Raw genomic sequence first — 72,089 nt, forward strand, 5'->3', positions numbered from 1 at the left:
GTAACCTGTAAATGTGTACAAATATTATGTATCTATGAAAAATCAAAAAAGTAAATACCAAACCTAACTAAACAAAAAAGAATTTAATTATATTAAGTATTTTAAATTTTATTTAATTATTTGACAACTAAAGTATTGATTAAATTAGCATTTAAACATTAATGTCAATTTAATTAAATAACAGGATAATTTAATAACTTAATCCACTCAAGGTAAAAACATTATAGCAATAGAATGGCATGCATAGGGGGATTATAGCTCTTAGGGAATAAAACTACTTATAGGAAAAAAAAAATTAGAAATATCAAAGAATGGAAAGTCAATTAACCAACTTAGAAAAATGGCTGGATGTAAACACTGCAATTGCAGATTGAAAGACAGAATTTAAAGAGACACTAAAGCTAAGTAATAAAACAGGAAGAATACAGATTATCCAACATGGATATTTTTGGTAGCACTGAATAGAAAACACAAATGCTACAGAAGAGACATATTAAAATATGACATAAGAAAGTTGCACAGGAAGGAAGAAAAGAGGAGGGAGAGAGGAGGATAAGAAAAGGAGTAGGAGGATAAGAGGAAAGAGACAAAAATAAATTATGCAGAACTAACTCTCTCAGCCTTTGTTCTAGGTACCTGAAATATGCTCAGTATGGAACACATACTTTTATTATCCTCATGTTCAGATGCTGAAACTGAGGCAGAGAGGGATAATTAACTTGCCCCAGGTCATAAAGCAAGTGGCAGGGCCAGAATTTAAACTTAGGTAGTCTAACTTTAGAGAGCAACAGAACAAAAATTCTAGGAAGTTTGAAAACATTGACTCATTAGTTTAATACTTGAGCCAAAAAAAAAAAAAAAAAATTTCAATTACGATTGTCATTTAAATTATACTAGTGATAAAGCTCCATTGTCTGGAGAAACTCCCAGGGTCCTTGGTCTTGCGTCGAGAAAATAAGCAACATGGACATACATGGAGTGGTTTAAGGAACGGAAAGTTTGTATTAAACTTTCAAGAAAGAAGGAAACAGCTCCGTTGTACAGAGGGAGGAGGGCTCTGAATGGAAAACCCCACATGTGGCAGAAAGCAATGGCTTCTATTGGGAGGCTGGAGGAGGCAGTGTCTCCTTGGGCCCAGGGGATTGGTTTGCTTGGGCAGGGGATTGATTTGCTTGGGCCCAGGGGATTGGTTTGACCCGGTTTGTCATTCATGTAGCCTGTGGGGGATGGCGGGGGTGGGATGGACTGTCCCTTCCACCCTAGCCTTTTAATATGCAAATGTGGCTACCTGGCTGGTCACCATGATTTCCTGCACACGTGGCAACAAAGAAATGTGGCAGAAATGGCCATATTGGGTGGACCTGGCTTCTAACCACCAGTATTTGCATATCAGTGCTTGCAGGTCTGGTTTTTCGGGCCACTTTCCGTTAGAAAAGAAATCTTTGTAGGGGGAGCTGCTTTTTTATTAAAAGAAAAAGCCTTACTGAGGACTTTTTTAACCTCTCTAGGTGACTAAAATAATTTCTTAATGACTCCTGTAATATTTCCCCCACTCAGGAGATGTCACCCTAACTGCTGTTGGGGGTTTTGGACAGTGACTGTTTCTGGCTACTTCCTGATGAAAAGGGAAAGTGGGGAACAGCAGCTAGGGTTTCTCCTGGGGTCAATCTAAGGATCCTCAGAAGAATGGCGTGCCCATGAGTGGTTCTGTTTGTAGCACCATTTGGAGTTTGATTGCTTCTAGGTGAGAGGAAACAATTCGGGTTATAGTATTGAGTATACAAGTCCAAATATTAATACAAGACATATAGGCAAGAGGGGGCTTAATAAAGGAGCTAACCAATTTCGTAAAGAAGACTAGAATTCATTAAGGAGCGATTTTTGCCACTCAGAGCTGAAGCCTGCATTTTCTCTTAGACCGCCAACAACTTTGATTTCATCTTTAAGTGCCTGCAGATTTTCCTCTACTTGATTATAGGTGTTAATCCAGAAGGAACATGTTTCATTTAAAAGTGCACAGGTACCTCCTGCTTCAGCCGTAAGGACATCTAAGGCCCATCTATTTTGTGCCACTACTGAGGCTAAAGAGTCTATAGAGTGCTGTTGTGCCTCTATGGCCCCTACAGTTGCCTTCCATCTTCATTGCATTATAATAGGAATATTAAGTACCGATCTTTCAAGGAGAGGGATGCCAGCAAACCAGAATAGATCTCTGGTTATAGAATTTCCCATCCATGGTTTTTCCAAGCTGGGATTGTCACGTGCATGCCCTTCCCCGTCTCCCCTTTCAATTAAATCTCCATATGAGGGCATAGAAATGATAGATCTCTTTGTCCAGTGTATTTGAGACAGTGTAGTTTCTAGAAAAGAGCCTAAGTTAGGGATGTCTTCAGATGATGCTGCCATCTCAGTACAATTTAAAAATAATAAGTCAGGAACTTACACTCTACTACAGTACAGGTCCCCTTCCAATGTCTTGGAAAGATTAAGTGTAGCCAGGAGTCACAAAGAAAATATAGCTCTATTCCTTGAAGAGATGGTTCTAAATTGTGGCTTATGAGAGACACCAGCAGATTTTTCTCATGTCTTAGAAGTTTCCCCTCTTTACATATAACAGGGGCATCCTTGGGATAAGGATATCCATATTCAGGATAGTCATTTATGATGCCATTTGGAATTTGACATGCCAATTGAGAAAGGTCCACTTGAAAAATGGAGTTTTGAAAAATTAGAGACATAATATTTCCTGGCCAGTATCTCAGAGGATCCCTGTGGCAAGGGCTACTAGTCCAGATGTCTCCAGTTCGCTCACAGATTTGTAGGCTGGTACTATTAGCAAACATCATACAACGGTCTGGAATTCCACAAGGGGGCATGTTTGGAAAGCCCCGTGTGTTATTCCTTACATTATAGTCAATGTGGTTACTTAGAGAATGCCATTCCCATCGAGACTTCCAACCAGAAGGAGAGGCTGGACTCCAAAAGCCCACCACTTCCCCCCATTAAGCCTTCTGATCCTTTAGATCCTTATGGCACTTTCCTCCCCACATCTTTGAACTATCAGCAATTACAAGTGTGATGTTACAATGTTTAAGACGGCCCACGTATGGTCCTTCCCTGCTGCTTTTAAAGCTGCGAGAGGCAGCTTTTCCCAGCCTGTGTGAAGCTTATCTGTGGGGACAGTGTTCTTCCGAGTGTTTTCCTAAGAAGAGTTAGTTACCCAGGTGAAATTCCTCCCATACCATGTCCCATTTGTGCCTGATAAGTCTTTAAGGATTAAAGGTAAAAGTAACAAAGGGAATCCTAAGAAGGTAAGTTATGGGTCATTAAGAGGTTTCTTAGTGTTACTGAACTGAGCAAATGGCTTAGGACAGACCCAACAATTAGTCTTGTCATAGGAATGGGCCATGGCTGATACTGTAGGAGCTAATGGATGTGATGTGTTACTAAGTTTGATAAAAAGTTCTAGCAGACATAGCAATGGTAAAACATTCAGGTTTACTTTCTGTCAGTAACTGTTATTCCTGTTATGAGTATGGTAATTAGGTAAGATGCTACAGGAATTGAGATTCTCTGTCTGATATTTCACCCAGAGGGTGCTACAGTATATAGACCTACTGCAAATAGTAGAGTGAGTATAACAGTTCCTGCAAGGGTGGCATAGTAAGTAATTTCCATCTAAAATTGTTATTTGCCATGATACACAATTTCTCTTTGGAGCTCTATGAAGTTATAATGTAATTCTATAGATAATTAAAAATTCCCTTGCAAATACGCATCAAAAAGAAGGTCTAATATTTGGTGACGATCTCAAAAGGAGAGGTAGAAACAAAAAGTATTTGGTGAGGTAGGGGTGGGATTAAGATAAGAAGTTCTCACTAAGTTCCTTATGTTTTATGATTTTCAGCTTAAGATCTCTTATTTTTTCACATTGATATTCAGGGCTTTCCTCTGGGCTATCAGGGGTTGCTCCCTCAGTTTTCCAGGCTTCAGTTTGAATGTGATGTATCCAGGAGACGATTCCTGTAACTTTTATTGCCAAGGGAGTTGAGAGGAAGAATAGTATAAGGCCCTTCCCAGCATGGGCCTAGAGAAGGAGACAGAGAGGAGAGAGCCTTTACCAGTACCAAATCCCCTTGGTTAAACAGAGGTGGTCCTGTTTTCTGGGGTTGGGCTTTTGCTAATTGTGCTAATTCCTGTTGGAAGTGAGCCCGAGAGGTTCCATGTTTAACTAACTCAGAGGCTTCCCGACCTAATGGAAAATCACTGGTAAGGAAAGGTCATCCACACAGCATCTCAAAAGGGCTAAGACCTAATTTTGAAGAGGTATTTCTTATTCACAGTAAGACCATGGGAAGAAAAGTGACCCAAGGAAGGTCAGTTTCTTGGGACAATTTTTTGGGTTGTCTCTTGATAATATCATTAGTTTTCTCTACCTTTCCTGAGGACTGGGGTCTCCAAGCACAATGGAGATGATATTCTATGCCTAGTGTTTTTGAGACCCCTTGTGTGGCACTGCCTTAAATGAGGGGCCATTGTCACTTTGAAAGTACTTAGGTAGACCAAAGCAGGGAGCTATTTCATTAACTAACCCTTTTTATTACCAGAGGCTTTTTCTGTGTGGCATAGAAATGCTTCTGCCCAGCTAGTGAGGGTATCTACTCATACCAGGAGGCATTGAATGCCCTTTATCATTGGCATGTGGGTGAAGTCGGTCTGCCGGTCCTCCCCTGGATAACTTCCTATTCTTTGGGTTTGAGGAGGAAGGAGTCACCTGTTCAGGGGAATATTTTTTTTAAGACAGACTTCAGCATTAAACACTTGCTTGACTGTTTTTAGTAAGTTATCTCCTGAAAACTATCTCTGAGCATATTGGTAAGTTTTATCCTTTCCCAGGTGAAAAGCTTGGTGAGGGATTTTAAGAACTTTCCATTGGCTGAGACTGGCAAGTGGAGTTTGCCATCCTCTGACTGTAGCCATCCTGTGGGCTGAAAAGTATAACCTCGACAAGTGGCCCGTTCTGTTTCTGTAGGGGAGTACTGAGTTTTAATTTCTTTTATGGAGGCTTCCCAGATTAGAGGGTTTTGAAGTGTGTTGATGTCTTGAGGCTTCCTTGCTGCTGACTTAGCTGCCTGATCAGCTAGTCTATTTCCTTAGGCTACCTCATCTCTTCCATTTTGATGTCCCCTACAATGCATAACTTCTATTTCTCATGGAAAAAAACTGGAGATAATAACCTGTTAATTTCCTGGTGATATTTTACAGGAGATCCATTAGAGGTAAGAAAATGTCTTCCCTTCATGAGCATGAGCATGAGCATGGAAAACCAGGAAAGCATACTTGGAGTCAATGTAAATGTTAGCTACCTTTCCAGTGTTTAATTTAAGTGCTCTTGTAAGAGCTATTAGCTCAGCTAATTGAGTGCTTGTGCTTGGAGGGAGAGATGTACTTTCAATGACATCATTTAGAGTGACTGCTGCATATCCTGCCTTATAGATTCCTTGTTCTACAAAAGAGCTCCCATCTGTGAAGAGGGTCCAGTCTGGGTTCTCTAGGGGAGTTTCCCTAAGATCTTCCCTGGCTGCATAGGTCTTTGTTACGACTTGTTCACAATCGTATTCAGGTTCTCCAGTTTTCTTGCAGAGGAAAGTGGCTGGATTTAGGCAAGAACAAGTTTTTCATCTGATGTTGGAACCCTCTAATAGCAGGGCCTGCTATTTGAGGAGTCGGCTGTCTGTTAGCCAAAGGCTCCCCCTGAAATACAGTAGTCCTGCCATGTTATGTGGGGTATAAACAGTTAAATCATTTCTCAGGGTTAATTTGGAGGCTTCTGGGACCAGTAGGGCCACTGAGGCGATGGCTCAGAGACATACTGGCCATCTTTTAGCCACCAAATCAAGTTCCTTATTTAGGTAACCCACTAGCTGTTGAGCTGGTCCTTGGGTTTGTGTTGAAACTCCCAGGGCCATTCCCTTCCTTTCTGATACATACAGATTGAAGGCCTTCCCTACAGGAAGGCTGAGAGCTGGTACCTTAAGCAAGGCTTGCTTTAGCTGGTCAAAGGTCTTTTGAGCTTCAGGTTCCCAGGTTAAAAGATGAGCTTTAGTTCCCTTAGTTAGTTTTATGAGATTATATAGTAAACAGGCTATTTCATCATACCCAGGTATCCATAGTCCACAAAATCCTGTAATGGTCAAAAATCCTCTTAGTTGCTTGAGGGTTTAGGGGAGGGGGAAGGAGGAAATAGGCTTAATCCTTTCTTCCCCTAATGTTCCAGTCCCCTCAGACAGCACTAAACCTAGGTGCTTCACTGAGGCTTGACAAAGCTGGGCCCTGGGTTTTGAAACCTTATATCCTCTATCACTAAGAAGTTAAGGAGAGCTTTGGTGCCTTCCTGAGAAGCTTCCTTAGTTGGGGCACAGAGCAGAGTAACAACAACATCCTGCAAGACCCTAACTTGGGGATGAGAAAACTCAGAGAGGTCTTTTGACAGTGCATGTTCAAACAGATCCCCAAGGAAGCACCATCCATGTTAATTGGGCAGTTTGACCAGAGGAATCTTCAAAGGCAAAGAGGTATTGAGAGTCAGGATATAATGGTATGCAGAAAAAGGCACCCTTTAAATCTAGGGCTGTAAACCATTTATTTCCCTCTGATATGTGAGTTAATGGGGTATAGGGATTAAATACCACTGGGTGGATTGGAACTACAGCTTCTTTAATGAGGCAGAGGTCCTGAACTAGTCTCCATTCCCCATTGGGTTTCTGCACTCCTAATATTGGGGTGTTGCAGGGGCTACTATAGGGTTTGAGGAGGCCCTGCATCTTTAGGTTATTAATAATGACTTCTAGCCCTTTCCTAGCCTCTGGCCTTAGGGGATAGTATCTCTGGTTAGAAAAAAAAGTAGGATTCTTAAGATGGATCTGGACTGGCCTAGCAGTTATAGCTTGACCTATATTCTTCCTTGAGTTGCCCATATTTCTGGATTAATATTAGCTTCCATCAGCAGGGAACAAAAAGTTTGTCCTGGGGCTATAAGGATGCTTGCCCCCGTGCAAACAAGAATATCTCTACCCAATGAAAGAGTGAGACTTTCAGGCATGATTAAAGATGCATTTGTAAATAATGGATCCCCTCATCTTCAGCTAAGGGATTCAGAAAAACGGCAGGTTAGACTTTTTCCTGAGACATCCCTTACAGCCTTGCTATGGGAAGAGGGGAAGCCTGGATTACAGAGGAGAAGAGAGAGGCTGATTCCAGTATCCCTAAGGAGACCTACCTTCCTTCCTTCAATTTCCAGAATCAGCTAGGGCTGCTGTGCTGTAATGGCAGTCTGAGCCCCAGCTGAAGCTGGGGGATTGAGCCCCAGGACCCGTCAGTCCTGCTGTACCATCTGTGAGACAGGTCCTGAACCCAGTGAGCTCCATTTCCAGGGGCAGTTTGATCTCCAGTGGTCTCTGCCATGGGCTGGATAGGGTTAAGGTGGTTTATTCTTTGTGCCTGGGCATTACTTCTTAAAATGTCGTGACTTTCCACATTGATAACCCCTAGTAACTTTGCACCTTGGAGATTCTAGACTTTGCAAGCTTGCAAGGCTGCTAATAGAGTCTCTGTCCTTCTCTTTTGTTTTCTCTCCTTTTCTTGGGCCTCCTCCTGATCCCTATTGTAAAAGGCTGAAGTAGCTATTCTCAGGAGGTTCCCTAGGGTGCTCTCTGGTCCTATAGCTTGCTTCTGTAGTTTCCTTCTAATGTGGGGAGCTGCGTGTGTAATAAACTTGTCCTTCAGGATGCGCTGTCCCTTCACTGAATCAGAGGATAAAGATGCATGTTTTATTAGTGCCTCTCTCCATCTTTCCATAAAGGATGTGGGCTTCTCATGTTTTTTGGTCTATCATGGACAGTTTAGAGTAATTAAGAGGTTCAGCCCTCATTTATCGTAGGTCATCTACTACGCACATTTAAAAGTGCTTTCTTTTCTATTCATCTGCTGAGTTATTGGTGTTCTAATCAGGGTTGTCTACTGGAACTGCTTCTCTTTCTAGTGGTAATAGAGTTTCCATTACTTCTTCACCTTCCCTGTCTCCTTTTTTTCTCTTTGGTCTGCTATAGGAGACATGTTGTTCATCTTCATATTTTTCTGCTGCCTACAGAGCTGACTGCTTTTCAGCTTCAGTGAAGCCTGACCTAGGAGCAACATAACATCCCTCCATGTATGGTCAAACACCTGAGTTAAATTTTTAAAAGTTTCTATACATTTATTGGGGTCATCAGAAAATCTGCTTAAGTCTCCCTTCAATTGCTTAAGGTCCTGTAATGAGAAGGGAACGTGAATCCTCATGGCACCATTTTCATCAGGCATTTCTGTAGAGATAAGACTGAAGTGGGGAAAGTGGGTAATACTGGAGATGGTGGAGCTGGAGGACCTGATGGTATGATTGGAGGGGGTTCTGAATGAGGGGAATTGGTAGAGTTGAGACATTCAATAGCTGTCTCAGATTGCTCCTCTGGAATCTGCTTTAGCTCTGGGGAACTATTCCCTGTGGGCTTGCCTATCATGCTTCTAAAAGAACTGAGTCAATTGTACAAAGCTTGTAAAGGTCTGGGTTGTCTTGCAGGGCAAAGAAACTCTGTACATTGGGTACCTCAGACCATTTGTCCTTCCATCTACAGAAAAGATCTAACTGTTTGATAATATCAAAATCAAGGTTCCCCCCCAGCAGGCCAGGTTTGTCTGTCTCAAAGATGGTAAGAAGGTTATGCTCTTATGCCATAGAATATGAGGTGTTTTTCTTCAAAGTCTCAGGGTTGAAGGAGTTCCAGTGCTTTAGAATGTACTCCAGGGGAGTACATGCTGAACGTGATCTGTTATGCACCTAGAAAGAGAAGTGAGAAAAAGGTGTCCCTTTCGTTTCCTTCCTCTCTGTGTGTGACCCAGGGTGGAGAAGAACACAGTGGGAGTGTCCCCCCAACTGTTTTCCCTCCTTGGTTCCTAGGTCCTGGCACACTGTTCAATGTGCTGCCCATGGTTGTAGGTGTGACCCTCTAAGCCATGGCACCAGAGAAATGAAATGATTGGGGCTAGTCATGCTCATTCAAGTAGCTCTAGTCCTCTGCCCTGTAATTTCCTTTTGACTTCCTAGACGTGTGTGACCTGTGTGCCTCCCTTTAAAAAAATTGATCTTGGGAAAGATTATATAAAAGGCAAATCTACTTTAATGGAGGGAACGTGCTAGACTGCCTGCTATTATGGCCTGTGTTAAGGCCTTAACCCTAGAAAAATGGTTCTGGTTAACTTTCAGACTTAAAATCCCCTTACTAATTAAGTGCTGTCTTTTTGTAGACAGAGCAGTTTCCTTAAAGGAACATGGGGACCTAATCATGATTTTCCTGTTGATGGGACAGTATCAGGACTCAAATTTGGCTGCAGAGGATATTTTACTCCTAATTGTTGAAGGCAGAATTTTTCTGTTCACAGAAGCAGCATAAAGCCTGGTTTCCAGTAGAAAGGGGCAAAAAGGAAAAATTAGGAAGCTGCACTGGACTGCAGAGGACAAGAAATGTCTTATGAAGAGGACGTCTATTTCCACTAGGTGGCGCTGTTGACTTAGAAATACCATGTGCCACCAGCGGCAGAGTAGGGAGTCATCTCACAGTGGGGGAAAGGGGAGACCTCTGTTCCTAGAAGATTGCGATAGCATTTTCCTGAGCTATAGCCGTGGTTATTAGAGCATTTCCTGATCTTGCGTAACAAGATTACTTCCCTAGGCTATAAAAATTCCCGCACATTTGACACACAGAGAATAAGAGACATGGCGACCCCGGATAGAAACAGAAGAAAAGTTTTGCGACAGGATAGCTGGGGATCTTTTACCAATACCTGGGCAGACTGTTGGAGACTGAGTCCAGTCCAGAAGCTTTTGAATAACACCAGGGAATGCCCTGGCCAGAAATTCTCAGTTGCTTCAGAACTTTTCCCTGCCTTATGCAATGGCTAGATTTCTCCATGAATAGAAGCTGGTTTGAAGCACGGCCAACATTCCCAATGACCCAGAGTATTGGATGGAGGGGGCTCTTCATGTTCTCCCCAGCAAGGCTGACATGCGAGTCTTTAAGAATGGCAGCCACACTAAGCATATCTAGATGGCTGACAGATGCCGTTATTGATTTGATTTGATTTTAAAATGGAGGCCAAGAGCCTTGGAATGAAAGAACAGATTTGAGTTTGCTCTTCTACTCACCTCCCAGATGGATGTTGTACCTTGGTTTCCCAGCCGATGCACCAAAAATGATATGGCTCTGTTGTCTGGAGAAACACTTAAGGTCCTCGGTCTTGCACGGAGAAAATTAGCGACATGGATACACATGGAATGGTTTAAGGAGTGGAATGTTTAATAGGCAAGAAAGAAGAAAACAGCTCCCTCATACAGAGGGAGGAGGGCTCCAAATGGAAAACCCCACATGTGGCAGAAAGCAGTCGGTTCTATTGGGAGGCTGGAGAAGGTGGTGTCTGGTTTGCATAGGACCCAGAGGATTGGTTGACCAGATGTGTCATTCACATAGCCTGCAAAAAAGCCAGCTCTCCCACCCTAGCCTTTTAATATGAAAATGTGGCTAGCTGGCTGGTCACCATCATGTCCTGCACATGTGGCAACAAAGAAAAAGTCACAGGAACCACCATATTGTTTGGACCTGGCTTCTAGTCACCAACATTTGGATATCAATGCTTGCAGGTCTGGTTTTTCAGGCCGCTTTCTGTTAGAAAAGAAATGTTTTGGGGCCTGCTTTTTTATTAAAAGAAAAAGACTTACCAAGGACTCTTTTACCCTCTCTAGCTGCCTAAAATAATTTCTTAATAACTCCTGTAATACTAGTGATTCTTCAATTAGGAATACAACTTTTCTATAATTTGTGATTTAAAACATGTCAAGATGGCAGTGACATCACTTTTTCCCATGTGCTTCCTGCTTCTTCACTTAGAAAATCAGTGGAAGATTTCTCAAAGTAAAGAAGACATATTATTTTAATGTTGCCCATTATTTTATAAATTATTCCCTGACCTATGCCCAAACAGTGACTAGAGTTGAAACATCACCCTGCAATGAAGCTCAAAGTCTACCAGTCTTACCTATGTGTTCAGAGTTTCAAACAGTTTTTAAATCTCCATCTTTAAGAGTGAGCAGATAAGCAAGAATTAACAGTTGAAGAAAGCTGCTTTTGTGAAAGAAAAATACTGGGAAAAACAAAAAAAACAAAAAAAATGAAGGAGAGAGATAACATAAAAAAGAAAATGTTTAAAGCTTATCATTAATGTCTTGAGAAATTTCATTAATTAAACAAAAAGAGCTCTCTGATTTTAAAATAACTGTGAGCCAGGCGTAGTAGCTCACACCTGTAATCCCAGCAATTTGGGAGGCCAAGGCAGATGAATTACTTGAGCTCAGGAGTTCAAGACCAACCTGGGCAATATGACAAAACCCCATCTCTACAAAAAAAAAAAAAAAAATTAGTCAAGTATGTTGGCACATGTCTGTGGTCTCAGCCACTCAGGAGATTGAGGTGGGAGGATGGCTCGAGCCTGGGAGACAGAGGTTGTAGTGAGCCTAGGTCATGTCACTGCACTCCAGCCCAGGGACAGAGCCAGACCCTGTCTCAATAAACAAACAAACAAATAAAATTACTATGGAGCTACAGAAATCAACATAGTGTGGTACTAACATAAAGATAGACCTATAAATAAGGTAATGGAACTCAGAGTCCAGAAGTAAAACCTTCTAACTGTGGTCAACTTTTTCTTCAAAAAATTTGCCAGGCCAATTCAATGAGAAAGGACACTCTTTTCCACAACTAATTTTAGGACTATTGAATATCCAACATGCAGAAAGGATAAATGTAGGCATTTATCTCAAACTATGCACACAAATTGACTCACTATGGATCAAAGACCTAAGTATAAGAGCTAAAACTGTAAAACTTTTAGAAGAAAATGCAAGAGAAAATCTTTTTGGCCTTGGCTAGTCAATAATTTCTTAAATATAACATTGAGACCACAATCCATTAAAATAAATAAACTATAGTCAAATTGGTCATCAAAATTAGAATCTTGGATACTTCTGAAGAAATAGCTGACAGAATGAAAAGAAAATACACAGACTGGGAGAAAATATTTGCAATATGTTTCTGATAAGGCACTTACATCCAGAATATATAAATAACTAAATAGAAGACAACAAACTCAATAAAAACTTAGACAAAAAAATTAAATGGACAATTTACAAAAAAGTATAAAAAGGCTCATCAGCACATGTAAAGACATTCAACATCATTAATTATTGGGTAAGCACACATTGAAACTATAGTAAGATACCAGTTCATTTGCATTTAAATAGCTATAAACATAAACAGAAGACAGACAAAAATAACAAAAGTTGGTAAGGAAATGGAGAAACTTCCTATATTGCTGATGGAAATGTAAAATGGTACAGGCTCTTAGAAAATAGTTTGGCAGCTTTTTTAAAACTTAAACATGAACTTACTGTGTGACCTAATAGTTTCTCTCCTAAATACCTACTCAAGAGAAGTGAAAGATATTTCCACAGAAAGACTTGCATCTGAAAGTTCACAGAAGCATTCATAGGAGCCTAAATATAGAAACCATTCAAATGTTCATTAATTTATAAACAAATAAACAAAAATTGGTATACCCATTAAGTGAAATATTAGTCAACAATAAAAAAACTACGAACATATGTCATGACATAGACAAAATTATAAAAGCATTATACTGAGCAAAAGAAGCCAGATCAAAACATCAAATATTATTAGATCCCATTTATATGAAATTTTCGGAAAAGAAAAATCTGTAGAGACAGAAAATAGGTTTGTGATTAACTAGCTCTTGGGTTGGGAATGGAGAATCATCAAAAGTAGTTGCTTCTAGTGATGAGAATGATAGAGCTTAACCACTGAATGTTTTCTAAAGCTTTGAAATTCTATTTCTTTCAAATTGATATGCATGAATTATTTTGACAAAAAGTATGTAAACATAGATGTCTGTTTCAAAAACTAGAGTATGGAAATTGAAGGAATAACTTCACAGTGGAGAACTGTGGCAAACACAAACTTGGTTTGATGATGAAGGCTAACATCAATGGTCAGTCATGTTGATAGCTTGCACCTTGATCTACTGTGTTGATAACAACACTTTGCTCATGTATTCTTCCTCTGTAAAACCCCTTACCTTAGTCTACCCTGGAGGAAAATGTTGGCCAATCCCAAATGAAGAACAGTCTATAAAATACTTGATCAGGAATCCCCCAAAACTGTTAATTTCTTTAAAAAAATTAGGAGAGTCTGAGAAATTGTCACAGACCAGAGTAGGCTAAGGATTCATGATGACTAAATGCAATATGGTATCCAACATGGGATTTTGGAAACTTAGAGGAAAATAGTGATAATTTGAATAAGTTGTTCAGTGTTGTTACTAGTAACATGTCAATGTCGGTTTCTTAATTTTGATAAATGTACCATGACAATCTAAGATATTAACATTGAGGAGACTGGACGAGGGGTATAAAGGAATTCTCAGTGTTATTTTTGTAATTTTTCTGCATATTTAATACTATTATAAAATTAAAAAGCTTATAGAAAAGAAAATGTATGTCTACAATGATGCTCTCCTAATGTTGAAGATAGTTGTTTCTTGGGGAGTAGGAAATTGGCATCTTATGCTTGTTTTTCTTTTTAAAATTCTCCTTATTACATACATTCTCTATAATAATAATGTGTTTTCTAAAATCATAGCATGATTTTTCTTATAAACAAAACTCAACAGCTATGATGCCCGGGTTTCTGGCTTGGAATACTAAATGGGTGGTGATTATATTAGCTAGTTATTACTGCCCTGACACTACATAACAAACCACTCAAAACTCAATGGCTTACATTGAATATTAGTTTTTCTGTAGTTTAATGAGTTGGCTCTGATTGGGTAGGCTGAGCTCCAGGCAGTGGGTTAGTTTCAAGTAAATACGCATTTACCTTAGACCAGTATCTACCTACTAGTTTTTCTCCTAGCAATTGGTAAGACCACAGACGATGAGAAGAAACACATGATACCACTCAACCTGGCCCCTAATAGGCCACTTTTCACTTTATCAACATTCCAGTGGCTGCAGCAAATCACATGGTCAAGCTCAACATTTAGCAGGTGGGAAAATATATTCTACTTTCTTCAGTGGGTAGCACTGCAAAGTTGCATATCAAAAGCCATGGATGCATAATTATAATACAAAAAGTCCACTGATGATTAGATGCAATGATTTAATCTACCTTAGCAGTATAATCGACTGAGAGGAGAGCGACATTTCCTATCTACATTTTCATACAAAATAGGGAAAGCAATCAATTCTGCTCCTCATGGGATGAAGGGTAGGAACCTGAGTTTTCAGCACTCCTGAAAGCATTAGCCCACTTCCAGAGCAGCTTCACCCCATCCTTTCCTTTGGGCATGTTGAGGAGCATTCAGAATCTCCCACTCCTCCGCTTATAACACAGCCTAATGAACAGCAGACACAATATTGACACTGCTCCACCATGAATCTTCCCATTAAACAGTATCTTTGATTTTTAAATAACTGTAGCTCTCTCTCCAAAGGTCCTGATAATTTCTTTCCCTTCTTTTTCCAAACATAACTTTCTTTTTTCACTTTTCCAAAAGTGTTTTACTAGGATTTTCATCTCATGATAATAATTAAAATCTCTGATTATAAAATAATAAAAATCCACCTCACTTACTTCTGAACCATTCCATTGTGAGAAATCTAGTGAACATCTCTAAGTCTTTATTTCCTGTTCCATAAAATGGAACAATTAACACGTGTCTTCCTTCCTCAGATGATTATTTTGAGAATGGATCAGTTAATTCACCTGCAAACACTTTAAAATCTCTAAATTGTTCTACAGTAGAACATGTTAATATTTAATTAAAAATTATGCCAATCTATATATTCTGAGACTATTTACAAAAATTTGATGACTTGACCCCAATATTACAGGGAGGTAGTTTTCTTTTTTTTCTCTTGTCAAACATATTGAACTCCAGAATTCTGTCTCCTCAATCTTGCCTATTTCTGACAGCCAGTGCCATTGGAAGACATCCTATAAGAACAAATTTTTAGGTTTTCCCAAAGAAAGTAGGTGATATCATTCCTAAGCTAAATTATTCAGCTTCTGGTTAGTTGCTGTAGAAATTAATATATAACAGTATATTGCTAATAATTTAATGTGTTATTGCTTCACACCTAATTTTATGTTTTTATTTATTAATAGGATTTTCTCATTTTAAATAAATGTCTTTCACATCCATTATTAATTATTCATTAACTGCTAGTTAAAGCAAAGGTTAGATGTGATAGGAATGAAATTTTCTAAATAATAATAGTGTCAGGGAAATATTCCGTTCATATCAGTGCATTAAACCTTCTAGAAACTCCACAATTTGGATGTTTGTTACAATCTAGATATGTGGATTATGGATTGTTTTTACATACAAAATTATAGCTTTAATTAAATGAAAGAAGTTGCTATTCATGCTGTGTTTATGGATTTTTCAGACCAGAATAAAACAAAAATAAGTTTCAGTACTAATAAAATATATTTTTAAAATACATTTCTTTCATCCATGAGAGTGAAGGCCCTTGGACTTGTAAAGGCTCACTGAAAAATCACTGACACAAAGCAGATTGATTAATAGGAGAAGAGGCTACAAATTTATTTAACCTGTATGCACGGCAGCCTTCAGAATAAAGACTCAACTTCCCAATGAGATGCGGAAGCTTAGATACCATGTTGAGTTAGGAAAGAATGGGGGCTCAGATCCTGGCAAACAGGTTATGGGAATGGGAGAAGATGAATTATATTGAGGGGCAGTAAATGATTACTAGGGAGAAAATTTGCATCAGGGAACGGAAACTAACTTGTAAATAGTTATTTGTAGTATTTAAACGATCCTTGGAAACAGTAATTTTCTTGAAGAAGAGTCTGTACAGGTGTGGTTATACCCTGGGGCCTCTTTTCCGCAATAGATAATGAGATAGCAGGGAGGGGAATAAGACAAGCTGTTCTTGGTGAGTCAGTCCTATCTTTATGTAGATAGGGGGAAAGTCTCTTAAAACACTTGTTGATCTCTAATAATTTTTAATTTAAAATATTCATTATACCAGGGAGCTATAATTTGGTATGAAATATTTTTATTTCCTTCACATAATTTACATATTGGTAACCATAATAAGAAGGTGTTAGTATTTTTCAAGGCCCAGGTTATGATGAATCCTCCTTGAGTTTTTAAAAACACTCTAAAACAAAACAGTGAAAAAAATATTAATGGCAAATAGAACATGAAATAATGTACATCGTACTAAATAGAACATGTGCCATTCACAAGAACAGTGCAGATGAAGGGTAAGAATTATTTGATACTTTCACGCAAAAAAAAAAAAAAAAAAAAAAAAAATTCTTAAAGAGTATGAATTTTCAGTTATTGAAGTCTTAAAAATAGCAACCTCCATTAACCAAAGCACAGCAATTGAAGAGATTATCAGAGAGATAAACCAAGGCAGAACAAAAGGCCTGAAAGGAGGAGACAAAGCCCAATGAGCCGGTAGAGACCTCAAATGAAGACAGGCTTTTCACAACTCTTGCCTGTATTACAATAGGCTGCTGACATTATACCTCAAAATATTACCACTAAGCGATTACTGGAATCTATCTACATATTTCCATTTCTCTTCCAATTGCTCACTTCACAAAAATGTGTCTAAGAGGAGATTTAACTGCAATACGGGGTAGAGGGGTTGAGGCCTAAGGCTTGAGAGTCAGGCTTCCTGCATAAATTCTATTACAGGGCTGCCAGTTTTGTATATCTGCTGCATATTCACTGACAGTGGGGATGCAGCAGACAAAGACTTTAATAATTGCAAGGTGCCAAACAAGGAAATGGGAAGAATTCTCTCAAGTGCTCAAATCCATTTCATCGAGGGGTCCTGAGCAAAGGTTTTTAAAGGGATTTGTGGAGGGTGAGAGGCTGGAAAATTTGGGGTCATCAATTCGTCAGGGTAAGGGGGATGAAACTATCAGGATATGGTAACTGCTTTCCTCCATGAGTCAGCTTCTTACTAGGCCTTCCAGACCAGCTGGCATCTGTTGGTATGCAGAACCTAAAGAAGAAGCTCAAACAGAATGACTGTCATTTCACTATGTCTTAGATTTTATGTCTAGAACTGAAAAAGAACAAAGAGTCTTGTGACAAGGGATACGTTTTCCTGGGCTAGCTAGTAAGTAGCAACCAGCTACAAGGAAGTGAGCTAAAGGGCAAGCTGGCTTAGCAATTGCTGCTATAAGTCTAATAGGATGCTATTTTATATTTTTCCTTAAATGATTTTATAAAATTTTTTGGGGATGATTTCAATGCTTGCTCTTCCAACCTAGCTCTGCGACCTTGTACCAGTTATGGGACAGCTCTGTGCTTCACTCTCTACAAGTAAATAGCAGTACTTAGTGGGTGATTGCAAGGACTAAAAGATAGCATATATTACAGCAATTACTAAAGGACCAAAATACAATACTAAATATTTTAGTTTGAATATTTGACTTATTTGAGCATCATTATCTTCAAATAATTCAAATTCCAGTGTCTTATAGGCACACTGGTTATATGTATGTTTCAACAATGTCTGTCTGTTTTGGATTAACATAGGCAGGATTTTATAAGTACAGATTTTCACTTTTATATATGAGTGACTTGGTTTCTAAATTGCTTGCATTCAATGATTAATTGCCAAATCTTTTATTTTTGTTTTAGTCAGCATAATCTCTTTAACATAACAATTTATTCTCCAATTTGGCTTTTTACAACATGGTCTGTTCTCCATGGGAGGCATAAATAATACACCAAAACACAAAATCTTGCACATATGAAAAAACCCCTGTTTTGGTCAAAATTATTAACATTATGTAATTCATCTATGAAGGCATTTAATTGAAAGGCATATTTGAAATGTGGGAATTAATATTGGCTAACAAGAACAGATAGTGCTGTTCTTTTGGGTTTACATGAGTCAAAAGATCTGTCAATTCCTAGTTTGGCAGGTAGAGCTGGGATCATTAAATCCTGAAGTATCTTTGAATATTCATATGTTATATATTGATCTATCTCTATGGGCTATCCCTCAGAAGTAATTGGGATTACTGTCTAGATTTCAAAATTGCAGCCTGATTTGATTTATGCTATACAATTCATTTAATCTCCACTTGTATGTGTGCACTGTAATTTCCACCTGGGTATAATCAATCTGCCAACCTGGAGTTTGTAGCAGACAAATAATTCATTTAACAGCTGTTAAATAGAGGAATCCACAGGTAGCTTTTATTCAAATGTTAATTACTCTCAGTGCCTTGCTCATAAACCCATACCAAGTCAGGTACTTTAAGTTCCATTGCAGAGAGATGCAAAGTAAGATAGGTTACAGGCATCCTAGTGAAAAGAATCCTGGTCCAAGAACTGAATGTACCTAGGACCAAAAACCAATACCAGCATGGGTATGAAATAGTGATGGATATCTGTAGGACAGTTGTTGTTTCCCAGATGGTAAGAGTTTGCAAAAGGCCTAATGGTGAGAAAGTCATTGCAAATTCAGACTGTGAAAAGAGGCTGGAAGGAGTCAACTGTAAAATTTCCAAACTATGAAACAGTGCTGAGCCAGGACAGAGGTAGTCTGTTGTCAGTTGTTTGAAATACACTAAGTAAAGGAAGAGTGCATTTGGAACCAAGCAGATGATTTTACTGAAGCCAGACAATTTGAATGTTGTGTAGATGATCATTTTGTGCATGGTGATTCAGCAGTGTGTTTGGGAGGTGTCAAAAGATAGAATCACAGCAAATTTAGCATAAAGATCTTCTTACTTGGCTTTTATTTGCAATTCTGGAATCAGGCAACATCTCATTCTATAAAGTAGAATGAGTGTTCCAGGTTGGTTTTGTAGACAGAAAAAGGCTGAGGAAGGCAGAAACAGAACAAAAAGCAGATTGGTAATTTCAAACTTACTTTCCTTGCAAAGGTTTCAGCAGAGGGGACTTCTTTATCATGTCAGCTAAAACGTGTCTGCGGGGATGTGGCTATTCTCTCTCCTGACTTCTTGGGAAGTCTGATAACAACTCAGTTTTGGCATGCTGGTATGGAACTTCAGCATGAGTGACTCCATTTTGGTTGGATTTGTTGGGCCTAGGGCAGGAGCTCCATCCAGACCAAGGGCTTCCTATAAGTCGTATTTGACAAGGGGTTACTGGATTATCTTTTACCAGCAACTGTTCAGAAAAGACAAGTAACCTAAGGGGGAAAAAAATCAATAGTATGATTTAGGATGAGTCTGTCTGCTACTCTGGACCTTAGTTTCTTTCTCTGTAAAATGAGGTGATTAAACTAAATAGGTCTTTGAGGTCCCATCCTGGTGTCTGGTATTTGACTATCTCTGGGATTGCTAAAAAGGCATGAACAATCTGCTCTTATTTAGATATACCAAAAATGTCAAGTTCTAACTGAATGCTCATCTGCAAGGATGCCACAAATCTTAGTAAACAAATGTAAAATTAGGGTCAAACCAGACGATCCAGGAGTAGGAAGTGAGGACTTTCTGAGGCTGACCTGCTTAGCTTCAGAACTCTTAATCCCTCTGCCCACTCAGCTCAACTATTCAAATTTATGTTTTTCTCATTTAATTACGTTAAGTATTGTTGAATATTTACTATGCACCAAATACTCCATAGATGCAAAGGTATACATGGACCAATGATTGGTAATTACAGATTTAATTCCATTTTTTTCATGTAAATATGTAAGATTTCACTTACATTTCTACCTTAGTGTTAGGTTGTAGGTACTTGTAGAAGACAAACAGTGCATATAAACAATTATTTTTATTGTCACTTGATGAATATCCTTTGTTGTTGGTGGAGGTGATAAAGAAGAATTTAATTCTAAGAAAGTTTTTGTCTTGTAGGCACTGGAATATGCATTCTGTTTGGTGACAACTAAAGATTTGTCTTTCGAGTAAAATTCAGTTAATCTTTTGGTAGCTATCTTGAACCTGGAGACAGAAAATATGTTTGCAAATTTCAAATGATAATTTTCCAGTAATGAATTGATTTTGATGTATTATGTGGGTTTATAAAAATCTTACCATTCGTCAATTATTGATTATCAAGAAACCTTCAGGCTCTGTTATTTTTTAATGATTACATGCATATGAAAATAGCAAACATATATACACACAGAAAATGTGGGCTTGCCTCCTTCAAAAAATACATAGACTTTACAAGATCTATATATACGATATCCATCTCCTTGTTTTCTAAATCTTTTAATATTTTTCTCAACTTGATTCCCCTCTATTGATTTGATCTATTAGCTACTTTTACGGCATCTCTTTTCATCCAGACTTGCCATCCTCACCCTTTTATAAGGAATACCCTCCATTTTTGCAACTACATCCCCTGGGCATCTCTTCATGTTATAAGGCCATAATAAGATGAGATGCCCAAATTTGGAGAAGAGGTCAGTCTTAGAAGCTCTGTCATCTATTTTCAAGAAGTTGCAATACTGACACACAGCCTACTGATTCTTGCTTGTATCACCTCAGATGTAACTTTAAATCACTAAAATTGTTTCTTAAATACATTAGAGTGTTCCCAGGAGATATTTCATGATCACAAACCAGTTCAAACTCATTTGACATCTCTGCTGCTGTACTGTATACCACAGTTCTCACTATGAATGGCCATGCTCCTTCCACTAACATAAATGCCCTGAGTAGTACATCTACTAGTACTCTTATCTTCTGCTACCATAAGGAATGCTCTGGAACCCAGGAGATGTCAAAGCACCATGGTTCTCTATTACAGTGTTTCTCAAAATAGCCAGTGCAGCAGCTCTTGGTTAAGAAGAGTAAAGAGACTCTTCCAGAATGTAAATGAACACTCTTCCTCCTTCATGAAGCATATCTTGTCAGTATTAAAAGAAAAATATTAGCTGAACTAAACAATGTCCTCATTGACATGGTCAACTTATGTTCTAATTCAAATTCCTTATCTCATCGTGGACCAACTCATATAGATGGGCACTGATCTATGGTCCACATTGTGTAGTTCTGTTCTATTGTGTGGTAAGGAAGAACAACAGCTCTCCCTTCTCTGATCCTCAACACTTTAAAAAGTATCTGAGCAGTAATGCAAATGCCTCAGTGATTGAAGAGTTTTCAGAGAAAGAACCCGTTTATGTTTATTCAAGGGAGAAGACTCACACTTGAGTCCACTGAGAAGTGGGGCTTGGACAATGTCTAAGCCCATGCTTTCTTCACAATTAGCCCACTCCACCAACCACTAAGGCCTCTTTCTTGGATCAAGTTCATGATGCCAGATACTTTTCTCTTTTGTGATAAGGTCTCTTTTCCTCATTCCTTATGTAAATGGGCCTTTGGCAAGTCTGTCCCTTCAGATCACCAGATATGTCTCAATCCTACTTAGACTCAAGTTCCTATTTAAACTGGGACTCAAGTCAGATGCATTTTCAATGCCCTTATTCATTAGTTCACCATTTATTGAGCAGTATGTGCTAGGAAGCACGTGAAGTACAGAGGTGGATAGGGCATAGCATTTACCATAAGGAACCTGGAGAATAGTTAGGGATAAGAATGTATAAAAATGCATATAATACTATGTTAACTGTAAATGTAATGAGACAAGTATAAAAGATTGCTGGAGGCAGATGTGATATATGATTAAAATAATAGAAAAATATTTTATTAAGAAGCTATACTTGAACAAAGCTTTGCAGAATGTTTATGATTTATAATCGGGCAGAAAGGTTAAAGCAGAAACAGCATTAAGAGGACTGATAAACTATTGGATGTTTTCATTTGTGTTATCATTTTATTTGTACCCACTCTGTGCCATGTGGAACTTGACCTCATTGTTGATAATTTTTCATGCTCTGGTCCTCACTGACTACATAAAATAAAAACAGCCAGTGGATCAAGGACAATGCTGTATGCACTACTGTTTTTCAGTCATAATCTTAGCTTACAGCATATAAACATCAAAGAAACACATGATTTATTTCTGGTGTTTTGTCAGACTAGTGCTTTGAAGATGTGAGTAAAAGGACAATGATAGATCTAAATGGTTTGAAAGTTAATTTTATAGCAGTTATATTTGTGTAAGATGGTAATTATTATCTTGAAAGGCCTTACTATTATTTAAAAGCATTTCTCTTTAAGTCAGAGAAAACTTTTACACTATTGGTAATTTTCCTGCATTCTCTCCATACTAAACTTAATTGCTTCCTGTACTCCCTGTTAGATTGATTTGGATCTCATTAATGCACGGTCTAAAAGCTTTAGTTTATAAAAATGAGTAATTTGATGAAGAATTACAATTAGGACTTGTTTCTTTAATAGCAATTTTAGTCAATTTAATGCAAATCAATATGGCATATTTGATTCCATTTTGGGACTACTGCTTCCTATTATATTTCATTTCAGCTAAATTTCTTGTTGATCCTTAAGAAATAAACATTAGTAATAGCTCACAAAGAAACTACCTCCCATTCCTTGTAGTGCTGTAACATCTCAAAATGTTTACGTGAATAGACAGAGGAAAAGCAACTCTTCTCATAATAAAAAGATAAGGGCTTCCTAGCGGGTGGCTGAGAGATTCCATGTCTTGAATACCAGGGAATATTTTGGGGAATATTTTGTTCTAGGCTTGTCTCTTAAAATAATTCTATTCTCCTTAATGAAAGTAAACAAATAAATATCCTTCATGGTCAGCACAAGGAAGAAAAATTAGTGTAGGAAGCACCTGGACTGCATGACTCTGCTCTGTCCCCAAGATTCCCTTTTCCCTTGGGATCTCATTAATTGCCACTACAGTCATGCTCAGGGAGGAGGATATTTCCCTTTAACAGTACCCCACACATCCTGCTCTGCCTGCCCTGCTGAGGCTGTCTGGAATACTTAAATAAGAATTATTAAGGGTTAGAGAGTAACAAAAGGAAAAACAATGTAGGAAAAACAAAAGGAAAAACTATATGTAATATGACTTGTAAGGCATCACTTACTATCTCTGTTCACAGGTCACACGTGTGCTTGTGTGACCTCAATAAAAAGTGGAGGGTCTTATCTAAATTCCTGTCTTCCTAGAAGAATGATATATTAGGCCATTTTTGCATCACTATAAAGAAAAGAGCTTTAATTGGCTTATGGTTCAGCAGGCTGTATAGGAAGCATGGCAGCAGCATCTGTTCTGCTTCTGGTGAGGGTCTCGAGGAGCTTTTTTCAACTCATGGTAGAAAGTGAAGCAGGAGCAGGCACTTCATGGTAAGAGAGGGAGCAAGAGGGAAAAAGGGAGGTGCCATGCACTTTTAAGCAAACAGATCTTGTGTGAGCTGAGTGAGAACTAACTTATCACTAAAGGGGGCAGTGCTAAACCATTGATAAGGGATCTGCTCTCATGATCAAATCACCTCTCACCAGGCCCCGCCTCCAACACTGGAAATCACATTTCAACCTGAGACTTGGAGGTGAAAAACACTCAAACCATATAAAATGGTGAAAATATAAAAAGATGCTATCTTTCACCAATCATCAGATGCCTTATGGTCTAAGCTGAGAGAGTGAGTTTAGCCCCCTTTTCCCACCAACCAGCACAATAGTCCTTAAACTTTAGTGCCCACAAGAATCACTGTGGGATTAGTAAAAATGATAATCTGCAGAGCCTACTTCCAGAAAGTTTGACTCAGTAGGACTCAGGTATGCTATAATTTTCCAGATATTTCTGATTATTGTCTCTGAGAATGACCTTTAAGCAGAGTCAAACTTCATCCACAGTCTCAGCATAACCTTGCAGTTTTCATAGCTTGATCCAAGCATAAGGATCCTTTCAGAATATAGGCATATCTCAGAGATACCATGGATTCCGTGCTAGACCACCACAATAAAATGAATATGGCAATAAAGTGTGTCACAAAAATATTTTTGGTTTCTCAGTGCATATAAAATTTATGTTTATACAATGCTATAGTCTATTAGGTGTGCAACCGCATTATGTCTTTTAAAAACAATATACATACCTTAATTTATAGACACTTCATTGCTAAGAAATGCTAAGGACCAGCAAGTGGAGCAAGATAGCAAAATAGAAAATTCCCTCACTTATCCCCCAACCCCTGTGCAAGGAGAACAAGTTAACAACTATCTCTACAGAAAAAAAAAACCCACCTTCATAAGAACTAAAAATCAGGTGAGCACTCATAATACTTGGCTTTAACTTAACATTGCTGAAAGAGGCACTGAAGAGATAGATAAAACGGTCTTGAATCACCAACGCCACCACTCCCCCTCGGCCCCCCCCACTGCACCACCTCCCACCAACCTCCGGCAGCAGTGTGGTGCAGAGAGCATCTCTGGGCACTGGAGGAGAAAGAACAGAGCAATTGTGAGACATCAAACTCTGTGCTCTTCTGTTCTGTTAGAGCGGAAAGGAAACCTGAAGCAAACTCAGCTAATGCCACCCACAGACGGAGTATTTAAAACCAGCCCTAGCTAGAGTGGCATCAATGATCCCCGTGGCCTGAACTTGAGTGCCCACAAACCTTTCCACTGAGGGCCAAAATGCTCTTAGTCTCTAAGTAAACTTAAAAGGCAATCTAGGCCATAAAGACAGCAAGTCCTAGGGCTGAACTAGGCCCAGAGACAGTGGAGGAGGGCAGAGGCGGGGACACTACATACTGAGACACTACTTGGGACAGCCAAGAGAATGCTGGCATCTTCTTTTCCCTAAGCTACACAGCTCACAGTTCCAAAAGAGACTCCTTCCCTTCTCTTGAAGAGAGTAAAAGCAAGAGTGGAGAGGACTTTGCCTTGCATCCTGGATACCAGCCCAGCTACAGCAGGATAGGGCATCAGTCAGAGTCAAGAGGCCCGCATTCCTGGCTCTAGCTCCCAGACAACATTTCTAGACATACTCTGGGCCAATAACCAGGGAGTGGTTATAGCAGGTTTTGGTCAAAACCCAGTGCTGTGCTGGTTTCAGGTCTGACCCAACACAGATACTGTGGTGGTGGCTACGGGGGTGCTTATGTCACTCCACCCACAGTTTTAGGTGGCTCAGAACAGAGGTAGAGACTATGTTTGGGAAAAAGTAAGGGAAGAGAAGAAGAGTCTCTCCCTGATAATACAGAGAATTCTTCCATATCTTATCCAAGATCATCTTATCCAAGGTAGTACCTCTATGGGTCTGCAAGCATTACTGAACTTGGGATTCCCCCTAAAGCAGAAACAGCTCAGATCACAACATCAAAGTCATTTCAAATATCTGGAAAGCTTTCCCAAGAAGAACAGCTTCAAATAAGCCAAGACAGTGAAGACTACAATAAGTGTCTAACTCTTCAATGCCCAGACTCTGAAGAATGCCTACTAACATCAACACCATCCAGGAAAGCATGACCTCACCAAATGAACTAAGTACAATACCAGGGACCAATGCTGGAGAAACACAGATATGTAAACTTTCAGACAGAAAATTCAAAATAGCTGAGTTGAGGAAACTCAAAGAAATTCAAGATAGTACAGAAAAATATTCAGAATTCTATCAGATAAACTTAACTAACATATTAAAATTAAAGAAATAATCAGAAATTCTGGAGCTGAAAAATGCAGTTGGCACACTAAAGAATGCAGTAGAGTCCTTTAATAGCAGAATGGATCAAGCTGAAGAAAAAATTTAGTGAACTTGAAGACAGGCTATTTGAAAATACACAGAGGAGACAAAAGAAAAAAGAATAAAAAACTGTAAGCACACCTACGGGTTCTAGAAAACAGCCTCGAATGGACATATAAGAGTTATTGGCCTTAAACAGAAGGTAGAAAAAGAAATAGGGCTGGAAAATTTATTCAAAGTGATAACAGAGAACTTTCTAAACCTAGAGAAAGATATCAATATCTAAGCACAAGATGGTTCTAGAATACCAAGCATATTTAATCCAAAGACTACCTCAAGATATTTAACAATCAAACTCCCAGAAGTCAAGGATAAAGATAGGATTCTAAAAGCACAAGAGATAAGAAACAAACAACATAAAATGGAGCTCCAATACATCTGGCAGCAGATCCTTCAGTGGAAACCTTTCAGGCCAAGAGGGAGTGGTATGACATATTTAAAGTGCTGAAGGAAAAAAAACAAAACAAAACACTTTTATTCTAGAATAGTATATCCAGTGAAAATAACCTTCAAACATGAAGAAGAAATAAAGACTTTCCCAGAAAAACAAAAGCTGAGGGATTTCAGCAATACCAGACCCATTCTACAAGAAATGCTAGAGAGTACTTTAATCAGAAAGAAAAAAAACCATTAATGAGCAATAAATAATTACCTGAAGTTACACAACTTACTAGTAATAGTAAATACACAGAAAACTCAGAATATTATAACATCGTAACTGTGGCATGCAAACTACTCTTATGCTAAGTAAAAAGACTAAACAATAAACCAATAAAAAATAATAACTACAACAATTTTTCAAGACCTAGTGAGTGCAATAAGATATAAAAAGAAACAACAAAAAGTTAAAAAGTGGGGGGGGGGGTTAAGGTCAGTTTTTATTAGTTTTATTTTTGCTTGTTTGTCTGTTTCATTATGCAAATATTGTTAAGTTGTTATCAGGTTAAAATAATGGATTATAAGATAATATTTGCAAACCTTATTGTAACCTCAAACCAAAAAACATACAACAGATACACAAAAAAATAAAAGCAAGAAACTAAATCTTATTACCAGAGAAAATCCTCTTCACTAGAGGAAGACATGAAGGAAAGAAGGGAGGAAGAAAAGCCCACAAAACAATAAGAAAACAAATAACAAAATGATAGGAATAAGTCCTTACATATAAAAAATAACATTAAATGTAATGGACTAAACTCTCCCATCAAAAGACATAGGCTGAATGGGTGAAGAAACAGGGCTCATTGATTTGTTGCCTACAGACAACACATTTCACCTGAAAAGACACACATAAATCAAAAATAAAGGGGTGAAAAAAAAATCCATGCCAGTGGAAACCAAGAAAGAGCAAGAGTTGCTATACTCATATCAGACAAAATAGATTTCAAGACAAAAACTATAAGGAGAGACAAAAAAGTCACAGTATAATGATAAAGCGGTCAATTCAGCAAATGGATATAACAATCTTGAATATATATGCACCCAACAAGGGAGCACACAGATATATAAAAGCAGTATTATTATAACTAAGAGAGAGATAGTCCCCAATATAATAATAGCTGGAAGCCGGGCATGGTGGCTCATGCCTATAATCTTGCATTTTGGGAAGCCAAGGAGGGCAGATCACCTGAGGTCAGAAGTTCTAGGGCAGCCTGGCCAATATGGCAAAACTCTGTCTATACTATACATGGTGGCACATGCTTGTAGTCCCAGCTACTCAGGAGGCTGAGGCACCAACACAACTTGAACCCAGGAGGCAGAGGTTGCAGTGAGCCTCCCAAAAATCACACCATGGCACTCTGGCCTGAGTGGCAGAGTAAGACCCTATCTCAAAATAATTAATAATAATAATAAGAGCTGGAGACTTTACCCCACTTTCAGCATTGGACAGATGTTCCAGAATGAAAATCAACAGAGAAACATCAGACTCAACCTGCACTATAGACCAATGAATCTAATAGATATTTAACAGACCATTTCATCCTAGAACTGCAGAATACACATTCTTTTCCTCAGCATATAAATCATTCTCAAGGATAGACCACATGTTAGGTCACAGAGCAATTCTTAAAACATTCAAATAAATTGAAATAATATCACACAACTTTTCTGACCGAAATTGAATAAAACTAAAAATTAATAACAAAAGGAATTTTTGAAACTATACAAACACATAGAAATTAAACAGTATGTTCCTGAATGTCACGTGGGTCAATGAAGAAATTAAGAAGGAAATTGAAAAATTTATTGAAACAAATGATAATGGAAATATAACATATAAAAACCTATGAGATACAGGAAAAACAATACTCAGAAGAAAGTTTATAGCTGTAAGTGCCTACAACACTTGAATTAAACAATCTAATGGTGCATCTAAAGAACTAGAAAGCAAGAGCAAACAAAACCCAAAATTAGTAGAGAAAAGAAACAATAAAGAACAGAGCAGAAATAAATAAAATTGAAATAAAACATAAAATATGAAAGATTAATGAAACAAAAAGACTTTTTTTTGAAAAATTAAACAAAATTTACAAAGCTTTATCCACACTGAGTAATAAAGGATTTAAACAAATGAAATTAAAAAAAAAAAGATATTACAACTGATACTGCAGAAATTCAAAGGATCATTAGAGACTACTATGAGCAACTATATGCCAGTAACTTGGAAAATCTAGAAGAAATGGATAAATTCCTGGATACATACAACCTACCAAGATTGAACCAAGAAGAAATCCAAAACCAGAACAGACCAATAACAAGTAACAACATTGAAGTGGTAGTCAAAAGTCTTCCCGTAAAGAAAAGCCCGGGACCTGATGGCTTCCCTGCTGAATCCTACCACATATTTAAATAACTAATACCAATCCTACTCAAACAATTCTGAAAAATACAGAAGGAGGAAATACTTCAAAAAACCACTCTATGAGGCCAGTATTATCCTGATACCAAAACCAGACAAAGACACATAAAAAAAATACATTAAAAAAAGAAACCTACAAGCCAGTATTTCTGATGAATATTGACATAAAAATCCTCAACAAAATACCAGCAACCAACTTCAACAATACATTAGAGAGGTCATCCATCACGACCAGGTGGGATTTATCCCTGGCATGCAAAGATAGGGAAATATACACAAATCATTCAACATGACACATCATATCCACAGAATGAAGGATAAAAATCATATGATAATTTCAACTAATGCTGCAATAGCACTTGATAAAATTCAATATCACTTCCTGATTTAAAAAAAAAAAAAAAGCCCTCAAAAAACTGGGTATAGCAGGAACATACTTCAACATAATAAAAACCATGTATCATAGACACACAGCTAGTATGACACACGTCATACTGAATAGGGAAAGCTGAAAGCTTTTCCTCTAAAGTCTGGAACATACAAGGATGCACTCTGTCTCCATTGTTATTCAACATAGTACTGGAAGTCCTCACTAGAACTGTCAGACAAGAGAACGATATAAAAGGCATCCAAATTAGAAAGGCCACATAAATGTAAATAAATGTCTTTTCTCTTAGTTTAGTTAGGATCATTTAACAAATTGTCATGTGCTCTTTTCTTTACTAGCTTTTGTCCTTCCTGTGCTTTCAATATGATAAATATTATTTAGTAATTAGGAAATCTTAACAGAGATTCCTAACATACCTACTTATCTCATTATCACTGAATGTCTTGCCTGCTGAAAGAATTCAGCTCAATGCTTCTCTACACACAGATACAGGTCTCTTGAATTTTACTCCCACTAAGCTGAACAGGTCTATTTATCTAACTGCAATTCATTGAACACCAACAATTAAAGGTGCAATGAAAGACAAAAAGCATTCAGTCTCAAGCCCTACCTGGAAGATCTTAAAATCTAATGAGAGAGAAAAAGGTGATACATAACTAACAAACAAACAAACTGTTAATAAAAGCTATGGAAAAAATGTAGGTAAAATGTTAGGAGAAGAAATTAAATCTGCCATAATTTTCCTTACATAGGCTAAAGACTCAAAGAAATGCCTGGAAAAAAAGGCAATTTCAATAGTTGTATTTCATCTGTTCTTTGTGAGTAAAAAATCCTCTTAACATTAGTGTTAGTTGATTCACATTTTATTAATAAATCTTTACTATTTAATTATGATACATAAATATGTAATTAAATGTTCATGCCCAAATCTGAGAATCCAAACAAGTTTCTGTTTTCGAAATTGTAAGACCTTAATTTTATACTCACCTATCCACCTACCAAAATTCCTAATATAAGAATTTGGATTTAAGCAAAACTTGCATTCAAGTGTTAGATATGATCTTGATAATTCCAGTACAGCACTCAGTACTCTTTTGTAGTATATGCATGGAACCCATATTGTTCCTATTATTTGTTATCTGATCCCTTAATATTAGATGATGCCATCTGAAAACCTTTTATTTCTAAATTTGCAACAGAGTTCGCAGCATTTAGAGGCAAATAATTTCCTTGTGTAGCTTTGCTTTTCCATCACAATTTTAAGGTTTCAATCTTCATGGTATGTTTGGAGGATAAATTGTACAAAGCAAATTATTTTGCTAAGTATCTAGAGTTACTTTGTGCATTTTGTAGAGTTAAACAGATTTTTAAGGGATGGAATTATTTGAGGGATAAGTATGACATAAAACCCATGAAAATACACCTTTTACCCCTCAAATTGAGAATAAAGGATTTAAATAAATGTGGAGAGGTAAGAATAACATCACCAGGTAGCACCAATGCCAACTGGATATAAAAATGATTTTAAGCAATTGTCAATCAAGCAACCATCAAGCCTAATTGATATTAGAACTGACATTTTTTTCCAGTTTAATAACACAGAGTCCAGTTATATTACCTGCTACATACAATCAAGGAGAAACCACAGAATATTTAATATTTACTGGAAAAGATTGTGAAATATTTATTTATTGGCCTGACTTTGCCAAATCGCTAAGATAGTATCAAACTATGTAATAATTACCTGAATTTAAACAGTATATTTACAGTAACCAGACATGAACCCAAGTTTTGGGGTTCCAAAGTTTCTATAATTTGAGGGATCCCTTTAGAGTAAATAACACAAAATTACTAACACAAAATTGTGCAGAGTCTTGAAATATTTCAAAACGAGTGAGAGGACTTGAAGCATAAGCATCTTCAGCTTCATTGCAATACCCTGTGACCAAGATATACAAAGTTTACTGCAATATGTTTGGTTTTAGATCATACAGAGGTTGGCTAAGTCTTCCTAGACAACTTAACCTTTGAAGATTACAAGATACTCTGTCTATTGGTTGGATAGGCTAGGCTAGTTCAATTTGGGATATACAGCTGTCTTCAATCTTCTTTCAAGCAATAATAGCTTAAAGTTCTGTCTCTGCAGTCAAATTTCTGGGATTTGAATCCTTACTCTACCCTTCTTGTGCAACCATGAGCAAATTACCTCACTACAGCTCAGGCTGCTTCCTCATCCGTAAAATAACAACAACAAGAATGCCAATTTCGTAGGATTGCTTTAGAATTAAACCATGATGTGCAAAATGGTGGATAGGAGGCAGGACCAAATTGCAGCTCCCACTTGGACAGAACCGTGTGTGGAGACTCGCATTGTGAAATTTTGCTCCAGAACTACTGCAGGAATACACCAGGAAAGCCAAGAGAATCCACAGACCCTCTGAAGGAAGTGGATTGCTCCTGTAGGACCCAGAAGAGAGCCCAAATAGTATGAGTGCCCAAACTTTGAAAGTGGGAAAGGGGGAACATCTGCCCCCAAACACACACCCTCACTGGGGAACCTGAAAGTCTAGATCACAGGAGGGTTTGACCTTTCCTGGAGCTGAGTCATATTAGACAGCCGAGTGAAATACAGGAGTAGAGGAAGCGGTGGGAAAAACCATGTGGGCTCTCTAGGTCCCCAGGAAAGCCATTTCTGACTGGTCTTACAGGGGTGTTTGGGGTAGACTGCCAGAGGTACTGGGAAAAGACCACAGAAAAAAGGAAACCTCCAGCTGAACTTTGTAACAATTCCAACCGAATGTGAAGTCTCCTGGCCAGAACCCAGTGGATGACATGAATCTAGTGTGCAGACTCAACAGGCAGGGAGGCGTGAAAGCCTTGCTTGCTTTGTCAGCTGAGAGGCAGGTAACCTTGGGCAAGTTGACAGCCGTGTTCATCCACTGCCTGGAAACAAACTCAGTGCTGTTGGTGGGGACATGGTGAGAATGAGACCAGCCTTTTGGGTTGCATGGGAGCTGGGTGAGGCCTTTAACTGCCAACTTTCCCCAACTTCCCTGAGAACCTGCATAACACAGCAGAGGCAGCCATAATCCTCCTGGGAATATAATTCCATTGACCTAGGAACCACATCCCAAGCCCAGACTAAGGACAGTCTGAGCTCAGAGACCCCTAACCCTCCCCCTACCTGATGGTCCTTCCGTACCCACCCCGGTAGCTGAAGACAAAGGGCATATTCTCTTGGGAGTTTTAGGGCTCCACTCATGGCCTGATCCTCTCTTGGAAGCACCACCTCCTGGCAGGAGGCCAGCCAGCACAAAACTAGTGCATTAAACAGCTACAACTAAGGACCCTCACAGAGTCCATTTCACTTCCCTGCCACCTCCATCGGAGTACAGTGCTGGTATCCATGGCTGAGAGGCCTGAGGGTGGTTCACATCACAGGACTCTGTACAGACAACCTCCAGTACCAGCCTGGAGTCTGACAGCCCTGCTGGTTGGCTAGATTTAGAAAAGAAATAACAGTCACCTCAGTTCTGCTCTCAGGAAGCCACATCCCTAAAAAGTGGGGGATAGTACTACATCAAGGGAACACCCTGTGGGACAAAAGAATCTGAATAGCAGCCTTGAGCCCCAGATCTTCCCTCTGACATAGCCTACCCAAAAGAGAGGGGGAAAAAAAAAAACAGAAAAAAATTCTGGTAATATTACAAAAAAGGTTCTTTAACACCCCCAAAAAATCACACTAGCTCACCAGCAAAGGATCCATACCAAGAGGAAATCCCTGACTTACCTGAAAAAGAATTCAGAAGGTCAATTATTAAGCTAATCAAGGAGGCACCAGAGAAAGGTAAAGTCCAATTTAAGGAAATTAAAAAAAAAAAAAAAAAGATACAAGGTATGAGGGGAGAAATCTTCAACAAAATAGACAGCATGAATAAAAAATAATCACAACTTCAGGAAATAAAGGACACAGTCAGAGAAATGAAAATGTACTGGAAAGTCTCAGCAATAGAATCAAACAAGCAGAAGAAAGAACTTCAGAGCTCAAATACAAGGTTTTCGAATTAACCCAATCCAACAAAGACAAAGAAAAGAGAATTTTAAAAAATGAACAAAGCCCCCAAGAAATTTGGAAGTATGTTAAATGACCTAACCTAAGAATAATTGGCATTCCTGAGGAAAAAGAGAAATCTAAAAATTTGAGAAACATATTTGGGGAAGTCATTGAGGAATACTTCCCAGGTCTTGCTAGACATCTAGACATCCAAATACAAGAAGCTCAAAAATCACCTGGGAAATTCATCACAAAAAGATCTTCACCTAGGCACATTGTCATCAGGATATCTAGAGTCAAGATGAAGGAAAGAATCTTAAGAACTTTGAGGCAAAAGCACCAGGTAACCTAAAAAGGAAAAACTATCAGATTAACAGCAGATTTCTTAGCAGAAATCCTACAAACTAGAAGGGATTGGGGTCCTATCTTTAGCCTTCTTAAATAAAACAATTATCAGCCAAGAATTTTCTGTCCTAAGCTCCATAAATGAAGGAAAGATACAGTATTTTTCAGAAAAACAAATGCTGAGAGAATTTGCTACTACCATGCTGGAACTATAAGAACTGCTACAAGTAGTTCTAAATCTTGAAACAAATTCTGGAAACACATCAAAACAGAACCTCTTTAAAGCATAAATCTCACAGGACCTTAAAACAAAAATACCACCAAAAAAATAGGTCTACAGTTAACAGCATGATGAAAGTACCTCACATCTCAATACTAACATTGAATGTAAATGGCCTAAATGTTCCACTTAAAAGATATAGAATTGCAGAATGGATAAGAATTCACCAACCAACTATCTGCTGCCTTCAAGAGACTCACCTAACACAAAAGGACTCACATAAACTTAAGTTAAAGGGGTGGAAAAAGACATTCCATACAAATGGCCACCAAAAGCAAGCAGGAGTAGCTATTCATATATCAGAAAAAACAAACTTTAAAGTAACAATACTTAAAAAAGACAAAAAGAGATATTATATAATGACGAAATATCACAATCCTAAATATACATACACCTAACACTGAAGCTTCCAAATTTATACAACAATTACTACTAGACCTAAGAAATGAGATATACAGGAACACAAAAATAGTGGGGGACTTCAACACTCCACTGACAGAACCAGACAGGTCATTAAGACAGAAAGTTAACAAAGAAATAATGGATTTAAACTATACCCTACAACAAATGAACTTAACAGATATTTATAAAACATTCTACTCAACAACTGCAGAATATACATTCTATTCATCAGCACATGGAACTTTCTCCAGGATAGACCATATAATAGGCCACAAAACAGTCTCAATAAATTTAAGAAAATTGACATTATATCCAGTACTCTTTCAGATGACAATCAAGATGGAAATTTAAACATTCTTTGAACTAAACAATAATAGTGGCACAAACTATCAAAACCTCTGGGACACAGCCAAGACAGTGCTAAGAGGAAAGTTCATAGCCTTAAATGTCTACATCCAAAAGTCTGAAAGAGCACAAATAGACAATCTAATGTCACACCACAAGGAACTAGAGAAACAAGAACAACCCAAACCCAAACCCAGCAGAAGAAAGGAAATAACCAAGATCAGAGCAGAACTAAATGAAATTGAAACAAACAAAAAACATACAAAAGATAAATGAAACAAAAATCTGGTTATTTGAAAAGATAAATAAAATTGACAGACCATTAGCAAGATTTACCAAGAAAAGGAGAGGATCCAAATAAGCTCAACTAGAAACAAAATGGGAGATACTACAATGGACACTACAGAAATACAAAAGATCATTCAAAGCTAGTATGAACACCTTTACATACATAAACTAGAAAACCTAGAGGAGATGAAAGCATTCCTGGAAAGATATAACCCTCCCAACTTAAATCAGGAAGAATCAAAAACTTGAAGCAACCAATAACAAGCACAGAGATTGAAATGGTAATAAAACGATTACCAACAAAATAACAGTCCAGGACCAGAGAGATTCACAGCTGAATTCTATCAAACATTCAAAGAAGAATTGCTACCAATTCTATTGACACTATTTCACAAGATAGAGAAAGAGGGAATCCTCCTTAAATCATTCTATGAAGCCCATATCACCCTAATACCAAAATCAGGAAAAAACATAACAACTAAAGAAAACTACAGACCAATGTCCCTGATGAACATGTATGCAAAAATCCTTAACAAAATACTAGCTAACTTAATCCAGTGGCATATCAAAAAATAATTCAACATGATCAAGTGGGTTTTAGACCAGAGATGCAGTGATGGTTTAACATACACAAGTCAATAAATGTGATATACCACATAAACAGAATTAAAAACAAAAATTACATGATTACCTCAATAGATGCAGAAAAAGCATTTGACAAAATCCAGCATACCTTTATGATTAAAGCCCTCAGCAAAATTGGCATAGAAGGGACATACCTTAAGTTGATAGAAACCATCTATGGTAAACCCACAGCCCACATGATACTGAATGGGGAAAAGTTGAAAGCATTCACTCTGGGAACTGCAGCAAGACAAGGATGCCCACTCTTACCACTTCTATTCAACATAATACTGGAAGCCTTAGCCACAGCAACCAGACAAGAGAAAGAAATAGAGCCCATCTAAATTGATAAAGAGGAAGTCAAACTGTCACTGTTTACTGATGATATTATTTTATACCTAGAACCCCAAAAGATTCCTCCAAAAACTCCTGGAATTGATAAATGAATTCAGCAAAGTTACAGGATACAAAATTAATGCACACAAATTAGTAGCTCTGCTATACACCAACAGTGACCAAGTAGAGAATCAAATCAAGAACTCAACCCCTTTCACAATAGCTGCAAAAAACAAACAAAAAAAACAAACAAAACTTAGGAATATACTTAACCAAGGAGTGAAAGACCTCTACAAGTAAAACTACAAAACACTGCTGAAAGAAATCATAGATGACACCAACAAATGGAAACACATTCCATGTTCATGGGTGAGTAGGCTCAATATTGTGAAAATGACATTACTCCCAAATGCAATCTACAAACTCAGTGTAATTCCCATCAAAATACCATGAGCATTCTTCACAGAACTAGAAAAAACAATTCTAAAATTCATATGGAACCAAAAAAGAGCCTGCATACCTAAAGCGAAAGTGAGTAAAAAGAGTAAATCTGGAGGCATTACGTGATTGCAAACTATATTATAAGGACATAGTTTCTAAAACAGTATGGTACTGGTATAAAAATAAGGACATAGACCAATGGAACAGAATAGAGAACCCAGAAATAAACCCAAATACTTACAATCAACTGATCTTCGATAAAGCAAACAAAAACATAAAGTTGGAATGACACCCTCTTCAACAAATGGTGCTGGGATAATTGACAAGCCACATGTAGGAGAATAAAATTGGATCCTCCTCTCTCATCTTTTACAAAAATCAACTGAAGATGGATGAAAGTCTTAAATCTAAGACCTGAAACTATAAAAATTCTAGACGATAGCATCAAAAAAACCTTTCTAGAAATTGGCTTAGGCAAAGATTTCATGACCAATAACCCAAAAGCAAATGCAATAAAAGACAAATAGATGGGACTTAATTAAGAGCTTTTGCATGACCAAAAGAACAGTTAGCAGAGTAAGCAACCTACAGAGTGAGAGAAAATCTTCGCATTCTATACATCTAACAAAGGACTAATATCCAGAATCTACGAGGAACTCAAATTAGTGAGAAATAAACAATTCTATCAAAAAGTACGCTAAAGACATGAATAGACAATTCTCAAAAGAAAGCATGCAAATGGTCAACAAACATGAAAAAAATGCTCAACATCACTAATGATCAGGGAAATGCAAATTAAAACCACTATGTCCTTACTCCCGCAAGAATGGCCATAATCAAAAAATAAAAAAAAAAAAAAGAAATAGATGTTGGAGTGGATGCTGTGAAAAGGGAACACTTCTACACTGCTGGTGGGAATGTAAACTAGTACAACCACTATTGAAAATGGTGTGGAGATCCCTCAAAGAAGTAAAAGTAGAACTACCATTTGATCCAGTAATCCCACTACTGAGTATCTACCCAGAGAAAAAGAAGTCATTATACAAAAAAGATACTTGCACACGCATGTTTACAGCAGCACAATTCAAAATTGCAAAAGTGTGGAATCAACCCAAATGCCCATCAATCAACGAGTGGATAAAGAAACTGTGATATATATACATGTGTGATGGAATACTACTCAGCCATAAAAAGGAATGAATTAATGGCATTCACAGCAATGTGGATGGAATTGGAGGCTAGTGTTCTAAGTGAAGGAACTCAAGAATGCAAAACCAAACATCATATGTTGTCATTCATAAGTGGGAGCAGAGCTAGGATAATGTGAAGGCATAATAATGACACAATGGACTTTGGGGACTCAGGTGGAAAGGGTGGGAAGAGGTTGAGTCATTAAAAGATTATGTGTATTTCTCAGGTGATGGGTGCACCAACATCTCACAAATCACCACTTAATAACTTACTTATGTAACCAAATACCACCTGTTCCCCCGAAATACTTTTTTTTTTTTTTTTTTAAAAAGCATGATGTAAAGCATGTGAAACATTCAACACAGTGACTTAGCACTTACCAAATAGGCATTAATAGTCACTAAAAAATAAAAGCATTTGTGGACTTCAAGTACGTGATTATTCCTGTTTATTATTCATGGTAATTTCTACAGAGGCTTCCCTTCCAGATGATGCTGGTAGTATAATATCATTGATATTCTATGCAGAATTTGTTCTATTGGCAGATACCAAGTTTAAGCTTCAGAATAAGAGAAGCATCAAAGTATGAAATTAGTTTATCATTTCATTCCATCTGAAAACAATTTTATAAAATTGGGCTATATATGTCACAGAAACCTGAGATTTTTATTGTTCTTGAAATTAATTTAATAAATATCAAATTTGATTTTTTGATCTCTAGATACTTTGATTTGTGAGAGTAAACCAAAAAATTATATCCTTGCATTTTAATCTAGCTGACCTAAGTGGCCTTAATTTTAATCTAGCTGACTTAAGTATTCAAAACACTTGATATATATATAATTTCCCAAGTGGATTTGATTTCTTCAAGGCAATTAAAGCAGTATAGAATAGAAGAAAGTTATTGAATGAATTGCTTTGGCTTCTTGATCAAAGATAGATAACTGTTTTTTTACAGTTTGGGTTCTAGAGAATAAGGAAGAAAGTCTTGCAATAAAAAAGGCTTTCTTGACTTTTCATATTGGAAAAGAAATAATTGATTCTATTCTCACCTTTAATGTTTCCTTCTAAGGATTTTCTTCAGATGCCATTGGATTTTGGTGGGCTTTGTTTTCACTTGATTAGGACAACTAAGTTTCAAGCCCTTTTGCCTGCACAAATTCAAATATATTAGTTCACATTTCACTTAATTTGAGTCCATTTGTCTCTGAGAAACTGATGAAGAGGAAGCATGTGCAGAAAGTCTCAATGTGTGTGTATATATGAGGGGCCATGGGATACTATTGGCTACAAACAAAAATGAATCATATTTTTTTTCTTACATGAGAAAGAGTTTGGATATGGCGGGTCACTGGTGTTGATTTAACCGATTAAGAATGTCATAAAAGATTCAGGTTCTGTTCTGCTGCCCTTCATACACTGGATTGTAGTCCTATGTGCTGGCTACATTTGGCCTTTTCATCAGAAAAAGCAAAAGCCCTTCCAGAATCTTCTCTAGCAAATGCTTGCTTAAGCACATTGGCTAGAAATGTTTCTTTTTCTTCCATAGCTGGGAGGCAGAGGAACTGAGAACCTGTCCTAAAACTCCTAATGGAAGCAAACGGAGAGGAAGGGAGTACAAACATATATTATATTTGCTACCAAAACAAACATAAAGAATACTTTGCAATCATTATGCAAAATTTATGTTCCAAAGCATTTTCACATATACCATATTAATTAATAGAAATATACATTTCCTTACTGAACGATAATTGAGGTTCTTCTATATTTCAGGCTAATTATTTTAAAAACGTAATTGTTCATTCATTCTTTAAACATGTTTGAATGACAGCTGGTGGCCAGACACCATAGACACTATACTACTAAACACTACGGATAAATAAACTGTTCATAGATTTCTTTCTCAGGAATGAGAAAAACCATAAAACAAAATTAGTTTCAGCATGTGGTAGGTAGAAAAATGCTCCTACTCAAAAATGTTCACGTCTTAATCTTGTGAATATGGTATGTTTCACAGCCAAAGAGAATCAAGGCTGCAGATGGAATTATGCTCACTAATCAGCTAGCTTGGAGATATGGAGATGGTTATGGATTATTCAGGTGGGTCCAATCTAATAACATGAATCCTTAAATACAGAGGAAGAGACAGAGGGGATGTCAGAGAGCCAAGACATGAGAAGGACTTGACTTCTATTGCTGTCTGCAACAATGGAGGAAAGGGGCCAAGAACCAAAGATGTGGCAGTCTCTAGATGAGAACATCCCTCAGCTTACAGCCAGCAAGAAGACAGGAAACTTAGTCCTACAACCGCAAGGTTCTGAATTCTTCCAGCAATCTGAATGAGTTTGGAAGAGGATTCTTCCCCAGAGCTTCTAGAAAGGGATGGAGCCAGTCAGCACCTTAATTTTAGCCCAGTGAGACTTGTTATCTATGTAACTGTAAGATAAAAAGGTTATGCCGTTTTAAACCACTATGTTTGCACAAATTTGTTAAGGCAGCAATAGAAGACTAATATAGAGTTATATGTTAATGGCTGCATTAAACAAAAGCTATATCATAACAAAGGCTTAGGAAACATCTTGAATATTTGGATGTCTTGGATGTTAAGGATCTTGGGTAATAAAAAACCATCAAGAACTTTCAGCTGGGGATTTACACTAGAAAAATGAAAATTTACTTTCCAAAAATAACAGGGTCAATTTTCATAGCTCTATTTATAAGCACAAGAAATTGGAAACAAGCCAAATGTCTTTCAGTTGATGAATGGACAAACCAATTGTGGCATATCCATACAATGGAGTACAATGCAGCATCAAAAAGAAACACACTGTAGACACCTGCAACAACATGGATTAATCTCAGAGGGATTATGGTGAGTGACAGGAGCTAGTATATTGCCATTTATGTGGCATTCTCAAAAAGACAAAACCACAGGATGAAGAACAGGAAGAACAGACCAGTGGTTGCCAGGGGTTAGAGAGATAGGGGTAGGGACACATGTCACCTTAAAGCAAAAGCATGGGGGAACTACTCTGTATCCTGATGTAGTGATGTATGGGAGTCAAATGTGAAAATTCATGCAATTGTGCATCGAAAATTAAGTTCAATTTTGCTAATGATAATATATAGGGAAACCAGTAAATCTCTAGAAACTCAAATCTACTGGAGAAAGAGAGACCACATAGAACTATAACTGTTGCAGTGGAATGGAAAAACCTGTTCAGAAGGTTTTCTCCAAGGGCAATACCAGAAGGATTTTAGTATGAAAGAGGAAAGAGTAAAAGAAAATGTCTTTAAAACATGGATGAAGGCTGGGCGTGATGGCTCACACCTATAATCCCAGCACTTTGGGAGGCCGAGTCAGGAAGATTGCTTGAACCCAGGAGTCCAAGACCAGCCTGGGAAACACAGTGAGGCCCTGTCTCTACAAAAAAATCAAAAAATTAGCTGGGTTTGGTGGCACATACCTGTAGTCCCAGCTACCTGGGAGGTTGAGGCAAGAGGATTGCTTGAGCTCAAGAAGTCAAAGCTTCAGTGAGTCATGATTACACCACTGCACTACAGCCAGGGTGACAGAGTGAGACCCTGTCTCAAAAAAAAAAAAAAAAAAAAAAAGTGGATAAAGGTGAACAATTATGTTAATATATATAGGGAACACAGGAAAATGAACATATGTTTTATTATTATTATACTTTAAGTTCTGGGTTACATGTGCAGATCATGCAATTTCATTACATAGGTATACATGTGCCCTGGCGGTTTGCTGCACCCATCAACCTGTCACCTACATTAGGTATTTCTCCTAATGTATCCCCTCCCTATCCCCCAAACCCCCAACAGGCCCTGGTGTGTAATATTCCCCTCCCTGTGTCCACGTGTTCTCATTGTTCAACTCCCACTTATGAGTGAGAACATGCGGTGTTTGGTTTTCTGATCTTGTGATAGTTTGCTGATAATGACGATTTCCAGCTTCATCTATGTCCGTTCAAGTGAAATTATTTTGATTAAATTCAGAATTGAACATGTTGAGTTTAGGGCACTGGCAGCATATTCAATCAACTTCCAAAAACACTGCTCTGGAACTTAGGAGAGACTCAGATCTATGCTAGTGCTTTGGGCAGCAAGGGGATCTAGGTGGTAGTTGAAGCTACAGGAGAGAAAGTAGGTAGAACTTTTTCTATATAACCCTTTCCCAAATAACAATTTCCCAAGTCCTGCAATTTCTGGAACAAAATGAGGAACCTGTGGTTTACACTGTTAACTTATTAAGGAGAGTGCTATTTAGTCAATCTCTTTACTAGTAAACATATAGTATGGGGCATCTTCAGGAAAATGGACAAATTATTTTTGTGAATTAGTGTTCAGGATTTGTAGTGTGATAATCCATGCTCCCATTTTTAAAAAGCCATGTAATCACTGAATTAAATGCAAAAGATTTTCTTGCTATTTGAGTTTTCTGGTTAAAATAAAGCAGTGCACATAGTAACTTGTTTTTGTGTTTTAGCTACTGTGAAAATCTTTGTTTTCCTATCTCAGGCATGCCTCAGGAACTAGTCCTTATTAAAGCTTATAGACCAATGCAAGTTTGTAATTTTAAAGGGGGCCTCTTTATGATGACTTAAATAGAAAGAATGTATTCTTTAACCAGTGAGTAGACACACTCTCCCTGCTAGGCAACACTGAAGACATAAAGCGAAAAGTCTTCTAATTGAGACAAAGCAAAGCAAAAGGCATGTATTAGTCCATTTTTATGCTGCTGATAAAGACATACCTGAGACTGGGAAGAAAAAGAGGTTTAATTGAACTTGCAGTTCCGTATGTCTGGGGAGGCCTCTGAATCATGGTAGGAGGTGAAAGGCACTTCTTACATGGCGATGGCAAGAGGAAAAAGAAGAAGAATCAAAAGCAGAAACCCCTGATAAACCCATCAGATCTTGTGAGACTTATTTGCTATCAGGAGAATAGCATGGAAAAAACCAGCCTCCGTAATTAAATTACCTTCCCCTGGGTCCCTCCCAGGGACCCATTAGAATTCTGGGAGATACAATTCAAATTGAGATTTGGAGGGAGACACAGCCAAACCAAATCATTCTGCCCCTCCCAAATTTCATTTCCTCACATTTCAAAATCAATCATGCCTTCCCAACACTCCCCAAAGTCTTAACTCATTTCAGCATTAACCCAAAAGTCCATAGTCCAAAGCCTCATCTGAGACAAAGCAAGTCCCTTCCACATATGAGCCTGAAAAATCAAAAGCAAGCTAGTTATTTCTTAGATACAACGGGGGTACAGGTATTGGGTAAATACAGTCATTCCAAATGGGAGAAATTTGCAAAAACAAGGGGTTAGGAGGGCAATCAAATTTTAAAGCTTCAAAATGATCTCCTTTGACTTCAGGTCTTGCATCCAGGTCACACTGATGCAAGAGATGGGTTTCTATCAGCTTGGGCAGCTCTGCTTCTGTGGCTTTGCAGGGTACAGCCTCCCTCCTGGCTGCTTCCATTGGCCATCATTGAGTGTCTGCGGCTTATCCAGGTGCATGGTGCAAGCTGTCAGTGGATTTACCATTCTGGGGTCTGGAGGATGGTGACCTTCTTTTCACAGCTTCATTAGGCAGTGCCCCAGTAGGGACTCTGTGTGGAGGCTCCAGCTCCACATTTTCCTTCCCCATTGCCCTTGCAAAGGTTCTCCATGACGGCCCTGCCCCTGTAGCAAACTTTTGCCTGGGTGTCCAGGTGTTTCCATACATCTTCTGAAATCTAGGCGGAGGCTCCCAAACCTCAATTCTTAACTTCTGTTCACCTGCAGACTCAACATCACATGGAAGCTGCCAAGGCTTGAGGCTTGCACCCTCTAAAGCCATAGCCCGAGCTCTATGTTGGCCCCTTTCAGCCATGGTTGAAGCAGCTGGGACACAGGGCACCAAGTCCCTAGGCCACATACAGCACAAGAACCCTGGGCCCGAACTATGAAACCACTTTTTCCTCCTGGGCCTCTGGACCTTTGATGGGAGGGGCTGCCGTGACGGTCACTGACATGGCCTGGAGACATTTTCCCCATGATCTTGAGGATTAACATTAGTCTCCTTGCTACTTATGTACATTTCTGTAGCCGGCTTGAATTTCTCCTAAAAAAAAAATGGGTTTTTCTTTTCTACTGCGTCATTGGGCTGCAAATTTTCTGAACTTTTATGCTCTGTTTCTCTTTTAAAACAGAATGCTTTTAACAGCACCCAAGACACCTTTGGAATGCTTTGCTGCTTAGAAATTTCTTCCACCAGATACCCTAAATCATCTCTCTCAAGTTCAAAGTTCACAAATATCTAGGGCAGGGGCAAAATGCTACCAGTCTATTTGCTAAACACAACAAGAGTCACGTTTGCTCCAGTTCCCAATAAGTCCCTCATCTCCATCTGAGACCACCTCAGCCTGGACCTTATTGTTTGTATCACTAACAGCATTTTTGTCAAAGCCATTCAACAAGTCTCTAGGAAGTTCCAAACTTTCCCACATTTTCCTATCTTCTTGTGACCCCTCCAAACTGTTCCAACATCTGCCTGTTACCCAGTTCCAAAGTTGCTTCCAGATTTTTGGGTACCTTTTTAGCAATGTCCCACTCCCAGTACCAATTTACTGTATTAGTCCATTTTCATGCCACTGATAAAGACATACCTGAGACTGGGAAGAAAAAGAGGTTTAATTGGACTTACAGTTCCATATAGCTGCGGAGGCCTCAGAATCATGGCAGGAAGCAAAAGGCACTTCTTACATGGTGGCGGCAAGAGAAAAATTAGGAGGAAGCTAAAAGCAGAACCCCCTGATAAACCCTTCAGATCTTGTGAGACTTATTCACTATCATAGAATAGCATGGGAAAGACTGTCCCCCATGATTCAATTATCTCTCCCTGGGTCCCTCTCACAACACATGGGAATTCTGGGAGATACAATTCAAGTTGAGATTTGGGAGGGGACACAGCCAAACCATATCAAGGCAACCTAAGATAAATTTATATCAGCCCAATAATTTAAGTTTTTATGATAGCAGTATCAGTGTCATCAGAACAAATTTGAAAAATGTTTGCTACATCCTTCAGAGTGATTTTCAAATGTTACATGTTTACTTTTTATGAAGACAGTAGGAAATAGAATTTATTACCAAGTCTCTATGACATGGCCACATTCACTGGCTAAGAGGATTTGCGATTTTCTGTTGTCTTAGTAATTGGCTGAGAGGCAAACAATCAGACTGACAGTGTGGTAAGCCAATTTGTTCATCAAGGAGATATAAAATCCTGATTCAACTGTGCCTCAGTACACTTTCTGCAGTTGCCTGGCTATTAGGAATTCATGTCCAGTTTGTGACTAGCGGGAAGGATTTGGGTTTTACATTGCAATTACTATCCTGCATCAGGATGCTTCCATTGTTTACAGCAAGACAGATCAGAAGCTGGCAACAGACCCAACCAATAAAGAAGGACAAATATTTGGGAGATGACAACGCCAGAGGCTTGCAACAAAAGTTCAGTGTGTGAAATAATAATTTTTAAAGACACAGCAGGCATCAATTAAAATTGAGGCAAAATATTTTACATTTAAAATATTTAATTCTATGTTAACAGCCTTCCAACCGGCCCAGTTGAGTCCACTCTGACCCCCTCCAGTTTATTCTCACCAGCACTGCCTCAGAAATTGGCTCCGAGGTGGAAATCTCAACAATGGGCTGCTGCCCCCTTGCTTCAGCCTAAAATCTTTCAATGGCTCCCTTTCTCCTTGGGATAAACACAATACTCGGCAGGCCTATGAAGCTCCGCAATGCCCTGCCTTCACTCGTCTGTTCAGCACCATCATACACCACCCTTCCTTGCTCCCTGCTCCCAGTCACACTGTTCTTTGTGTCCCTTGTTCTGGCTGTACTGTCCCTGCCATTGGTCTTTAAACACACTGTTTTCTCTGAATGGAGGACTGTTCCCTCCCCTATTGCCTCATTAACTCCTACTCATCCTTCAGGTCTCAGCTCCAGGATCATTTCCTCAGTGAAGCTTCTTGTGACCTCCCTAAGTGCAGCCCTCCCAAAGTAAAGTTCGTACCCTATGCACCAGCTTGGATTACTTATTATTGTTGCAAACAGACTCCTTCATGTGATTATTTGATATTGTTTATCTCTGCTGCTAACAGTAAGTGCCATGGCTGTGTGTTCTTGCTCACTATTGCCTCCCCAGAACCGAGAAAAGTACCAGAAGACATAGACACTTGAAATGTACAGTATTTGCTAAATATATAAACAGGTGAGGTAAGAACATTTTCAGGGATTCTTGATCATATAACTTCTATACAGTATTTATGGCACTAGCCTCCATTAAGAAAAGAAACTACTCTATCATGTAGCATAATACTTTCAACAACAAGTGCTTAATGTAAGTTTAAGAAATACGATTAAAGTCATATAGGCAGAATTATATTGATATATAGCTCAGATGAATACTGACAATGGTTAGTTTTGATCAGTGTTAATAGGTTAAGAGCAGAGACAAAAAATACCAGTTCTCCCACCTAGAGTAGGTGGCTCTAGGGAACACAACATGTAATGTCTTTACAAAGTTTCTGAAAGGTAGTCAAAACTCCTGGGTTTAACTGACTTAAAATCAGCTACTACTAAGAAGTTAACTTAGTCCTAGAGCAGAGATTATAACTCAATAGACAAATTAGGGAATCCATGAATCCAAGAGCTAACTCATAGAGTACCTCATAGACTTAAAACTTCATTCTCCTCATTTTGTAGAAAAAAATTAAGCACAACACACTTAAAAATATATGTCTGTGGTCACATCCCTGGTGTGGGTCAATATCAGAATTAGAAATCAGATGGCAAAGTTAGAGATGCCTAAATGGTTTCTATATGTGTAATACTATAGTGACTCTGTAGAAAAATGAATTTAAAAGATGAACTCATCCCTGTGTGACTGTGGAAAACAATACTAATAGATATTTGGCAGATCTCTCAAAGTATTTTAAAAATGAAAATAGGTGTTATGAATTCTAAAAAGATAATAGCCAAGGCAATTGGTATCTCTAAAACTAAATATTCTTTAAAGAATCAGACTAGAAAGAAAATATAATCATGGAACTTAAGTTAGCTGAATGGTAAATAATAATTATATGGTTATAATAATGTAAGTAATGATTATTAATTTAACAAAAAATGATATTACTGTAATCATTGGGATGATTGGATAAATATAAAAATGGATAATGTCTAAAGTTGATAAATCAAGAAATAGTAGTATAAGTATCTTATGTAGAAATGTGGAGATAAGTACATAAATGTTTTAAAGTATTATCTCTGGGGAGTAAGGATGAGTGGTAAAAGTCAGCACTTGTTATAGTCAAGGTCCAATTAGCAGAAAGAAAATACACAGAGTTGAGCAGGGAAATTTCAATATAAAAAAATGTGTAATAGGGAATTAGCTACTAAAGTGTGAAAAAGACACTCAAGCAGCCATTACCCCTAAGGCTGAGGTAGAGAACCCAAGGTAGGAAGAAACCTGGAAGATGCCTCCACCTCAGGGCTGAACCCCAGGCCTTCTGTCAGAAGGTACAGCTGTGGCCTACGGTGTGGCATAAAAGTTTGCATCAGTGAGACTCACTCGGAAGACCCCCTCTGGGAAGGCATCTTCAGGGTGATGCCACAAAAGTGGCACTCATCAGGAACTGCTCTCTGGGTTTCCAGAAGTTGTAGTCATGAGAAGTTACCTCAGAAATTACTTGGAAGGAGTGGTACTGGGAAAAGCCATTCACAGGGAGAGGTGCCATGCTTCATGACTCACTGTGAAGCCACATGAGGGCTACCAGGGAAGCCATCTGTGGGGAGATACTGCCCCTTGGAATTCACTATCGAGTTGCCCAAGGGGTGCCACAGGGAGAAGCCACACTAATGGGACTTTCTTGGAAACTGCTCTCTGAAATGTTATGAGAAGCTGCCTATAGAAAGCAACATGACATGCTCTGCAGGAGCCTACTGAGAGGAGTAGGGAAGAACCAGGAAGAGAAACCTCTGCCTTCTCCAGTGACGCTCCAGAGCACTCTCCAAAAAACATTTAACATTTACCACCATACTTGCTGGCAAAGGAGAAGTGTTTACACAGCCCATTTCTCATTTTGCATTGCAGACAATGAAGGGTGAATATGGAGCTGAGAGACAACAAATTGGTAACTGGAACAGTATTTTTTAAATTTGTTAAATAATGTACATTGATATAAGTCAAAATTAATATTTTAAAAGCAGTTGCTAAAAAATGCTATTTGAAGATATGTTTCTTCCTATTTTTAAAGGTTTATTCCTCTTTGATGGTGGATTAGTTTTCACACTGCTATAAAGATACTACCTGAGACTGGGTAATTTATAAACAAAAAAGGCTTAGTTGATTCTCAGTTCCACATGGCTGGAAAGGCCTCAGGAAACTTACAGTCATGGCAGAAGGCAAAGGGGAAGAAATATCTTCACAAGGCAGCAAGAGAGAGAGAGAAAACACACGGAAAACTGCCACTTTTAAACCATCAGACCTTGTAAGAATTCTCTCCCTAACATAAGAACAGCATGGGGAAACCATCGTCATAATCCAATCACCTCCCACCAGGTCCTTCCCTCTACATGTGGGGATTGCAATTTGAGATGTGATTTGGGTGGGGACACAGAGTCAAAATATATCAGATGGTAAAAAATCATGATACTTCCCTTGCTCCCTTTCAATTTAGCATTTATAACAAATGATATTATCATCTTGAAGCGTGCTTGTTTTTTTTGTTTTTTTGTTTTTTTTAACCACTCACCCCAATTTATATTTTTCCTGCTCTTGATTCTTTGTTCCTAAATATATTTTATCATTATTTTATGACATGCATTTTTAAAGGTAGTCTCTCTAGGTTCTAATAAGACATAGTCCCAGCTTTCCAGATGTTTATTGTCTGGCCGAAGTCATAAAACAAGTTCAATTAAAACTAATTAGGTAAAAACAAAATTCAGAACCTTATTAAGTAATCACTTTTGCAGGATGAAGATTTATGCTCTAGGAGTTCTTTGAAAAAATAATATCCAAATCATAACAGTGAGAGCATCCTGAAAACTAAAACTGACCTTTAAAACAAGAAAGTCATTTGTATCAGCTGAGGGAAATAGAGGGGAGGCAGAGAGAAGACATTACTTTGACCCTCAGGGACCTCCAAGGCATAGTGAAGCTTAGAGTTTTATAAACTGCCATCTATGAGTCACCATAGTCTGACCCTACTGTCTCTCTAAATCATCTTTGACCCTGTTTGACATCAATCTCTATTTCCTTCACTTTGGCTTATGTATTGCCCTGAACACATCTTGTTCGTATTTCTATTAGACATTCTTCTTGAATCTTCTTTTTGGAATACACCCTTCTCCCTCCTCTTCATCTGTCTTTGAGTCTTGCACTTCACCCAAGACCAAGTGTCTTGACCTGCAAGAATTTCTCCCTATTCTGAATTTCCATAGCACTTAATTCCATCCACTCCTTGAAAGCCATTGTGTGATGAGGTAGGAAAAATGGGAAGGGCATAGACCTATAATCAAAAGTCTTAAGTTCAAGTCAACATCCTTGCTGTATTCCCTAACTTCTCTCAGTCTCAGTTTTTTTTTTCACTATAAAAGGGTTGATGATATCTGCTTCATAGGGCTGTTGTGAGGATTGAATGGTATTATATATTTATGTGTGGCCTGAAATTTTTGAAAATTTTTCTGAGTAAATCACATATAAGCTATGGCTGTGTGTGTGTATGTGTGTGTATTTTCACACCATCTAGGATATAAATGTATAGATGGAATGATGTCTAATAACTGTTTATATTCCCCTTAGCACCTAGCACAGTGCTTAGCAAATAGGAAACACTGAATAAACACTAACTAGATGACTAGAACCAAGCCAGTTTCTGTAAAAATATAAAATGATCCATCTTCACTGCATTTACTTCATCCATCCTTATATGTACCTATTAGATGCCTCTGAGTTACAATATGAGTCACTGCAGAAATTACTGGTGAGGAAAAATTTAAACTGGTAACACTCATCTTTGCTATATCAAGCCACGGGTTTATAAAAGCAGTTTAGAACTTATGAGCTGTCATAGCAGTGACACTCACTTAATACCTTTTGCAGATAGCAATTGCTGATAAGTGTTCTTTCAATGAAGTACTCAAATAACTGGTATGACTAGGGATGTCAGTCACAGATCAGTCAAGTAGGAAATTTTAGGAAATCAATTTTGCCAGCAGCTGTGGAATTCCTGAATTTTTATCTTTTAATATATAAGTCACGTTTAGGAAATTCCTAACAAACCGTTTTTGACAGATCACTTATGGGGGCAGAGTGGGAAGGGGCAGAGCTAAAATGTAGAGGTGATGTTCTTTCTGTGTAAACAGACTTTCAAGCAAGTCACACTAGGGGAAAACAGTAACTCTATCATTTACCAGCGTCTTGGCAACAAGCCTTCTTTAAGTCTCAATGTTCTTCCGTGTAAGACGGCAATAATGCAGTTGTGAGAATTAAAAGTGTCTAAAGCATCTACTACAGGGCCCTTTGTGGAACTCGGGTGATGAACAGTATGCGTGGTAGCTCGAAATGATATTTGAAAAAGTGCCTTCAGGCCTATTCTGTGAAGTTTCCAACATCCAGGTTCAGAATGTAAGCCATCTGTATCACAGCCTCAAACACTCGTAACCACACAGCTCATTAAATGTCTTGCCCAGGGTCACAGACTCAGTTAACAATTCCCTTGAGCACAGGTCTGCTTTCATTCAAGGTAATTTCTAAAGCAAATATATTTAACAATATATACTACTCCTCCATCCCCCACCCCTTCCTCATGAACAACTCATAAATATCACTTGGCACTCACAGAATAAGTAGCACTGTATTTGACACTATCCCTGATGGATTCAGTTATGATTACTCTCAGGGTTCCTGCTTTAAGGGAAATTATGATCCCTTTATCATTTTTGCTAAGATACTAAGGTAAAAACTGTAACTGAATTTGATGAGATCTGACATTGTATCTCCTGAAGAACTTAACCTCTATAAGATTCTTGGAAGACAGTTGTGAAGGTTAAATGAAATTAGATCTGTAAAGCACTTAGCACAGTGTCAAGCCCATAATGATTAACAACAACAACAATGGTAGGATAACAAGTAGTTCCTGTAAGGACAGCTCAAACAATCTCCAGAAATATCAATCCTAGAAGCTGCTATAAAGGATTATGGTTTCTTTCAAACTAGATAGCTTTTCAAATGTTAAAATGATAGAAGGGAAAAATAGAAAACAGTTGCTATAAGGTAATTCTGTGACCTTTTATTGTCAGTGGCTGATGGGGAATGCTGGGTTCTACCACCAGCAATGCTGCTGCTTTGTGGGGAGAATGTGGACAAATTAATTAATGTCACTGAGAGTCCGTTTCCTTTTGTAAAATGAGGCTGTTAGAATAGAAATGTTCAGATTGCTTTCGGCTCTGCTGTCCTATGAACCTTGAACATGGAATCTATTCTAGCAGTGGTAGAAGGGAGATCTGTGGTAAGAAAGAACAGGAGCAGAAACAGGGATAGAAAATCTTGGAGTTGAGATAAAAAGTGAAAATACTTTAGGGGAGTACCCAAGCAATGTATTTGCTTACAGGCATGGCTTTTTAAACGTCTGCCACTGGTGGCATGACATATTTGCTTGAACAGAGTTCCTATAGCAGGTTGACAATAATTTGATTTTCTCTGTTGCCTGACACTCTAAATTCTTATTTCCTAGGTTACCATAGTGCTCTCTCCAGCCACTGTCACTCAGTGGGTTTTTACTGTGCAGGCTTAATATGATGCCAGTTTTGTGCAATGCTGTTTACTCTCTATCCCTTCAAATTAGATGCTCTTCTATTTCTGAAAATAAAATATCAACAATGCCACTAGACAAGTCTTCAACTTAGTAAACTCTCAAAAATTCAGCCCTTTTATTTCTGTCTGCTGAGGACATGAGGATTCTTTCTGATTATGGAACAATGCGTGCAAGGGTGGGCCGGGCAGAGAACGTGCTGGATGTAATGGCCTAGAATCTCAAGTTAGAGTGGAGACAGGTTTCCTCAAGGGAGCCTCTAAAAGGAGAGAAATACAGTGAAAAAAACAGCAGAATCTTTCACCTCAGAGCAGGTAAAATAAGCCAGATACTGAAGTTCATATCTGAGAACAAGGACACAGAAAGGTTTCCTTCACCAAAAACTTACCCTTCAAATTCTACTCAAGATGGTCATTTCCATTGCAAGTCACCAAGACGTTATTAGATGAATGCAATCATTAGAGGGGAAATGTTGATTCCCCACTCCTATGGTTTGCATAAGGGGGGATTTTCCCTCCAAACTTCCTTGCCTCTTGCCCTATTCTTACTAATCTCCAAAGAGAAGGAGTAACTTACCTATTTAGTGAAGTGACCTGCATAGCTCAGCTTCTCCCACCTCCTGTCCCCTTGGGGACATTCCTTCAGAGATAGAACATCTACTTCTGTTGAAAGAATCCTGCCTGAGAGGAGCCTGTCCAGTCCTGTGCTTCAGGATTAGGAAGCCTGCTTGTGGGTGCACAGACACCACAATCCCCATGGTTAGATGTGCAATTAATACAAGTACTACTTGATCTCCCATCATCACTACTCTTTCGCCTTATGTCACATTTTGTCAGAACACAGGTAAGCATGGTGAAGATATTGTTGCTTCTCTCCAGTTACACATAATACTAGTATTAATGTGTATTCTAAGGAGAAATCTGTGACAGCTTCCTCAGGGATTTCATAGTGTGAGAGTTAATTTACTTCTGTTGATTCCTTCTCTTTTCATTGCCTCTCATTCCACAAAAGTCCATGCCAACCCATGGAATTCATCACCAAGTAAAGCCATCTGTATAGCCCAGTGATGAATAAAACGGAAGAGTGTAAACTAAAAAAGGGTTAGCTCCATCTTATGTATTTCACCTATCAGTTTAACTAGAATCATAACTGTTTCGAATTGAAAACTGCTATAGTGGAAATATAGGCTGAAGATAATCCTGCATCCGTCTAAACTTGCTGAATTTAACTAGAAGGAAACTTACATATAGTCTGAGTCTACTCTTTCTTTTGCATCTGAAGTACAATGATAGGCATAGAACAGGGAAAAAAGTAGTCTGATTTCTCACCCCGGCTTTGTCACTGATCTGCCATCTATCACCAGTCTGTGTTAACCTTTCTGAAACTTGAAATTTTTTTCTAGAAAATGGCAACAAAAACTGCTTACAAAACACTAGAAAGATTAAATTAGACAATACTGGGAACAAGGCTTAAATTCCATAAAATTTATATACAAGTGTAAATTGCAAATATAGATGAAAAAACTGAAAAGGGACAGAACATGACATAGCATGTTCTGTCTATAGGTCACATAGCAATTTAGTTCTTTATTAAGACAAGACCCCATTTTCCTGTCTTTAAGATTATTCCAGAGTTTCTCAAAACAAGGTCCAGGGATTATTTCTACTGTATTTATTTATTTAATTTTTAAAAAATTTTTCTTACTAGAGCAAGTTCTTGCTATGTTGCCCAGGCTGGTCTTGAACACCTGGGCCCCAGTAATCCTCTCGCCTCTGCCTCCCGAAGTGCTGGGATTACCGATGTGAGCACTGCCCAGCTGAGGTCCAGGGAATACTTTTAAATAAACACATCATTGAGCCCCACTCCAACTCTAAATCAGAATTTCTAAGGCACGACCTTGAATCTTTATTTTAACAATGAACGTTACAGTTGGGAAATACTGTATGTGCTTCAAAAGTTTTTTAATACTTACACAATGCTGCATTCTCATCAATTATAAATGTTACTTCTCCCCTTTATGTGAAAACATCTTCAAAGAATTGGTTCAAAGTATCTCTCTCTATTTTAAGCTACTTGGGTCACTGTAAGTTAAAAGTACATCTTCTCACAATTTAAAAAACTTTAAAATTCCTACAGAGAAACATGTCCATCTTGAACTTTCCACTCTCAAAATGGTATTTTTAATATTTTATTTCATCTAGTTAAAAAGTCAGTTTGGAACTCTTAACCCCAAGGTAGCAATAGGTGCAGGTAAAATAAAAAATCATTAAACTACAGCACAAAGTATAATAACAGATAAAATTCAGTTATGACAAATTCCATGAAACTACCATATGGCTATATCCTGATAGACTTGGGTTATGCTGAACATAATGCCAGAAATTAGGTCCAGGTTTGTAAAACTTGGAAAGCAAAATGGTTGATTTCCAGCCTCTTTGAAGTGAATTATCCAGTGAAACAAAGTGCTTTTATATCATATAGATGCAAAGTCTGTATTATGTAAGCGAGCTTCTGTGGAGCTGCTTGGTCTTACTGTGGGGCACTGTTTCTGCAGGTGCTGGCCATGCAGGGACTTGGACTCAGAGTGAGATGAGGAGTCATTAGCCTATGAGCAGAGGAGCAGCATAACCGGACTTCCGTTTTCAAGACACCTCTTTGGCTGTAATGTTAGGAATGAGGTAGAAACAGGGAGACCAGTTAGAAGGTTATCACCATAATCAAGGTACCAGCAGGGGAGGGATGAAAAGCAATCAGCCTCCAGATATACTTTAAAGGTAAACTTGACAGGATTTGATCCTCAAATTCAATTTAACTGAGCATGCTCCGTCCATGCAGAAATGACTGCTCTACAGACATTTTTTAATAATCCGTTTTAACAGTTTTTTATTTTCATGGAAAAATCTTAAAACTAATGGATAGAATAATGTAATATACTATGTATTATATAATATAAAATACAGTATAATTATATATTAAAAAATCTATTCACATATGCAACAAAATATATAATCTACACATATTCTTAGTGCAAGCACATTATGACTAGGTGTGTCCAGTCTCAAGTTTATTTAACTAAATAACGTTTTGTTTTGTTTTATTCTAAGCCATGATATTCTGCAAATGCTGTGTATTCTGTTAATATAGCTGTGAACAAATAGCTATACAGGTATTGTACTCCCATGATCCTCCTCTTTGGTTTATGACTTTAAAATACTATATATCCAGTTTGAACTTTTCTTCTTTAAGCCAGCTCTGCTCAGAATGCAGCAGTCTCCTCTCTATTTTTCTTCTGTAGGCTTAGCTTATTATCTTGACCTTCCATTGTCCTCCAAATTCTTAGTCTTTAAACTGATCTTGTACTCATGCACATTTCCCTTGGAAAACTTTTGTTACACCTTACACATTGCTGACAAATTTTCTTCATCTTCCCTCCTTCGTTTCCTTGAGTTAGTCTCCTGTTGGTGGACCAATCAGAGTAGGCTGTTTCCCTTCCCCCAGGAGGTTGATAGAACCATCTTTGCAAACTAACTAGAGATTCTGTGATTAGTGCCAAGATATCAAATGATACTGTGATTAGTGCCAGATATCACGAGATATCTTGGCACTGTGATTAGTGCCAAGATAAATAAAAAGGAGCAGTCTAGGCTGAAGTAGTCTTTTTTTCTTGAAGTTATTCAGCACAACGCCATCATTTCATCTCTTCCACACATCTTATTATTACATTGCATTTTAATATTCAGTATGACACCCCAAATGAAATGCTGAAACCCCCTGTGGACACTTTATTGTGTATTCCATTTCTTTTCTGCATGGAATCTGAATATGATTTTATAAAATGTTTCTCTTAGATGAAATTAGAGAGAAAACCAGTGTTATTTAGGAATTCACAATTGCATATCGACCCTCTATTGTGGTAAGATTAAGTGAGATTTCAAACAATAGAAGGCAATCCCAGGAAGAAATCATAAAGATGGGTATGTTGATTATGATGTCACAGTTTGGCTGTGGGTTAACATACCTCAGCAAAGATCTGACAACGGCTTTATCAGAGTCATCGTTACACTTAGATGATCCACTTTGGCTACTTGGTCAGCCAAAATTTGCTTCACCATTGAGGATCTTTCAGGTACACTTTCATATTAGATCTCTTTTCTTGTTTCAGTGGAATAAATTTGCTTTAGTTGTCAGTAGATGACAATATTCTTAGTTACTACCATTTCGTGTTAATTGCACCAGTCTTGAGTTCTTCGTCAATATTGTTTTATAATTACATTTATGAAAGCACAGTCTGATTATTATGCCCACTGCTTAAGAAAAGCACAGGGAATTAATAGATCTTTATATAAGTAATCATTTTCCAGTGTGGTCTAATGACTATATCATCTGATTCATAAAAATGTGTAAATTATATTCACCGTGTTATCAAACACCTGGATAGAAAATAAAATATTTGTTAAATGTCTGAGCAGAAAGAAAAATTGCTCAGAATGAATGTTTCCATTTTCATCCTATCCACTATTATTTTAGTTGATCTTTGGGAACAAAGTTTCTCTTATTTTATCTTCATTCACCTTCCTCCTCTCGAGTATGAGTCACAGTTAATAATTACTATTATAAACAGAATTTTATTGAGGATAACAAACATTTATGTAGTATTTACTGTGTATCTACTACTGTTCTAAAAGCATTACACATAATAACATACATACATCAATCTTCGCACCAACACTATGAGGTAAGTGCTGTTACTAACCACATTTACAGATGAGATAACTTGACTCATGTCATAACACTAGTAAGTGGTAGAGCTGTAAACTAAACACAGGGAAATCTTACCTGCTGCTCTTAACGCTATGCAACATCAACCCCACCCCACCATCCTATCCCTACCTTGGAGGAAGTGTGGCTTCAGTAGCAGTGATTTAGTCACGTTTTTAGGGGTGACATTTTCAAAAGAGATAAATATTATTAAGCACATTGGAATAGGCATTTATCTTTCTCTTTAAAGTGGGTACTTTTGGCTAAGGTCAGAATTCCTGGGCCCTTGGCCTTATAATATTGTGTTTCAGCTAGTACCCCAATGCAACAATAACTTCTCACAAGTATTGACAATAACTAAATAAAAGTTCATATAATTATGCAGAAAACATAACCCATACCCCTTGCTCAAATAGGATAAAGTAAAACTAGATTTGCCAAGTCAACATGAGATGGTACCTACATTTCCCAGAAAGGTTCTAAACTCAACCTTGTACTGCTTCTGTAGAGTTTGTGTGGGTACAAAGCCACCATTTACATCTTTAAGATTTAGGACCAAAACACTGCAGAAAGAAAAACTTGTCTTTTCAAAAATAAATATTAGATGAAACTCATTAGGCACCACCTATATGCCAGGACTATTGTAGACCAACAAAGGCTGAACAAGAGTGCACCTGGTTAAACAAAAATATGCGCCCCCACCCCAGGAAGTACAGAGAGGCTAAATACTTAACATGGGATTTTCATATTAAACATTTTATACCAGGAATTTTATATCACTACAAATGCAACAAACTCAACAGGACTTCTTAGATTTCTGGCAATGTGTATCTGTTCCTCACCACTACCCCAACATCTTGGAGGCCCTGGAGACACAATTATAAACTACACATCCTCTGCTCTCAAGTTCAACATCTGGAGATTTTCACACAGCCCTTATGACTTGTATGCATACCTTCTCACTCACCTGCCTTCAGTGCATCCTCTGATTGACCCAGTTCTGACTAGCTCCTTGTAATTCTCATAGGTCATTTCTGTGTCTCTTCCCTTTCATCCCAGCTTGATCCACGACTGATTCCAGGTTGTGAGCATGGATCTGCCCAGCACCTGTTCTCCCCTGAACCCCCCTGACCCACTTTGAGCTCCCATACTCTGCTCCTGGGCATGCTTCCTGCTGGGCAGGCACCTGGCTTGCCATTTGCTTGGCTTCTCTCGCAGCCTGGCTACTCTTCTCACCCCCACCTCACCGCCCACCTCCCTGGGCCATAACAGTGTGCACATAAATCAATATTTACTTGTTGACATCCACGAGTATTTCACACAAAAATATTCCACTTTCTAAGCCAGGAAACAAAATGAAATCAAATACATGCTTAAAGGGTAATATACTCTTACAGTCTTTATCAGTTGAAATTCAGTAAGAGGTAAGTTTGCTCTTTTATCTTTATTTGAAATATTCAAACTTAAAGTTTTAGAAGATCTAAATAAATAACATGCTATTCAGATCACCACAGGCAGTAGAAAAGGACACTGTGTAAAACCCGGTTTGTAAATCTCCAAACAGTCAATTAGCATACCAATATGAGCAATGAGTAGACCTTACAGCCTTTCCCAAGCAAACACAGTAATTAAAAACAAATTACAGTACAGCCTAGATGTGGTGCTTTACAATGTACCCCACCTGCCAACCAGCAGCTAAATTCATTCCAAGACTGTCTGGCCAATTAGCCGCTCCCCCATTGGGTAACTTGGGCTTCCTGCCTGAGCACCATTTGTAAGGCTCCATATTAGATTAGGCCTTTTGTTCTCAGAAGGCAGCAGATCTTCCAGGAGACTTGAGAGTGGGTCTCTATCTGGATAAATTCTGCTTCAGCCAGAACATGTATTCTTTGTACTTCACTTCACAAGAGGCTGGAGATATTCCAATTTCAACATCGGAATAGAATCCCTAGGTTCTATCAAGGAAACAATATTATTGCATATTTTTGCTATAGGTAATCGTAATTAGAAAAAAGGCTCTTGGCAAAAAAAAAATCAAGTAAAATATCGACTTTTTTCTCTCAGATAAAAATAAGTCCATGAAATCAGGAGAAGTGAAATGTATTGGTTTGTCTTATAATTGGTTTTGTACATGTGTGCAGAAATAAAGAGGAATAGAATTTAAAAGGGAAATCCAGTGCTTAAATTTTACAGCTGAAAAAATTGAGATCCAAGGTTGAGAGAGGGAGAAACAGAAGCAAAGCCTCACAGTTCTTTTCATTACACTATACTGTGAGTGAATTTATGTTTATGCAAATACTTATAATATGTATAGATTTCATGTATATAAACACAGGTATCCAAATAGTTTTTCACATGAGTTTTTAGGTGAGATCATCATCTTCTGTAAACAAAGTCCAATAGCAAAGGATTTTGTTGATGGGTGCATTCTTATTTTAGGCCACAAGGTAAATGAGACCCCAATTATGTGGCTGTGGAATTTTTTTCTTTGTAAATTTGAAACATTTAATCACCCATTCAATATGCATGTATTTAACAATATCCATATACTAGTCACATAGACAGTGAATCTCATGGCAAGAATAATAAGTAGACCTCAACTCTTGAGACAAAACCCATTATTACCAACTCATTTCTTTTTTTTTTTTAAATTTATTTATTATTATTAAACTTTAAGTTGTAGGGCACATGTGCATAACGTGCAGGTTTGTTACATATGTATACTTGTGCCATGTTGGTGTGCTGCACCCATCAACTCGTCATTTACATCAGGTATAAATCCCAATGCAATCCCTCCTCCATCCCCCCTCCCCATGATAGGCCCCTGTGTGTGATGTTCCCCTTCCTGAGTCCAAATGATCTCATTGTTCAGTTCCCACCTATGAGTGAGAACATGCGGTGTTTGGTTTTCTGTTCTTGTGATAGTTTGCTAAGAATGATGGTTTCCAGCTGCATCCATGTCCCTACAAAGGACACAAACTCATCCTTTTTGATGGCTGCATAGTATTCCATGGTGTATATGTGCCACATTTTCTTAATCCAATCTGTCACTGATGGACATTTGGGTTGATTCCAAGTCTTTGCTATTGTGAATAGTGCTGCAATAAACATACGTGTGCATGTGTCTTTATAGCAGCATAATTTATAATCCTTTGGGTATATACCCAGTAATGGGATGGCTGGGTCGTATGGTACATCTAGTTCTAGATCCTTGAGGAATCGCCATACTGTTTTCCATAATGGTTGAACTAGTTTACAATCCCACCAACAGTGTAAAAGTGTTCCTATTTCTCCATATCCTCTCCAGCACCTGTTGTTTCCTGACTTTTTAATGATCGCCATTCTAACTGGTGTGAGATGGTATCTCATTGTGGTTTTGATTTGCATTTCTCTGATGGCCAGTGATGATGAGCATTTTTTCATGTGTCTGTTGGCTGTATGAATGTCTTCTTTTGAGAAATGTCTGTTCATATCCTTTGCCCACTTTTTGATGGGGTTGTTTGGTTTTTTTCTTGTAAATTTGTTTGAGTTCTTTGTAGGTTCTGGATATTAGCCCTTTGTCAGATCAGTAGATTGCAAAAATTTTCTCCCATTCTGTAGGTTGCCTGTTCACTCTGATGGTAGTTTCTTTTGCTGTGCAGAAGCTCTTTAGTTTAATTAGATCCCATTTGTCAATTTTGGCTTTTGCTGCCGTTGTTTTTGGTGTTTTAGACATGAAGTCTTTGCCCATGCCTATGTCCTGAATGGTACTACCTAGGTTTTCCTCTAGGATTTTTATGGTATTAGGTCTAACATTTAAGTCTCTAATCCATCTTGAATTAATTTTCATATAAGGAGTAAGGAAAGGATCCAGTTTCAGCTTTCTACTTATGACTAGCCAATTTTCCCAGCACCATTTATTAAATAGGGAATCCTTTCCCCATTTCTTGTTTCTCTCAGGTTTGTCAAAGATCAGATGGCTGTAGATGTGTGGTATTATTTCTGAGGACTCTGTTCTGTTCCATTGGTCTATATCTCTGTTTTGTTACCAGTACCATGCTGTTTTGGTTACTGTAGCCTTGTAGTATAGTTTGAAGTCAGGTAGTGTGATGCCTCCAGCTTTGTTCTTTTGACTTAGGATTGTCTTGGAGATGCGGGCTCTTTTTTGGTTCCATATGAACTTTCAAGCAGTTTTTTCCAATTCTGTGAAGAAACTCATTGGTAGCTTGATGGGGATGGCATTGAATCTATAAATTACCTTGGGCAGTATGGCCGTTTTCACGATATTGATTCTTCCTATCCATGAGCATGGTATGTTCTTCCATTTGTTTGTGTCCTCTTTTATTTCACTGAGCAGTGGTTTGTAGTTCTCCTTGAAGAGGTCCTTTACATCCCTTGTAAATTGGATTCCTAGGTATTTTATTCACTTTGAAGCAATTGTGAATGGAAGTTCATTCCTGATTTGGCTCTCTGTTTGTCTGTTACTGATGTATAAGAATGCTTGTGATTTTTGCACATTAATTTTGTATCCTGAGACTTTGCTGAAGTTGCTTATCAGCTTAAGGAGATTTTGGGCTGAGACAATGGGGTTTTCTAAATATACAATCATGTCATCTGCAAACAGGGACAATTTGACTTCTTCTTTTCCTAACTGAATACCCTTGATTTCTTTCTCTTGCCTAATTGCCCTAGCCAGAACTTCCAGCACTATGTTGAATAGCAGTGGTGAGAGAGGGCATCCCTGTCTTGTGCCAGTTTTCAAAGGGAATTTTTCCAGTTTTTGCCCATTCAGTATGATATTGGCTGTGGGTTTGTCATAAATAGCTCTTATTATTTTGAGGTACGTTCCATCAATACTGAATTTATTGAGCGTTTTTAGCATGAAGGGCTGTTGAATTTTGTCAAAAGCCTTTTCTGCATCTATTGAGATAATCATGTGGTTCTTGTCTTTGGTTCTGTTTATACGCTGGATTATGTTTATTGATTTGCGAATGTTGAACCAGTCTTGCATCCCAGGGATGAAGCCCACTTGATCATGGTGGATAAGCTTTTTGATGTGTTGCTGAATCCAGTTTGCCAATATTTTATTGAGGATTTTTGCATCGATGTTCATCAGGGCTATTGGTCTAAAATTCTCTTTTTTTGTTGTATCTCTGCCAGGCTTTGGTATCAGGATGATGTTGGCCTCATAAAATGAGTTAGGGAGGATTCCCTCTTTTTCTATTGATTGGAATAGTTTCAGAAGGAATGGTACCAACTCCTCCTTGTACCTCTGGTAGAATTCAGCTGTGAATCCATCTGGTCCTGGACTTTTTTTCGTTGGTAGGCTATTAATTATTGCCTCAATTTCAGAGCCTACTATTGGTCTATTCAGGGATTCAATTTCTTCCTGGTTTAGTCTTGGAAGAGTGTAAGTGTCCAGGAAATTATCCATTTCTTCTAGATTTTCCAGTTTATTTGCGTAGAGGTGTTTATAGTATTCTCTGATGGTAGTTTGTATTTCTGTGGGGTCAGTGGTGATATCCCCTTTATCATTTTTAATTGCGTCGATTTGATTCTTCTCTCTTTTCTTCTTTATTAGTCTTGCTAGTGGTCTGTCAATTTTGTTGATCTTTTCAAAAAACCAACTCCTGGATTCATTGATTTTTTGGAGAGTTTTTTGTGTCTCTATCTCCTTCAGTTCTGCTCTGATCTTAGTTATTTCTTGCCTTCTGCTAGCTTTCAAATGTGTTTGCTCTTGCTTCTCTAGTTTTTTTAATTGCGATGTTAGAGTGTCAATTTTAGATCTTTCCTGCTTTCTCTTGTGGGCATTTAGTGTTATAAATTTCCCTCTACACACTGCTTTAAATGTGTCCCAGAGATTCTGGTATGTTGTATCTTTGTTCTCATTGGTTTCAAAGAACATCTTTATTTCTGCCTTCATTTCGTTATGTACCCAGTAGTCATTCAGGAGCAGGTTGTTCAGTTTCCATGTAGTTGAGCAGTTTTGATTGAGTTTCTTAGTCCTGAGTTCTAGTTTGATTGCACTGTGGTCTGAGCAACAGTTTGTTATAATTTCTGTTCTTGTACATTTGCTGAGGAGTGCTTTACTTCCAATTACGTGGTCGATTTTGGAGTAAGTACGATGTGGTGCTGAGAAGAATGTATATTCTGTTGATTTGGGTTGGAGAGTTCTATAGATGTCTATTAGGTCTGCTTGCTGCGGAGATGAGTTCAATTCCTGGATATCCTTGTTAACTTTCTGTCTCGTTGATCTGTCTAATGTTGACAGTGGAGTGTTGAAGTCTCCCATTATTATTATATGGGAGTCTAAGTCTCTTTGTAAGTCTCTAAGGACTTGCTTTATGAATCTGGGTGCTCCTGTATTGGGTGCATATATATTTAGGATAGTTAGCTCTTCCTGTTGAATTGATCCCTTTACCATTATGTAATGGCCTTCTTTGTCTCTTTTGATCTTTGATGGTTTAAAGTCTGTTTTATCAGAGACTAGTATTGCAACCCCCGCTTTTTTTTGTTCTCCATTTGCTTGGTAAATCTTCCTCCATCCCTTTATTTTGAGCCTATGTATGTCTCTGCGTGTGAGATGGGTCTCCTGAATACAGCAGACTGATGGGTCTTGACTCTTTATCCAGTTTGCCAGTCTGTGTCTTTTAATTGGAGCATTTAGTCCATTTACATTTAAGGTTAAGATTGTTATGTGTGAACTTGATCCTGCCATTATGATATTAACTGGTTATTTTGCTCGTTAGTTGATGCAGTTTCTTCCTAGCCTCGATGGTCTTTACATTTTGGCATGTTTTTGCAATGGCTGGTACCAGTTGTTCCTTTCCATGTTTAATGCTTCCTTCAGGGTCTCTTGTAAGGCAGGCCTAGTGGTGACAAAATCTCTAAGCATTTGCTTATCTGTAAAGGATTTTATTTCTCCTTCACTTATGAAACTTAGTTTGGCTGGATATGAAATTCTGGGTTTAAAATTCTTTAAGAATGTTGAATATTGGCCCCCACTCTCTTCTGGCTTGGAGAGTTTCTGCCGAGAGATCTGCTGTTAGTCTGATGGGATTCCCTTTGTGGGTAACCCGACCTTTCTCTCTGGCTGCCCTTAAGATTTTTTCCTTCATTTCAACTTTGGTGAATCTGACAATTATGTGTCTTGGATTTGCTCTTCTCGAGGAGTATCTTTGTGGCGTTCTCTGTATTTCCTGGATTTGAATGTTGGCCTGCCCTACTAGGTTGGGGAAGTTCTCCTGGATGATATCCTGAAGAGTGTTTTCCAACTTGGTTCCATTTTCCCCCTCACTTTCAGGCACCCCAATCAGACGTAGATTTGGTCTTTTTACATAATCCCATACTTCTTGCAGGCTTTGTTCATTTCTTTTTCTTCTTTTTTCTTTTGGTTTCTCTTCTCGCTTCATTTCATTCATTTGATCCTCAATCGCAGATACTCTTTCTTCCAGTTGATCGAGTCGGTTACTGAAGCTTGTGCATTTGTCACGTATTTCTCGTGTCATGGTTTTCATCTCTTTCATTTCGTTTATGACCTTCTCTGCATTAATTACTCTAGCCATCAATTCTTCCACTTTTTTTTCAAGATTTTTAGTTTCTTTGCGCTGGGTACGTAATTCCTCCTTTAGCTCTGAGAAATTTGATGGACTGAAGCCTTCTTCTCTCATCTCGTCAAAGTCATTCTCTGTCCAGCTTTGATCCGTTGCTGGCGATGAGCTGCGCTCCTTTGCCGGGGAAGATGCGCTCTTATTTTTTGAATTTCCAGCTTTTCTGCCCTGCTTTTTCCCCATCTTTGTGGTTTTATCTGCCTCTGGTCTTGATGATGGTGATGTACTGATGGGGTTTTGGTGTAGGTGTCCTTCCTGTTTGATAGTTTTCCTTCTAACAGTCAGGACCCTCAGCTGTAGGTCTGTTGGAGATTGCTTGAGGTCCACTCCAGACCCTGTTTGCCTGGGTATCAGCAGCAGAGGCTGCAGAAGATAGAATATTGCTGAACAGCGAGTGTACCTGTCTGATTCTTGCTTTGGAAGCTTCCTCTCAGGGCTGTACTCCACCCTGTGAGGTGTGGGGTGTCAGACTGCCCCTAGTGGGGGATGTCTCCCAGTTAGGCTACTCAGGGGTCAGGGAACCACTTGAGCAGGGAGTCTGTCCCTTCTCAGATCTCAGCCTCCGTGTTGGGAGATCCACTGCTCTCTTCAAAGCTGTCAGACAGAGTCGTTTGCATCTGCAGAGGTTTTGGCTGTGTTTGTTATTGCCCTGTCCCCAGAGGTGGAGTCTACAGAGACAGGCAGGTTTCCTTGAGCTGCTGTGAGCTCCACCCAGTTCGAGCTTCCCAGCAGCTTTGTTTACCTACTTAAGCCTCAGCAATGGCGGGCGCCCCTCCCCCAGCCTCGCTGCTGCCTTGCCGGTAGATCACAGACTGCTGTGCTAGCAATGAGGGAGGCTCCGTGGGTGTGGGACCCTCCCGGCCAGGTGTGGGATATGATCTCCTGGTGTGCCTGTTTGCTTAAAGCGCAGTATTGGGGTGGGAGTTATCCGATTTTCCAGGTGTTGTATGTCTCAGTTCCACTGGCTAGGAAAAGGGATTCCCTTCCCCCGTGCGCTTCCCAGGTGAGGCAATGCCTCGCCCTGCTTCAGCTCTCGCTGGTCGGGCTGCAGCAGCTGACCAGCACAGATCGTCCGGCACTCCCCAGTGAGATGAACCCAGTACCTCAGTTGAAAATGCAGAAATCACCGGTCTTCTGTGTCGCTCATGCTGGGAGTTGGAGACTGGAGCTGTTCCTATTCGGCCATCTTGCTCCGCCCTACCAACTCATTTCTAGTGCTTGTGTTCAGGAGGATTCTGAGAAGCTATTTGAACTCAGAATTGAAAAAAATGATTATGTTTGATTTTCACTGACCATAATGAGTATACGAATGGTAACAATTGTGTTATTTATATGGCATTTATATGTAGTAGACTATTCTTCTAGCTCCATTATTCCCTACAGAGTCTATCTTCTCTGTTTCTGTTTAAATGTTTGCCTGAAGTTGTACAAAAGGAGGGACTGTTTCTGTGTAATTGCTTCTCTCTTTTTTCCAACACAGAGAGAAGAAATGGAAGAATCAGGGGTTAATGTGAAAGTGGCACAAATAGAGGAAATTTTTTAAAAAATTGTTCACTAGGGAGGTATTTCCTGAATAGAACTTCCTAACTGCAGCTACAGACCATGTTAATAGTGATTGATTTGCCTTAGCTACTGGCACAAAATATGGAGAGCATTTCAAAAAGGTTCTTTATAGTAAAACTTTGTTTTTCCTTTATGACTTACAATAGTGATTTATTGAGAAAATTCACCCTTTTTCAATGATAGATGCAGTCCAATCTTTCAGTTTATAACAATTTCTAAGTAACTTTATCAAATCAAGGAGTCTTTCTTCATCAAAATGAAATCACAGATCTACATTAAATATGTGTTTAAGCTGGAAAGGAAAGAAAATCAAAATGATTCTCTTATTTCCCTGTTGAAAAGGCTTTTGTAATCAGTACAAGTCTTTGAATGGTGGTTCCTTTAATCATTTGGTTGGTATAAAACCATAAGTGGCATGCCCTCGAAATCATGAAAAGAAGCCAGCAAGTCAATATTAAGTTCACTGTAAGAATATGATGAATTTGCACTATTGTCTGGTCTCATTATATTCTTTGTCACAAAAATGAGTTATCACAGAATTATAATGTCTAGTGTGTTCTTTATAATACTTTCTTATTCACATGACAAGAATTACGACAAGAGGAGAAAATGGACAAAATTAATCCACCCTCATGACAGAAAATACTGCTTCAAATTAACTTGTGACAGGCAAGTATTTTTGGGAAGGCATTTATTGATGGCATCTGTCTTATCAGTCTACCTGCATCATCAGTTCTTTATGTGCCTCATCAAGGATCTATCACAAGCAGAACCCTGGGAAAAACATCTTCTGAAAATAGTTCAGATGTAAAAGAGAGAAACAAGGGTCATATTGTACATGATCTTTGGAGGAAATCCTTAACTAAATCAATAACTTGGATTTTATAGCACTACTCTTGAACAAATTCCAGCATACTTTGTCCCTTTGTAAGAAGTTGGTACCTCTGGTTTTGGCAATAGAAACACAATTGCAGATTTTATTTTAGGATTAAAAAAAAGGATAGAAATATTTCAAATGTTTCAACAATAAATTAGTTCACGCCTAAAGTTATCTTTGTTTTCCACTTTGGATCTAGCTGTAACCAATATAGACATTCCTATGATAATAGATATCATGCACATTGTATAACCAAATCAAATTAGCTGAAGGTAAAAATTCAATGTAGTAACTCTACGTAAGAGGAAAATGATGTTGAGGATCTATGACAATAGGTATATATAATTCATATTTGTTAATATATAAATAATTCTTACCAAGGTAGGCTGGAATGAATGATACAGAGATTTCAAAAGAAAAAGGGGCAGTGGTGTGTAATGAAGCAGAGTTCGCCAACATAGACCAACTGGTTATTTTAAAAGAGCTTGGGTAGCATTTACTCTGGGATTTTACCAAGGGCCAGGGCCTGGCCCACAGCACTGTAAATTTGGAAACTCATTCATGCTTACTGTGTAAGAAAGTTGTTGGAGACTTATGTGTCCAACCAGGAGACTGGGTTTTTTTTCTTTCTTTCTTTCTTTTGCTGCTAATGATCACTGTATTTAACCAATTCATTTTCATCACCCATAGAAGAAGATAATATATAAATTTTGTGTTGAAAAATATACCCAGAAAGTTAAACAGAGAAAAGTTTCCTCATCATGGAGAAAAATAATCTATTACTGCATTTCTGTGTCAGGGAGGTAACATCTCCAAGGGAGTGTGACAACTTCCCTATCACGCCCCCATTAACTCTCATTTGCATATGGATCTCTAAGTTAGATGACAAATGAGAAAAGACACACACAGAGCTAATCAGATCCCCAGTGATTACACAACTGCAGACACAGCAGAACACAAATACCTCAAGTGGAGTTTTCATTGACTGATGCCTAAAATACCTTTGCTGGTCTTCCTTAGTCAAAAAATGTAATTTAATATGATATTGTACTTTCCTTCTAGACTACATACCCATTTGATTTTCTTCCATGGTGAACACAAGCACCATTTAGCTCAAGTGCCATTTCTGTAGGAAGCTATGAAATAGGTATGACAAATTTATACAAGTAGTAAATGCTAGATTTTAGAAGTACACAAGTTTGCAGTTAAAATCTTGGTTTCAGGAGTTATTCCAATGTTGTTAAAGCACACAAATAAGGAATCCACTTTTCCAGGTAGATTTAACTGATGGGCATTTACCATTATAATTGCCCTGTTTGTTATGGGCAACACACACTAATTACGTGACCTAAATTTAGAATGAAAGTTTGGGGACTGGTATCATTATTCTGAAGGCTCTTGTCTCTGCCTCCTCTTTTTTAAGTAAAAAATTATAATGAACTAACCAAACCAAATTGAATGTAAGTGCTCTGGGAATTGCTTAATATTTTTAACCGGTAGAGTAATATATCTTCTAAAGAACCTGGCACATTCATTGTAAACAATTAAATTTTGGAGACTGACTTATTACAGAGGCATATGCTCTGTTAAAATAATTTAAGAATACCTTTCACAGTAAAACGAAAGAACAACATATTGTAAATATGCAACTCACTTGTCCACATCGTTGTCTTGGTACATTATGAGAAATTCAGCAATATTTCATCACTGAAAATAATAAAGCAGGCCACAGTAGTTATTTCAAATTCAGTGAACATAATGAAGCCCATTTTAGCAATTCTACACCAAGGAAAATTAATTCCAAGTTAGAAAGTTAGGTAGGTTTGACTTTTTTTTTTTTTTTTTTTTAATTTCATAAGCCTTCCATGATGAAACACTATGTCTAAGGGGGAAAAATAAATGATTTAATTAAATCCCTGAATTGTAATTCTCTTACAACTACACAAATGTTGACCTTCTTCATCATGTCTTTACTTATGCACACCTGGTTTACTCAGCTAAAGAAATATGGTAGACTCTCACTATTAATTATTATACCTCTAGACTCCTCTATTTGCTAATCTTTTATATGTCTTGAAACATTCTGGGTTATTATGCCATTGGCAATGACTTTTTAAGAGTATAAGTAAATCATTTTCACACTGCTGTTGTCTCTAAAATTATTCTGTTTCATATTTTTGGCTGAAGCTAGTGGGGCATATTCTCTTCATTTTGGTATAACACATGTCAGCTACATGTCAGCTAATGACTCCTCCTCCCCCTCCCCACCCACTCGCTGCCCTGCAACATCTCTTTAAACTTGTCCTGAACTCTGAACCCAATTCCATGAGTTGAGCCATGAGTGCATGCTTTCTTCCCTAAGCATTTCTATGCCTCACAGCCTCCCACAGACCTCTCTAATTGTCCTGGGATGCTCTGGATGAAAAACCAAGATTCTTTACAAGTTTCCATGAGAAAGTCACTCACCTTAGTTATTCAGGACTTGTTAGATTTGACTAGGGTTTTATAGCTCATCGTCCTCTGCTATCTCCTGGTTCTACTTATCTCTATTTTCCATCACCTCAATTTCTTTCTCCTCCTCAGGAGTAACAAGCAAAATCCCCCTTCTTAACCAATAGTTTAGCTCCACCTAAACCTAGTTCACCCAAACCTTTGTTTGGTTCACCCAAACCTTTAGTTCTCAGGTCTCAGCACCTATCAAATTATGTTACCAAAAACTCCTGAGTTCTTCCTTCTTAAGAGGAATCCTAATGAGGGTTAATCTATTAACTTTGTATCACCCACAACTCCTGCACACAGATTTTTCTAAACATCTATTAAATGAACATTTTGTTTAACATTTGGGTGCTGGCATAAACCTGCAGAGTTTAGAGAGTAAAACAGCCCTGACATCAATTTCCTGTTTTACTTGCTGTGTAACCTAGACCAGTAACAAAGCTCTCAGGCTCTCGGTTTTTTCATCCAGAAAATGGTAACAATAAAGTGTAGTTGGATTAAAGCAGAAATCAACTATCACAGAGGAAGTAAGAGAATAACAGAGAGATGAGTTGCAAGTCATGCAATACAGTTGTTGAAGTTATGTCCACAGGCAATGGTATAAAATCTAGGCAGAACCCATTGATGCATGTTGGTAATCCCAGCACTTTGGGAAGCAGAGGTGGGTGGATCACGAGGTCAGGAGATCAGGACCACCCTGGCTAACAAGATGAAACCCTGTCTCTACTAAATATACAAAAAATTAGCTGGGCGTGGTGGCTGGCGACTGTAGTCCCAGCTACTCGGGAGACTGAGGCAGGAGAATGGTGTGAACCCAGGAGGCAGAGCTTGCAATGAGCCGAGATGGCGCCACTGCACTCCAGCCTGGGTGACAGAGCAAGATTCCATCTCAAAAATAAATAAATAAATAAATAAATTTAAAAAAATAAAAAAGAATGTGTAAGAGATTTTGAGAGTGTACTGGTATTTAGTAAGCAAAACATTGTTCAGGTGGCCCAGCACACGAGTGTGATGACATCTTCAACATTCTCAAGAAAAGCAATGAAAAATTAATAGTCACTTAGAAACATTAACAAAGGGAGAGTATGGAGAACTGATAAAAATCCTCTCTGGATAATGATTATGACAACCAGAGTCTGGTCTGCTTGGTGAAATCTTTTTTATTTATTTATTTGTTGAAGTATCTCTAACAGGGAAATACTCAGTGATTTAGTTTCCGAATGTGATCGCTATTGAATTATATATAACAATTATATTATAAATATTTTACATATATTATTTGTATTACTCAAAGATTCATCACAGGATTTGTTTAACTATATTGTGTCTATTTATATAAGGTTTTGTTTATATACAAATTTCCAGGAGTACATCTAAAAAGTCATAGAGCTAGAAAAATGCATGATGTCTTCTTCATTCTTTTCTTTCCTTCATTTCCCAGAAAATTGAGATATACGATAGTTACATTGCACTGCCCTATTGTTAATAATAATCCAAGACTCTGGATTGTTAAACTAGGACATTTGTGATTCCTTTTCATCTCTTCCATTAGTGATCTTCACTCAACACTAGTTGCACATTAGGATCAACTGGGGAATACTTTTTAAAGAGCAATGCCCACATGTCACCCTAGAGATTATAATTGAATTGGTCTGGGGTGGGCTCTGTCATCTACATTTGCTTTAAAGCTCCTCAAATGATCTTAATATATAGCCAGAACTGAGAACGCACTGTCTCTTGTTGTATGTCAAGATGGGCTTCTTGTTTGTCTTGCTGGGATCATATGTTGTAGCAGGCCCTAAATCCATGGAACTGGAGGTAGGCAGCAGTGAGCAATGAACACACATGCTGATAAAGTTTACCCTGTGCCCTTGGAGAGCATACTCAAACTCTGACTACTGATGGACTGGTTCTCAGACCATGCTGCCCCTGAGTTCCACCTAAATGCCCCATCACTAAAATCAAGCACTTCATTTCTTTGCTCAATTCAGAGAACAGGGTTAAGACAGTAGAATAGACTTTTTTTCAATTTGTAATTTTCCCCCTAGAATTACATTCCTAAAATTTTGACAGATGTTACAGATCGTCTGTGCTAAAATGTACTACAAGATTGTAGTTGATTAAGCACAAAATTTTATAATTATTTCCTTTATATTAGTATATCAGTATTTTATTTTGCTTATTACCCAATGAGTACCATAAATCTCAGATGTTTTATCACCTAAACAAAGTGAGAACTACTGTCCTAATTCCTTAATTTCTACCCCTTCTTGATTTTAGTTTCCAAACCCAGAAACTTTATAGTCCTTTTGATTAAACCTCCTTGAAAATAGTAGATACTGAAAAAAGATTTATTGCTTTGAATTTATGTCATCTGTTCTAGTTTTATAATAATCTGTTGTTAAAATATTTCAATTTTTTCTATTCACAATTTTCTCAGCTTTGCCTCATTTGCTTCATCTTCTCTCTAAAAACCCTAGTTTAGTAAAGATTTTAAAAATAAATTGGAGTAACTAGATAGAAAGAAAAGCATGTACAAAGCTCTGAAGTTAAAAGTAGAAAATGGCCAGTTTGGTGAACAAAAAGCAGAAATTAAATACACAGCACAAATATAGAAGGAGGATGTGAGAACTAAGATCTGACAACTTCCTGTATCCTCTCAGTGCTTCTATCTTCTTGTCTAATTAGATTGTCCCATCCTAAACGTTGCCCGGACTCTCTCCACAACCATTGAATTTGTCTGTAGGGTCCTTATCTGCACCAGCTTCCAGGTTACAATTCCTAAAATGCCACTTGTAATTTTTTTTCAAAAAATTACATAAGGCTGGGTGCGGTGGCTCACGCCTGTAATCCCAGCACTTTGGAAGGCCGAGGCAGGCAGATCACGAGGTCAAGAGATTGAGACCATCCTGGCCAACATGGTGAAACCCTGTCTCTACTAAAAATACAAAACGGCTGGGCCTGGTGGCACATGCCTATAGTCCCAGCTACTCAGGAGGCTGAAGCAAATGAATTGCTTGAACCTGGGAGGCGGAGGTTGCAGTCAGCCAAGATCGCGCCACTGAACTCCAGTCTGGTGACAGAGCAAGATTCTGTCTTTAAAAAAAAAAAAAAAAAATTATGTAACACTTTTCCTTGCTAGATGAATCTTAAAGCTCTATAATCTATTCACAGTTTACCTTTTGTCCCTTTATGTTTGCTGGCAAAGAGAATAAGGCCAAAGTCCTAGGGTAGTAAGTAGCAGTAAATTGATCCAGGGATAGGCTGACCCAAGTTAGATCAATCAGACCCTTTCGGGATATTCGGACTTGCGACCCAAAAGCCAAGTTGGGTGGTTGTTGGCCCTGTTTCCCGTAGTGAAGGGTATATTTAGAGCTGGAATGAAGAATGATACCAGCACACAGAGAAAAGCAAAAATGAGAGACAGAGTTTTGAAGTTAGTTAAGCCCAGGCAGTCACGTGTATATGTAGCCTAACTGCTTTGTGTTTATTCCCTCAGTATTGTTGTTCTCTGTTCAGTATATTTTGAATAAATA

Source organism: Macaca nemestrina, chromosome 2 (genome assembly GCF_043159975.1).
Source record: "Macaca nemestrina isolate mMacNem1 chromosome 2, mMacNem.hap1, whole genome shotgun sequence".
Lineage (NCBI taxonomy): Eukaryota > Metazoa > Chordata > Mammalia > Primates > Cercopithecidae > Macaca > Macaca nemestrina.